The sequence below is a fragment of the Symsagittifera roscoffensis genome, chromosome 10, assembly GCF_963678635.1.
Source record: "Symsagittifera roscoffensis chromosome 10, txSymRosc1.1, whole genome shotgun sequence".
NCBI lineage: Eukaryota > Metazoa > Xenacoelomorpha > Acoela > Convolutidae > Symsagittifera > Symsagittifera roscoffensis.
The window spans coordinates 10,937,756-11,009,844 of record NC_087071.1 but is presented as its reverse complement, the minus strand read 5'-3'; the positions used below and the strand labels follow the sequence as shown (position 1 = coordinate 11,009,844).

The window sequence follows — 72,089 nt, the reverse complement described above, 5'->3', positions numbered from 1 at the left end:
CAGAAATTTGCTTTAAAAATTCATCAATTTTGAGTTATCCTCTTAAACTATATCAAAATCAAAGAAATTGACTATCTACTCAAATATCAGCAATTTCTCATTGATAACGTACGAAAAATTGAAATAACTTGATAAAAAAAATAATGGAAATGCTCTTGTTTCTAATTTTTTTCTTTGTTACTTCGGCATTATATCGGCATTATTTCTTACTTTTACAGCAAACAACTTTTAGTCATTAATTTTTGCAAATGCTTTTGTATATATTTTTTTCATTTGGAAGATCTCAGTCCTTAAAAGGAAAATTTTTGTCTGATTGGATATGACAAGTAGAACAAAAATGAACTTTTTCATGTTTGGAAACGACAATGCGTAAAAAAATCTAATTTGGAACTTTGTTTCCGATTGGACACGACTTTTATATAAGCTTAAATCTGATTGGATGCGACTACAATCAAAATAAGGAAAATCAATTCTGATTGGTTAAACCCACACACTCGAGTTGAAGGCAGCCTTCGCACCTAACGAAAAATCACTTTACTTTCAACTGAAATACCATCAACTACCTTCTCTCTCAGCGCTAAGTATCTTAATTTCAACTTGTCTTCCGTCAACTACCCCTTCTCTTAGCTCTTTCTTGTTTTACTCTTTATCTTTTACTCAATTCATCGCTGAAAATGATATTCTCAGCGCAAAACAGCAACCTCATGTACTCTGTAAATTTTTGCTTGATCTAGTTAAATTCAAGTGCAAGAAACAGTCTCTGGATTTTTCTGGCATGAATGGACATCTTAATCCAATTCTGGCATATGGTGGAAGTGATGCAAAGGGATTTTAACGAACATCATACAACGCAAGTACCCATCACAGAAAACTAAAAAATCATTATAAAACTGGTGACAAATAAAAATGTCTGATGGTTTTTTTTTCGCAGCCTTGCCTCATATTGTCAAACAAATAGGAACACGTTTCCCAATTTGTCGAAAAAAATTGCAACTGTTTTTGCATATTGCCAAACAAGTTGAAACAATTTCAGCACTTTGTCGAAAAAAGTGGAACACTTTTTGCACGTTGTAGGAAAAGATTGAAACAATTTTTACATATTGTCAAAAAAATTGAAACACTTTTCGCATCTTGTCAAAATAAAAAGAAACACTTTTTAAATTAAAAAAAAAAAATCGAAATTTTTTTCGCATTTTAATAAAAAAAGTGAAACACTTTTCGCATCTTGTTAAAAAAACTAAAACTTTTTTCGCCTCTTGTCAAAAAATGTGAAACCCTTTTCGCATCTTGTTAAAAAAAGTGAAACACTTTTCGCCTCTTGTCAAAAAAATTGAAACACTTTTCGCATTGTGGTAAAAAAAGTGAAACACTTTTTGCAAACTGTTCAATAACATTTTTCGCAATTTGTAGAAAACAATCAAAAAACTTTCAGCATCTTGTTAAAAAATCGTTAATTTTTCTTGCAGTGTTAACAATTTGTACTTGCAATTGTTCAAAAATTAATTGACTAGAAACGTACTTTTTGCAAGCCTACGGATCAAAAACAAAAGAAAACCATAGTTTTAACATAAGGAACAGCGGTCCAAGTCAACAAAATAGAAAGTTTTGGAAAAACCGAGAAAACACATCTATTTTACCCAAAAATATCTTAAATGTTTTTGCGCACTTGTGATACACTCAAAACGATTTTCACATTTTGCAAAATTTTTAAAATCTTTTCGTTAAAAATTGAAAACAACTTTTGCATCTTGTACAAATTTAATGATAATTTAGCTTACTTGTGAAGAAAATCATCTCAAATTCTACATCATACAAAAACTTTTGAGAATATTTCTGCAAACGTGCTAAAAACTACATAGATTTTTATGTTAGAAAAATTTTAAGCTGGAATAAAGAAACCAGTTCTTATAAAAACTATTCAAATATCAAAAAAAAATCTTTTGGAAAAGCTGCTCAAGAGTCTGACATGATTCTCGACAGAGCTAAGAAGGTGACTTTTGACTTTTTAGGCAATAAAAAAATTGTTCCGATCGACAAAATGACATCGACAAAAGCTTAGTTTTTAAAGATTTATCAGTGTAAGCTGTTTAGAGCCTATTTGAAGACGATTGATTATTTTATCACAAAGATTACATAATCACTATGCACAGAACCATGACAATCAATAAAGCAATCAATAATCTTGAACAAATTAGATTCATATTTTGAGTTTTGAACTTTTCGAATTCTATTCAGAAACGCTGAACCAAAAGTTTGAGGAATCCAGTTTCTGGTCGGAACATTAATACTGTCTCCTAATTTTTTTCCGAATTAGTCGTTTCTTTGCAATACTAGGCATCTTTTCGGATCCTTTCCATCTTAAGTTATGTTGATTTGCTCGACTAAGCTGATTGAGTTTTTCTCCGCTTGACGTAATAATACTTCAATAGAATCTGTGTTTGAACAAAGTGTAAAGACAGTGAATTTCTTGATTTATTTTAACATATTTATCTAATCTCTGAAAAATTTGGCTAAGAGATGTTCCTATTAAAACCAAATGGAACTTACAATTCTCCAAAGAACATAAGGAGATGTTGGTAGAGACTATGTATTTGCTAAAGACTCATGTGTAGAGACTCATGTAATACTATATACGTTTCGTAAAGATCACTGGAAACGGAATAAATAGCGATTTTTCATTAAAATCTGAATGAAAGCTGGGAAGAGCTTGACACATAGCAGCAGCCATCTGGAACAATGATTTTTGCTCAGAATTGTTTATTTAAGTATTAGAAACAACGCATTCGCGATTTCGATATATACGGAAATGTCATACAAAACATTACATGTTTGGTACTACTTCCATATATGGAAATCATGATGAGTCATACCATTTACTTCCGTTTTCAATTAACCTCAAAATCATTGCTCTCATTTCTCTTCTTCTGATTAGTTAGCTTTTTAAAAATGTACTCAAGAAAAGACACTAGTCCCATCTATATCGAATGTACTCCAGAAAAGACAATAGTCCCATCAATATTAAAAATGTACTCAAGAAAAGACACTAGTCCCACAAGTCCCATCTCTCTAATTTCAGATTCGACTCTTCACTGCAAAAGAAAATAAAGCAATGAAACAAGTTGCGTATGTCAAGTGTACTTTGAATGAATTCAAAAAACTGTCCCATATTTTGGGAGACTTTGTTTTTGTTGACAATTGTCAGCCACAGTAATGCCTAATGCTTTTTGATGTTTGTATGCTTGTCAAATGAGATAATCTTGTCTCAAAAAATTTTTTCTCACTGAAGTGTACAAATAGAGCTATAATATCTGAGGACAAGTCAGACAACACATACAATTTAATCAAAATTGACATACGACAATAAGCAATTATCAGTTAATTTTCCTATATTTCTTTTAAAAAACGACAAAAGCTTAGTTTTTAAAGATTTATCAGTGTAAAATGTTTAGAGCCTATTTGAAGACGATTGATTATTTTATCACAAAGATTACATAATCACTATGCACAGAACCATGACAATCAATAAAGCAATCAATAATCTTGAACAAATTAGATTCATATTTTGAGTTTTGAACTTTTCGAATTCTATTCAGAAACGCTGAACCAAAAGTTTGAGGAATCCAGTTTCTGGTCGGAACATTAATACTGTCTCCTAATTTTTTTCCGAATTAGTCGTTTCTTTGCAATACTAGGCATCTTTTCGGATCCTTTCCATCTTAAGTTATGTTGATTTGCTCGACTAAGCTGATTGAGTTTTTCTCCGCTTGACGTAATAATACTTCAATAGAATCTGTGTTTGAACAAAGTGTAAAGACAGTCAATTTCTTGATTTATTTTAACATATTTATCTAATCTCTGAAAAATTTGGCTAAGAGATGTTCCTATTAAAACCAAATGGAACTTGCAATTCTCCAAAGAACATAAGGAGATGTTGGTAGAGACTATGTATTTGCTAAAGACTCATGTGTAGAGACTCATGTAATACTATATACGTTTCGTAAAGATCACTGGAAACGGAATAAATAGCGATTTTTCATTAAAATCTGAATGAAAGCTGGGAAGAGCTTGACACATAGCAACAGCCATCTGGAACAATGATTTTTGCTCAGAATTGTTTATTTAAGTATTAGAAACAACGCATTCGCGATTTCGATATATACGGAAATGTCATACAAAACATTACATGTTTGGTACTACTTCCATATATGGAAATCATGATGAGTCATACCATTTACTTCCGTTTTCAATTAACCTCAAAATCATTGCTCTCATTTCTCTTCTTCTGATTAGTTAGCTTTTTAAAAATGTACTCAAGAAAAGACACTAGTCCCATCTATATTGAATGTACTCAAGAAAAGACAATAGTCCCATCAATATTAAAAATGTACTCAAGAAAAGACACTAGTCCCACAGGTCCCATCTCTCTAATTTCAGATTCGACTCTTCACTGCAAAAGAAAATAAAGCAATGAAACAAGTTGCGTATGTCAAGTGTACTTTGAATGAATTCAAAAAACTGTCCCATATTTTGGGAGACTTTGTTTTTGTTGACAATTGTCAGCCACAGTAATGCCTAATGCTTTTTGATGTTTGTATGCTTGTCAAATGAGATAATCTTGTCTCAAAAAATTTTTTCTCACTGAAGTGTACAAATAGAGCTATAATATCCGAGGACAAGTCAGACAACACATACAATTTAATCAAAATTGACATACGACAATAAGCAATTATCAGTTAATTTTCCTATATTTCTTTTAAAAAACGACAAAAGCTTAGTTTTTAAAGATTTATCAGTGTAAGCTGTTTAGAGCCTATTTGAAGACGATTGATTATTTTATCACAAAGATTACATAATCACTATGCACAGAACCATGACAATCAATAAAGCAATCAATAATCTTGAACAAATTAGATTCATATTTTGAGTTTTGAACTTTTCGAATTCTATTCAGAAACGCTGAACCAAAAGTTTGAGGAATCCAGTTTCTGGTCGGAACATTAATACTGTCTCCTAATTTTTTTCCGAATTAGTCGTTTCTTTGCAATACTAGGCATCTTTTCGGATCCTTTCCATCTTAAGTTATGTTGATTTGCTCGACTAAGCTGATTGAGTTTTTCTCCGCTTGACGTAATAATACTTCAATAGAATCTGTGTTTGAACAAAGTGTAAAGACAGTCAATTTCTTGATTTATTTTAACATATTTATCTAATCTCTGAAAAATTTGGCTAAGAGATGTTCCTATTAAAACCAAATGGAACTTACAATTCTCCAAAGAACATAAGGAGATGTTGGTAGAGACTATGTATTTGCTAAAGACTCATGTGTAGAGACTCATGTAAAACTATATACGTTTCGTAAAGATCACTGGAAACGGAATAAATAGCGATTTTTCATTAAAATCTGAATGAAAGCTGGGAAGAGCTTGACACATAGCAGCAGCCATCTGGAACAATGATTTTTGCTCAGAATTGTTTATTTAAGTATTAGAAACAACGCATTCGCGATTTCGATATATACGGAAATGTCATACAAAACATTACATGTTTGGTACTACTTCCATATATGGAAATCATGATGAGTCATACCATTTACTTCCGTTTTCAATTAACCTCAAAATCATTGCTCTCATTTCTCTTCTTCTGATTAGTTAGCTTTTTAAAAATGTACTCAAGAAAAGACACTAGTCCCATCTATATTGAATGTACTCAAGAAAAGACAATAGTCCCATCAATATTAAAAATGTACTCAAGAAAAGACACTAGTCCCACAAGTCCCATCTCTCTAATTTCAGATTCGACTCTTCACTGCAAAAGAAAATGAAGCAATGAAACAAGTTGCGTATGTCAAGTGTACTTTGAATGAATTCAAAAAACTGTCCCATATTTTGGGAGACTTTGTTTTTGTTGACAATTGTAAGCCACAGTAATGCCTAATGCTTTTTGATGTTTGTATGCTTGTCAAATGAGATAATCTTGTCTCAAAAAATTTTTTCTCACTGAAGTGTACAAATAGAGCTATAATATCTGAGGACAAGTCAGACAACACATACAATTTAATCAAAATTGACATACAACAATAAGCAATTATCAGTTAATTTTCCTATATTTCTTTTAAAAAAATTACAGAATAACTTATTTAATCACTGTTTTATCTAAATTTAAGTAAATTTTGATTGTTTGAACAAAATTACGAAAAAGATTGTAGTTGAAAACCTTATCATTAATTTTTGAGTTTCAGTATTTCATTGGTTGTTTTTTGGAATAATTTGACGTTTTGATTGACTTCAAGAGTTTCCATAAAATTATACTCTAAATATGGTAAAAAATTTTTATGGTGATTACAAAATAAGTTTAAGGTGAAACAACATTTCGAGTTTTTTTTGTTAATTTCAATAAGAAACATGTTTGTATCAAAAGCATTTTCTTTTTCTGAAATGGACATCCATCAGATTTTAAGATAACTACTACAAATAACTACAAAAGTGGTGGACAGAAGACGTTGATGAAGATTGTATTAGTTTTAACTTGTTTTGAAACCCAGAAAATTCAACAGTTTTGTTAAAATGCTGGAGAGGAGATTTCAGAAAAGAAGAGTACTGCCAAATTTATGAACAATTTTATCAACAATTTTGTTCGATCATGAAAAACAATACAATGGAAGAGCCTATGAAAAAAAAGTTGAAGATAAACACATCATTTTGATTACTGCTTTGAGTTTGATACAAACGCAAAATCTAGATTTGTCAGATTATGTTTTAATCAGTTATCCAATTTTAAAATCTTCCGGTTGTTTATATCACAATATACCAAAAGGAAAACAAAAAAAATGTATATTTTGGTAATATATCTTTTCACTGGTTAGAAATAGAACCAATCAGAAAAATTTTGACAGAAATTTCAAAATTTGAATTGAGTATCAAAAAAATAATATGAACCAGTCAGTAAATCTCATTTATCTGACTTGGGTGTCAAATGCATTTGTTAGATATGTTGGAAAATTTCAATAAAATTGATTAATTGGGACGTCTTGTTCTGAGATATAATTATTTCAAAATCTGTGAATTTTTCATTCTGATTGGTTAATACCACAAACATTACCTGTGAAGGAATACTCGTTTCTGATTGGTTGACATTAAATTTTTGAAAAGTCCATGGTTAGATTGGAGGGTTTTTGTTTCAGCTTGTTTAATTGTTAAAATGGTTAAAAACAATTGGTTAAGAAACTTGCTGTTTTTCTGCGCTTTAATCATTTTTTGAGGGCATTCATTTTTTTATCTAAAAGTTTGGGACATTCTAAATTTCTCATTTATTCTTAAGTTCTTTCTTGAGATGCCATCACTGAATAGAAACGAAGGAGTTGCATGTCTTGAATGTGGCAGAGAATACACTCGGTTACACGCATCAAGACATCGTAAGCGCTGTGGCGTTTTAAAGTGTTCCAATTGTAACTTTTTCACATATAGCGGCGGGAAACTCACTAATCATATCAAGAAGAAACATTCTTCTCGTCAGCATAATGTTAAGTTATGTCCAACAGAGCGTAAAATTATTATTTTTCAATTAAAATATAGGATAAATGACTATGAAAAATATTTTTTACTGAATCTGAAAAGTCTATGCAATAAATTTGAAAAATTTCTGGTAAAAATTTCATATTCATTCTTCCATCTTAATTCAACTTAATTTTTTTCTTTTTATTTCTTGATCTGTCAATTTTTACTCAAAGGTTCTGATTGACAATAAAACCACCAACAAACGTGTTCGAATTGTCGTTTAAATTTCAATGGAAATCAATCCCAAAAATCTTTAATCTACAATAAGAACTCAATTGGTTCAAGCTTGCGGAGATTCGGTAACAATAAACTGTAGTAAAAATGCATAACATATGCTAATAGTTGGACAAAAATTTGTTAAAAAATTGTAAAAAAAACTGGATATTTATAAAGCATCAATTAATTGAAAGGTTTTGCCTAGTTATCATTTTGAAGTTTTCCTTGTTTAGTGCTTGTAAAAGTGTTCATAGGGTAGTGCAGTGTTAATCAGATAATGGGGATTGATTTAGAAACAGTTATTGTTTTCTTCTGGTTCATAAAAAATTGATAACTGACCTCGAAAAGATAAAAAAATGTATGTTTTCGCTAACTTTTGAAAATTTCAAGATAATAATATACATCATTCTCGACCAAAAGCTTACTTCGAAATAGAAATTTAGAGTTGAAACAGCAACATACTATTAGCAGGTTGAGAAAATCTTTTGACGATTTTTAGCAAAGGACTTATGGTTTTAATTTTGTTTCGGATTTTTAAAATTTTGTTGAAATGGTTCATTTTTCCACCTAAAATTCAGTTTTCAAGTAAAGTTTTGCTCAAATTGGATTAAGTTGGAAGATAGTAGATGAAGCAGAAACTGAAAAAGTACTAATTTTAGAAAAAAAAAATTGATTTGATTAATTAGTAGTTTGAGATATGTTTTGTAAAGTTTAGCTTTTAAGTTACATATTGAGAAAAAATCAGAAATAATTAGTCTCAAAGATGTGTAATTTATTGAAAAAGTTGTTATTATTTGATGATATGGGTAAATTTATATGAAATTTCAGATGTTTTGAGGATAATTCGAGTGAAGTAAACTTGACTCCGACTTCTTTTGGAAGATGATACATGAGTCATAAACCAAAAAATTTGCTTTCAAGATTTACATCACAATATTTTACATAAAAAGTCAAAAAAATTGATGTAGAAAGATTTTTAGACAAAATGATATGGGGCTCGATGAAAATTTCTAAACGAACTGATACTTTAGCAGACGCAGATGCTAACTATATGAAGTTTATCATGAAAATTTTCAATTAGACATTCAAAAAAGATTTTGTTCTGCTTAGCTAGAATTTTCTTCAATTTGAAAATTAGGAAGAACTATAGAGTTTTTGCTTATTGGTTCTGAAAAATAAATAATTGTTACAGTTTCTACCTTTATTTCTTGTTTCGAACCAGTTTTTTTGAGACGCGTTCTTCAGAATCTTTAGATAATTTAGAAGTTAGGAATTAGGTTCCTTTGCGTATTTCTATTTCCGAAGCTTTTCAGATTATAACCAATGAGATGCTCTTAGTTTAAAAACTCAACGTAAAAACACACCTTTAAAATCGTAATTTTTACATGTGCTTCTAAACGCTTGAACTAGCATCGATTCTTTCTCACTTGAACGTTCGTGAAAAAACTTTCGCAAAAATTAAGAATAAAAAGCGATTTACTAAATATTTTGCAAGAAAATTCATAATTAATGATCTCAAAAGCTGTATTTTTTCTTAAATAATTTACTGGAATAAATCATGTAAAAGGAATAATCAGACGTTATCAGTTCTACTTTTATCTCTGCCAGCTAATCGTTCGTTAAATTGACACTACTTTCCTCCTTAATTCCCCAGTTCTGACTAAATTTTCTTGCAAAGTGAGTTCAATAGCCAAAACATGTTTTATGCAGAAAATAAGAATTACCCTAAATCATAGATTATTCTATTATTTCTACAGACAAATTCTGAAAATTATGCTGTAAAAGCAACAGAGGGCAATCATCTGTTATGAAGGTTTTGTTGAGATTCATCCAAAATCAAATATACTTTCAAGAAAAATTAGCCCATTTTGAGTCAATTTTAGCATTCGTGTACAAAATTGGGTTAATCATTGAGAAAACTTTTTTAAAGTCTTTCACAGAAAACATCATAACAACTAACTTTTTGATGAAAAACGCGGAGAATGATGATAGAATAGGGATGTGGTAGTCCCCCAATTGAAAGAATTAACGATAGAATAGATAACGTTACGAAAGTTGTAACCAACTTCTATTAAATTGTATAATCTTCTTAATAGTTTGCGCTAAGAAGATCGAAAAAAAATATCATACAAAAATACCACAAAAAGATTATGATAGTATATCTTTCTCAGTGTAAACTTTTACCGGGGCAGAGCAATTGACACATTTGGATGATATATTTTTTAAAAATTTCAGAAACTTTAAAGAAATTTCAAAAGATCAGAGACAAAGCGATAAAAGAGAACTAAAATCAATCGCAGCAAGAAATAAAACATAATAAATAAACATGCTGAGTAAAAATGAGAACTGGATAAAACATCTGATTGGTCGAACCTTAAAAAAATTTACATAGTTTGGTTTAAATTCCAATGAAAAGTTCATGCAGTTTTGATTGGATGCATTTTAATTTTTTATGAAAATTTAAAATTTTAATCTTTCAAGAAAGCAGTTCACGTTTCACTAAATCCATGGGGAAATGATAAAATGCATCTTTCATATGATCGTGGGATACTTATGTGAAAAAGATAATCTGAGGGAATATAAATACGATGAAATAAGTATTTATTTGATTTAAAAAACTATTCTGTGATATATTAGTTTACGAACCCATATTCTAAATCGAAACTTACTTTTTATGAAAATTACCGTGTGAAATTTAGCATCCATTTTTTTCGAATTTTCAAGATAAAAAATTTTTCTCAAGATAAAAAGTAAAACTTTAAAAATTTTCAAATAAATTTCTGAAATTTACCATCTGAAACTTACCATATCGAAGTTTTGTAAGACAAGATAGCCGTTACATGTCACAAATCGTAGAACTTAGCTAAGAAATGCAAGTATCGGCAAATTCGAGCTCCAAAAAATTCGGGCGCCAATTTTGTTTTTCTGAAACTTACCATCTTACTATCTCAAACCTATGGTAAATCCTATAACCTATCTTAATACATAGAAAATCTATTCCCTATCTTAGTACATAGCTTGGAGACCGGATGCTCTATTCCCTATCTTAAAACAAAGGCGTCTCCAGCCCCCCCCCCACCTCTCCTCACTCTTCTACTACTAACATATCTTTATACAACCTTCACGTAATACACCATTAGGATTAACCAATTAGATAATGCCTAATGAATTTTTTCTCAAAATCTGAAAATTTTTGTTTATCTTAATTCCTTTCAATATTTTTTTGATTTTCCACAGACTCTATACTTTTTCATTAGTCTTAGCGAAGTGGATGTTCAAATGCGTTTTTCTCAGTTTGGGTTAAGATTCGACAAAAAATGAACAGGACAAAATTTGCTTAGAATTAAATCGAAATTAGTTTGGTGCAATTTTTTCTCCAAAATTCTCAACCGAAATTTTACCCCAAAAATGGGTCAATTTGGTTTTTTCAATTAATCAAGAATTACGCTGAATTTTGTTAAATGATGAGCAAAATCTATCACAAGAAGCTTCTTACACAGCCCAACAAAGTTCTAGTAAGTTTAAATCTCCAAAAATTGAATAAACAGTTTAAGTTTTATTTTTAAGCAAAGATTTTGGGTTTAATATGATAAAAATCCTGTTTCTTGACTACCAAGCAAAAATATTTTCTCTTATACAGGGTTTTGGAGATTTTACTTTCTGGAATTTGTTGGGCTGTGTAAGAGGCTTCTTGTGATGTATTTTCCTCATCACTTAACAAACTAGTTTCACCGTAATTCTTGATTAATGGAAAAAGCCAAAATGACCCGTTTTTGAGGTAAAATTTTGATTGAGAATTTCGGAGAAAAAATTGCACCATACTAATTCTGATAAAATTCTAAGCAACTTTTTTCCGTTCACTTTTTCTCGAATCTTCGCCCAAATTGAGAAAAACGCGTTTGAAAAATCAAGTTTTCTTCATTTTGTCCGGATAATTTAAATCAGCACTGTACAATATTTATCAAATAGTCTAAAACAAATGAACGAAAAAGTTATGGTATATTTCACCACAAGAGACATGCTTCACGAAATTTTGATAGCCATTTGGGACATGGGACCATTAGAGCAAAAACTTCCAGGAGGAGCTAAATTTGAACTGGGCAGTTGGATAGCCAAAATTGACAAGCAACTGAAAGAGGGTCGAATCACGTTTGAGAGAACCAAACAAAAACAGAAAGAAGACATGAGCAATGAAGACATAATAGAGACGAAAGACAACCCTGCTTTCATTTTTCCGAAACCAGATGATACTGAGTTCAAAATCAACATATTCTATGATATATTGCATTTGGATTACTTGCACGGCGATCAATATGAAGCTTTTCAAGATAATGACAACAACCAGACGTTTTTGCCCTTGAAGGGAGCTGCTGGAACAGGAAAAACGATAGTGCTGTTAGCGAAGTTGTTCAGATTTGTCCTACAAGACAAAAAAAATTTAGCTTTCTATGTCCACAGGACTGAGAAAGGACTGATTTCGTTTGACTACGAGACACCAGTCGAAAGAGCTTTGCTCGAATTTCAAAATTTAACTGGCATTAACGTCTGCATTTCTCTGCACGATTTCAAAACGGGCTCGAAAGCTCGAATAGTTATGATGCTATTTGACCACGAGGCAGAGAAAAAACATACACATCCTAACACAGCGTATTAGATTGATTGCTTAAATAATAGAATTAGGCCCATTTTTTACCTTGAGTATTTTTCTTCAAACAAAGATTGATCGGTCTTGGGTACGCTGGCCTTTGTTGATATGGCCACTCCAACCTCGCAGTGAACATATGAGCGTAAAAACTATTTCTTCAACGGCTAAATTTGTTTCTTTTTTTGGTATATTCTCACTGGAACTGACAATCACTCAAAACTTAGAGAAACCAACTCAAAGCAAGCTTCAATGAGCAGTTATACTTAAGCAAGTCTGATTCAAATTAGCGCGAAAAAAAACGGAAAAACGGTCGAATGGTACCACATATCCTTGTGACTACGTGTTTCAAGGGGTTGGGTACTCGAATCAGGAATCCACTGTAATCCATTCTACAACACTTTTTCTTGCAAGTTGCTTGGAGGCTTTCTGATAGCTTGGGTTTAGAAGAGTCATAGACTGCAATTAATTAAGAAACAGCCGGAGAGAAACCGGTGACCTTCTCTGAACAATACAGCTGATTATGAGGGAAAATAATCTAACATAGTTAATTGAGCCTGAAGGATAGTATGAGCCTGGTCATATTCCCTCTGCAGGGTAGCAATTGCCTTGTTGTTTAATACACTATTCAACTGCATGCGCTGATAGCAGCACTGGCTTTTTCAATTAGGAGCGTCTTGATGTACATTAACTTCTTGTAATCAGTCAGAAAATCGGATTTAATCGTCGATGTAATTTTTTCAAACAATTCGCTCCCATTCAAAAATTTACCATCAAAGTGACTTAGTTTCAATCCTGGTAGACAATTTTTGTTGTTACTTTTCTGTACTCCATCGGAAATATTATACCCTATTTTAAACGACGAACAAACACCGGGGTTAGAAAACTATTGGTTAGCAGCATTTTAAATTTGATGATCTGTTTGGTGAGTTTAACATACGGTACCGACACTGGCTTGCGGCACAATTTCGCTCAAAGTAGGACTAAGAAAGTTGGTAAGAAAAAACATATCTATTGGCGTTCTGATGAGCTGATTGCGAAGTCATATCGAATGATGAATCACTAAAATAAATTCCCATAGGCACAGTCATAGCAGCCAGTAATTAGGACGAATTTGACTCAGCACCCGGTAGTTAGGAAAATACAAAGTTATCAAAAGATAGGCTGCCGGATGACTCCAGAAGACCTGCGCTAAGGATGTGGGACAATTAATGCACGCTTGCGAAACAATGAAGATTGAAAAATCTGGCCCTGGACGTTTGCGTTAACGATATTTGGTGCCAAAGAAACCAGCGCAAAGACCAGTGGATGGTGGTTGATAGCTAGTGCTTGCATGAGAATCTAGACAATATAATACAGAAACATACTTGACAACTGGATTACTCGCAGATTCTCTGAACTGTAACTTAACTCGTGATGCCTTTATGTAGGCTTCTGATAACGTTTATACGCCCCCAATTCTGTATGCCCGGGTTGACCTCCATACACCGAAAATGCTTATCATACAATTCCATACATCAAGTGTGTGGAAAAATGCTTGTCATACAATTTTCATACAATTTCTAAAAATGGTTGAAAACTGGTATAAACTTTTTTCTGTGGCTGTTTGATTCTAATAAAACAGTCTGGTGATAAAAAACTGAGGTTTTCGTTTTTTGAAAAAAATGCTTATCATACAATTCCCATATATGGAAATTGTATGACTGGCATTTTTTTGATGGCGACACAAAAAATTTTTCAAGTAATTTTGCAAATTTGGCTCAAAAAATTTTATGTTTTTTTTCAACCGCAAATCGATTTTCGTACGCAAACAAACATTTTTCGAAAAAAATTTTTTGCATGCAAAATTTAATATTTTGTGTGCATAACGTAGTCCTGGATACGATAAAATTGGCGTTTAATTTCTTTTCACTTAAATTTTTTTTCAAAAACGCTGAAAATTCCTATTTCTTGTGTATGTGGTGTTAATATATGCCTTGATCAATGTCTGATAATTTGAAAATTCACAAATTTGAAATAATCATCATTAAAAAATTTTGCCAAAAAAGAAAAGTTTGTTACTTTTGTTATATTAATTGTGAAAGACAGCCAAATGCAGGTCGTTTTCTACGCATTGTAAATGCAAGACCGTCCAACCTTTGGTGTTATGAGTAACCAAGGACTTTGTCACTTGTGTGCGGTTGCAAACACAACCGAAAATTTTTCAGAAACTAAATTCAGAAAGAAAAAATCAAAATTTTTGGTTTATGGGAAAACACCTACCATACAATTTTCATATATGGAAAAATGCTTATCATAGAGTTTTCATACAATTTTCTGTACGTATGGAATTGTATGAAATTGTATGACAAGAAGTTTCTCATATATGAAATTTGTATGATAAGAAGTTTTGGTCAACCCGAGTGAAGGCCTTCGATTCTATAAATAGACCGTCGATCCGATAACAGTGTAGTTGAAACCTGGAAATTATCACAAAAGTTTCCACTGTTTCGCACTCACTCGCTACCTGCCTGATTAGGCCTCAGTCCGATGGCACTGACTCAAAACCTGATTTAGGCCTAAGACCGATCGTATTGACTCGACATCTGAACAGACCTCAGTCTGTTTGCATCCACTTGAGACCTGATTAGGTCTCAAAATCTCTTATCTGCAAACTGGGATACATTTTTGCACGCTTACAATCCCGTATGTAAGGCTCCAATCTTTTATTAAGTCCTCTGAATTTGTATATAGGCCGCCAATCTAGTCCCTGTGTGATTGAAGATTACTTTTTGTCAGATAAATTCCTACTGAATCGCTCTCACTCGACACTTAAAAACAACTACACCCAATTGTAATAATTCGACACCCGAGTAGGCCTCAATCCGACCGCACTCACTCGATATGATTTTGAGGGTGTCCCAGACTATGAGAAATACTGATTGTTTTCCATTTTTTTTTTCAAAATTTTATAAAGACGATACATTTTTCGGGCATGCTCAATGTATAAGCATAGGTGCTTTATAAGTTCGTTTTGCATCTACCTTCGAGAGCTGAGTATGGGTATAAGATAGCATAGGAATTTTTACTTGTTTGTTTTCGGGTTTAACTACCTTTTTCCTTATATGGTTCATAGGAGTAGTGTTGATTTTGTCACCGATTCTTATATGAATTCAGATTGTCGCTATAGTGACCTTCCTTCAATTCTGTGGTGAAGAGTTCTTTCATCAATTTCAATAATTATTTCGCGAGTGTAGCTATCTTCGTTAATTTGCTGTTTTTGCGGCTTTGAGGGTGTAATAAATTCATAGGTAATCATATCCATATTGTGATCGACGAAGGAATGTTTGCACATTCCGTAGTTGCAACGAATCGGAAATAATTAAGCAATATGTTCACATAGGCTATCACATAGGCTTCTAAAGACTGTTGGAAAACGACTATGGTAGTATCTGATGTGTAAAAGATTTCTGTGCTAATTTTTCAAGATACTATTTGATTGACCGCATGTTTTTTGTTCTTTTGTATTGCCTAACAGTGGTAATGGGTAGGTAAACTTTAGCGAGACTCATACGGAAACACAATAACGTACCGACAAAAACAAATTCTTTCCTGATGTGTCGTTGTGAGTTGCTAAAAATATGCAGGAACAATTTTTCGTTTTGACATATTCCAAAAAACCAATACATTTTCGAAATTAGATGATTTACGAGATTATTTCTAAAATGTCTATCCACAGATTTGTTTGGAAACATTGAATGGTCTTAGAACAATTCAGTTTTAACGGTCAGCTTATATTCGTTTTCCTTGTTTGCATAAGTTTTTCATAGGTTCCTTTTTATTGTTATTGTATAAATATAAGCATTACCTTACTTGATTGTGTTGTCATCAATACGGAATTTTTCGTTTAAGTAGTTTCTGTGGGCTAATTGAACGCTAGTATCGGAACTTTTTTGTCCTTCAAAATTTAGGATATCAAAAAAAAATTAAGGGCCGTGCTGTTGGTTGTTATTGTTTCAAGTTACTGGAAATACTTGTATTTTTAATGTAAAGTTTTTTACACTTTTTTTAAGTAATGTTTATTTTCGTTTGATGATGGATTCATGGGTCCAATATGGTTAATTTGTATTATTGGAATGGGAAAGGTACAAGGTTTGCAGGTTTTTGCCAAGGTGCATCGCTGGGATCTTGACGTTCTTATTGGACTTTTTGACAGTCAAGACATCCTGCTATGAGTAGTGTTTTCCATTTAAATTTTTTGACCAAAAATGGTGACATTGCACGAATATTTTGCTTGCTTTTATTTCCGAGTTTAAAAGCATGTCCTATCACTGCAAAGATTTGAAACTAGCCATAAATAAAGATACGGCTTTGGATTGTCTACGGTGAACTTTTTCTCGTATCTTAATTGTTTTCTTTAGGAATATGTTTTATTCTTGGATAGTATGTTTTAATTTTAAAAAAATTGGTTCAAGTTTTAGTTCCTTCTGGATTACTTCTGAGCTCAGATCTATTGGTTTTGCTTCCGCGTTTAGTTTGTTCAGAATTTGAGAAAATTTATTGTGTCATCTTTAGGTTTGGGTGGCAGGGGCTCAGCAAGTTTTTCTTTTGAAACTTGTTCGTGATTTTGTTTGCATGTTGCTATTTCGTCAGCTAGCGAAAAACTTCAATATCATCTTCGCCTTTTTAGTTACTAAAAGAGACTAGGGTTTGTTTAGTATCTAAAACATAGTGTGATTAGTGGTACTCTTTTATTGGGTTGGGTTGTTGTCTTAGTCAAACGGCAACTTCGAATGAAATTGGTCTGTTTTTTCTCACTGACGCTGGTGGGAGGGGATTTAGTTTATTGATGATCCTTGCAAAAAAACGATCGCATATATCGGTCAGAAAACGATTTATATCTTCTTCATTCCCATTTTACACTTTGGTTGTTTTTCCTTATTTATATAAATTTAGGTTATTCCTGATATAGTTTTTTTGATTATGGAAAATTCAACGCATGATCCTAAATCAGTATCATGTGCACTGAAGTATTTTTCTTCGTTACCACCTCTCACGTAGAAATGATGTTTCGTGATTTCTTAAATATCTTATTTGATGTTTATCATTGTGGTACCGTGTAGTACTGCTGCCACAGTAACCTTGGAGAATAGTGCTATTAATTATTCTGTTATGTATTTTTATTATTATTCACGGCCGTTCATGCAGGCCAAACGCAATAGTCAGTTAGGACATTGCTGTTGAGAGAGAGACATGAAAAGATAGTCATGATCTCAGATCTAAAATAAGACAAGTTAGCAGTCTAAATTAAAACGTTTTACTTATTCTGTTTTATAATACTTGAGTTAAGTCAACAGCTATCACATGGCGCAGCCAGCAGGATTCCTGTCCCAAGACAACAAAACGGACATGGGGATTCCAGTATTTTGGACAACCGCGAACTCTGACCCTCCCTGGAATTTTAGGATATGGCTAGATCAATTTTTCTTGGCAGTGACCGTGAAGGAGAGCGTGGACCCGGAACTTTTGTTACAAGAACCAAAGGAAGTTCTGTTAGAACAGTTACCAAGACCCGAAACTCCAAGGGAACACGAAAATCCACAGGCGATTGCTGATAGAGAAGCCAGAGATCAACTAGCTAGGGATAAAATTAACTTGGAAAATGAAGAAAGAAGAGCTAGAGGTCCAAAGGTTGGTCACAACGTATACTACAACGAGGTACAGAAAAGAGTCGCTTCCAGACTATTCTTGGCGTTGGGTACAGAAGAACCCCCAAGTGGAAGTGTCAAAGTTAAAATTTCGAGAGATGGTGGCATTGGCGAAAGTGTCATTTGATAAGTCACAGAGTGTTACATATGAACGTTACAAACTATTCAATCGATCACAGGAAACTGGGAAAACACTCGAGGCATTTCATGCAGCACTAACTGGCCAAGCAGCAAAAGCTGAGCTAGGAACACTGGAGGATCAATTAGTGCGGGACCTATTCATCTCGAAAATGAAAAATGTGGTATTACAAGACACATTGACATTTGAAAGATTTTCACCAGAAGAAGTACTGAAAAGAGCGTTAAAGTTTGAACAAAGTAAACAGACAACACAGGCGTTTCAGAAAACTAATGCAACAACTGCAAGTACAGTTCAGGTAAATGGGGCGGCGAAGATAAAACAAGAACCCATAATGAGTATCGGTAACAAAAATGCTAGCGGAAGAAGACAAGCAAACAGTGGGTATAGAAAGAAATTTACAGACAGAAAGGAGGGGAGAAGTTATGCAGATTCAAAGACGTGTACCCGATGTGGTCGAATATTCGGAGAAGGACATCTGAAGAAATGCCCGGCCATGGGTAAGACATGTAAGAATTGTTCTAAACCGAACCACTTCGCAAAAATGGTAAATCACAACAAGTGAATGAGATTGCAGAAAAATCATCAAGCTCAGATGAAGAGTGTAATTTGATTCAGTCATTCGAATCGTGTGCGGAGTACAAAATTATGTCTGTCGAATCAGAACTATCTTCGCTGGAAGCAATTGATGAATATATAAAACAGCAATCGAATAAAAACAAAGAAACCGACAAGTACAGAAAGGATGTACAGAAGGTTGACATCAGACGGAAAACTCGATCGAAACAAATGAGATCACTAAAGGCTCTGGTGAGAGTCGACCATCAGATCATAAATATGACTATCGATACGGGTAGTCCAGTATCTTTCTTGAGCTGGGCGACTGCAAAGACGATCCTAGAATCTTCGAAAAAAACCAAGTTCATCCCACGGGAAAATCTCAATCTGACTACAAAATTTGTAGACTATAACAAACAGCCGATTAACATACTGGGTGCAATCACCACGAACATCCGTTCGGCGGGGTGGGAAGTGGTGGGAGCATCGTTCTTAATCACAGAAAGACGCAGACGGTGTTTTTTGGGGCTGGATTTACAGAGCAAAGTGGGAATACACACAACACAGAAGTTGGCACCAAAAGAAAAGACGAGGTTTGATGTCTTACTGTGCGAACAGTCAGAAGGTTGGAAAACAAGTTTTACAGTATATTTAAGAATCTTTTTGATCGTCAAGGGTGTTCAAAAAACCATGTGGTTAGCACAAAGTTCAAATACCCACTCTGCCCTTTACAAGAAAAGAGGAGACGCATTCCGATACACATACAAGAGAAAGTGTACGAGGAAATGAAAAAATTGTTAAAAGAAGGGCATATAGAACGATTAGACAAATGCACTAGTGATTGTTTTATAGCACCTATTGTAATAACAGTGAAAAAAGATGATTCCATAAAGTTGGCGCTAGACGCTAAACCCATCAAAAGACAGTTGTTTAAAAACAAGTATCAAATGCCAAATGTGGACGAATTGATAGACGGTGTGAGCCAAATTGTCACAGCAAACACAAACGGGAAACTGTATTTCTCAGTATTAGATTTGAAGTACGCGTACAGTCAACTAAAGCTGACTGCAGAGACAGCGAAACAATGCAATATCAACATCATAGGTGGGCAATCCACTGGTACGTACAGATTCCTGACAGGATTTCATGGTTTGGCAGAAATGCCAGCAGAGTTCCAAAAAGCTATGGACAGAACATTAAATCATGCGGAAAACACGTTCTGTTTTCTTGATGATATACTCATTGTATCAAAAGGGAGTGAACAAGAACATGAAGAATTGATTATGAATGTCCTAAAAAAGCTAGATAAAGAGAATTTAGCACTAAAACTGTCGAAATGTGAATTTATCAACAGGAGGTGAATTGGTTGGGGCATAAGTTATCGTCGGATGGAATCTCTCCTAAAATCACAAAAACAGAAGCGATACTAAAACTTAGCCCGCCAACATCACTGAAACAACTTAGATCATTTCTGGGTAGTATAAACCATTTGGCCAAGTTCATCCCAAATGCGGCTACGCTAACAGAAAAATTGAGACCACTATTACGCGAAGAAAATGAGAAAAAGAAACTCAAAATACTTCGCTTCCAGGTACCTAAACACACAAGAAAAAAAATATTCCACAAATGAGCTTGAACTGCTTGCAGTCGTATGGTCGGTTGACCAATTTAAACACTATTTATTAGGTAAGGAATTCGTAATCGCTACAGACCACAAAGCGCTGGTCTCTGCTTTGGATGAAAATAAATCAAATAAAACTTACCAATCTAGATTAACTAGATGGGTAGACAGACTATTACCCTACCAATTTAAGGTTGTTCATTTACCAGGAAAAGATATGGGTATAGTAGATTATCTTTCTCAAAATCCAAAGGGGGAGCCTTGGCCGGAGTCAGTATTGGATGAGAAATTCGTAGTTACATCAATCGAAAGTTTCCATAAAGCTCTCGACTGTTTAAACAGTCGATTGAATGATCAGGATAGGCTCGACCGGAACGAAAACGTTCTAGAATATTCTAGATTTGATCAAAATGTGTCGAATAAGAACACGTCATCTACCCATTGCTATAGCAACCAAAACGGTCCAAAACGGACAAAGCACGACCGGAACGAAAGAAATGAAGATTCGCGTTCGTTTCAACGAGAAAAGCGTGAAAATCCAAAAATCAAAATATCTCAAAATCGTCAGCGGATACAGTCGGTTCAGTCATTAGAAAAAACCAGGAACTTTTTAAATCAGAAATCAAGAAAAATGCACTCAGGCGAATTGGAAAAAAGCGGAAAAGAAAAAAAGATGGTCAGGATCCAGGAGATAAATAACAACAATACCTTGAGAGAAGAAGTGACAACAACGTTTCACAGAACTAGGATGATACGACCACACATATCAGAATCAGAGGATTCGGACTTGGAACAAATACCACAGGCGAGGTGGTATTTGCCAAACACACAAAGAGGACAATCAACGTCAACTGCTCAAACAGTCAGCCCAGGAAAAAGAGGACCATCAACTTCAACTGTTTCAACAGCTCAATCAAAATTAGTCTCATTCTGGGAACTGGTTGGCTCAGGAAGGAGTACAGAACCCCCCTTTGCAGCAATGGAGTTAGAGGCTAACTCGGGGATACAAAGCCCGAAACCACCAGGACTATCCACATCCGGAGACGAAGCCGAAGTGGGACAAATCGTCGAAGTCGATTTAACTCTGGATAGTGACGACCGGGATTACAGTTCAGGAACAGAGACTTGTGTAATCACACCACAGAAAACAAGACACAATTCAAGAAAATCCGAGTACAAACGGGGGGAACAATTAATGGAGACAGAAAACCCCCTTTCACTCAATAAATTATTTGACAAAAGTCTACTCGCAGAATTAGTGTCAGAAGATACCTGGATGGACCGGCTAAGAAGAGTAGTGGAACGAAATGACAGACATGGTTTCGAGCTCATGGGGCCCTACACCAATCCTCTGTGGCACCAGATGTCGGTGGTAGACGATTGCCTTCTAGTGGACAATCGTTTGGCCGTGCCCGAAAAGTTGAGACAAGCAGTGCTCCGACGACTTCACCAAGGTCATCCCGGACAGGAAGCAATGTTGGGGGTCTCAATTTACCTGTGGTGGCCGCATATGCATAAAGACATAGTCAATATGGCCGAAGAATGTAGAAGCTGTACTCGCTATGGTAAGAACGCTAAATATTTAATTCCAAATAATTCGGCTAAACCACTCCCACTGTTGTCACAGCCAGGTCAAGAACTACAATTAGATTATGCGGGCCCACTTGAAGATCATAAGGGGAAGAAGATATACTTATTAGTTGCTATTGATAGATACTCAAAATTTCCATCATTCAAAGTAACGAAATCTACAGGGGGAAAATCAACAATAAAATTTCTCCGTACTTACATCGACACCCATGGAATTCCGGAATCAATTAAAAACGGACCAATTTTCTGGGTTCAAAGGGAAAGCTATGAAAAAATTTTGCACCGAAAATAACATCGCACAAAAATTCTGTCCAGTCGGGGATCACCGAGGATGCGGCTTAGTCGAACGAACGATACAAACCATTAAAAGAAGATTGGGGGTAATGCTACTCGACGAGAAAGTACAATCGATTAAATTATGTTTGAGTACAATAATTAGGGACCTAAGATGGAATAAACAGAAATCAATAAAAGTGTCCCCGTTCGAAGCACTCTTTAGCCGATTACCGAAAACGGAATTTAAGATTGTAAGGGACAAATTTTTGATGGATTCTGATCGTTTAGATAAAGAACACTTGGAGAGATCGGCACTAACAGCATCACAGCTGAAAAGGCGAATAGATCAGTCGAGGGAGAATGTTAAAATCATTCGCAAAGGACGAAATAGCAGGGATACAAGCCCTTTGTTTCGACACGACACGGCGATGGCAAAAGATAGGGCCAGAGCTAAAGAACTCAAACAACTTCTAGAGGCAAACGCTAGGTGGAATGCCACCAGACGGGACCTCTCAGACAGTGAATTATGCCGGGTCGTAGATGAAACCAGTACGATAAATCCCGAACTGAGAAAGAACTTCTATACTCATGGGAACGTGGATTCATTGAAGACAAACAAACCACATCAAAGGAGGATTTGTCTGGAAGTTTCCTTCGGAAACACGAACAAAGGAAAAGCGGGAAGGCCCTGACAATACCCTTGAAATCCAAGATAGTATCAGAGACACCATCGACCATCAAAACGGCTGCGGTTGCAGTATATAGAAAGAGCGACATTGCACGATCTAAACTGTCAACACAGCCCAAAGCATATAATTCAGAGAAGAAGAGGAGCCCAACCGGAGAGGAACCGAGAAGTAAACGGCAGAAAACAGGAACACTACCAGAAGAGGAAGACAGCGATTCTGCCGAAGAACACGACGCGAAAGACCGGGGGCTGAGAGACGAAAATCTAGAAGATAGTCAGCTAAAAGAAAAGTTCCAAAACTCACCGAGCGTAGTCACATCAAGAGACACAAGGACCGGCGGAGGCCTTAACTTAGGAGGTAAACGGGGAAAACCGAACAGAGCAGGACCGGTAGTCCAGAACACAAAACCGACAAGGGGCAAAATACAAGAATCAGGAACGACAAAAGCTGCCAAAACAGTTACTAAGAAACGTGATACGAGTAACGAGGCAGTATGTATAGAGTCGTCGGCACCGAAGGAAGCTCCTACTACCAAGAAAATCACACAACAGACAAGTGAAAAAGAAATTCTGGACACATTTCAGAACAATAACATGACATCTCAAGAATGGGAGGAAATAACAAATCAAGTGTTGACCCGAGGAGTCCAAAAAGAAGCAGTAAAAATATTGTCACAACAAATGGACCCGGTAGATTATTCCACTCCAGGATTTGCGGATGAATCCGAAAAAGAGGAAGACACCACGACAGTCAGACGGAGTAATATACAAACAAAAAACCAGGGACCGGAGAGGTATGACAGTCCCGTATCACACTCGATAAAACTGATTGGTTGTGAGGATGATGTCACTGAGTTGAACTTGGCAGCACTTGAGGCCTACAGATTGCGACTAGCGAAGTTGAACATAAACAACAAAGAAACGTCGGAAAACAACACGTTTGACAGGCTAGAGAGACACCTCTTCAAGAGAAAGTTTGGTGCTACATCACTGGACGAGGCGGGATCATGGAACGCCGCAAGAAGCAAAGAAGAAGTATTGAAGAAAATAACAAAAGACTAAAGAAAAAGAGAACAATTTTCTGTAAACTTTGAACAACTCGTATTATTTATAAAATTTTATAAAGTATTATACAAAATTTTGTTGTCGTCAGGGGAATGTGGTACCGTGTAGTACTGCTGCCACAGTAACCTTGGAGAATAGTGCTATTAATTATTCTGATATGTATTGTTATTATTATTCAAGGCCGTTCATGCAGGCCAAACGCAATAGTCAGTTAGGACATTGCTGTTGAGAGAGAGACATGAAAAGACAGTCATGATATCAGATCTAAAATAAGACAAGTTAGCAGTCTGAATTAAAACGTTTTACTTATTCTGTTTTATAATACTTGAGTTAAGCCAACAGCTATCACAATCATGATATGTTATAGTCATGTTTCTGTTTTAGTATATCTGAGAAAGCTGGATTTTTTTTTCATTTTGTCCAAATAAATATCAGGCTTTGTTAGAGAAAAATGCGGATTGAAGATCCGTTGTTTCAAATTTACCTTGACTAAAGCTTCGCCTCTCATAGAACTCACAATAAAATGGGCTGAACAATTGATTCATCAAAGTTTGTAGCTCCCTAAACTTTTTTAAAAATAAAGCTTTGCTTCGTTGAGCAAACCACTCATTCTAAAACCTCGTCGAAAACTTCTAAATACAGCTGCTGATAATGGTCGATAGATTTGCAGCATGTGGAATATTTCAGCTGCTAGTCAGATAGATTTTTGCATTGAAACTGTCTCAGGAAAATTCTATGCGCAACGCTATAATGCTATATCCGAGGTGATCGAGATTTGATACTGCATCAAAGGAAAATTAGATCAACCAGCGTCAACAAATCTGTAATCGAACTGGAATCAATAATACTGATGATCTAGCTACACCATGCTTTCACTTTGAGATATTCTCCAAATTTTTGGTTAATTTATTTCTAACAGTTGATTTTTCTGTTAAAAGCTGATAATTTAACAAGCCGTGCTTATCGATAAAATTTTCTCAATACTTTTTTTTAGTAAAAGAAAGTACCTGCCTTTGTTGGATTCTTCCATTTTTGCGTTTTTAAATTTAATATTTCTCGATTTGCTTTTTTTTCTTGTTTTAAGCCTGCTTTTCTTTGTGCATTGATGTGCAATTTTCTTCAATCGAGGATTAACCTTAAGATTTTTTTGAAGATAAAAAAATGAATAGATTTCAATCAGAATTCAGGAACATTTTTTCTCTGTCTCAATGTAGGCAATCAAAAAGTATCTTGGCGATTCTTCTCATACGGTATTTTGGCGAAGTAATACCGAGTTCTTTTTTGACGATGTACGGGAGATGGGTTATCAAATTATTTTCAAAGAACATCCTTATGCCAAATCGCGCTCGATCAGAAAGCATGCCGCGTTTAATGCCACACAGTCAGATTCTTGTAGTCTTGATTTTGATTACTGGTCTGCTTTTACATTTTTCGACGATGCCAGAGCTTTACGAAGGAATTTTCGCAACACAGCAGATGTCTCGGACACTCTTCAGTCAATTCTTGGTATTTTGAAAGATTCTTCAAAAGTCAAATATGAACCTCAGGAGCGAGGTCATTTCATTCATGGTCCACGTGTAACCATAGATGTTATCACTTTCCACAAAAAGAAAGAGTTTGAACATCAAATTTTGGAGGCAATGGGTAAACCAATAACGTTTTCAACTTGGCTGGAAGATTTAGTAGAGCAAGAAGAAAAAAAAGAACAAAATAAAAGGTATCAGCACGCGTTGGATATTTGCCAATTTGACCAATTTTTTCCCTTTGGATTTGTTGGAGCGTTATAAATTTGTGTCAAGATCTGATATTTCATCAACTGAGTTCTCTTCAGTCGCGATTCTTTTTGGGTTACGACAACCATGGAAACGACAAGAATTCTTGTTTAATGAGATCATGCGTGATTTTTACACGGTTGTGTCCAGAGCTACAGTTTACTGCAGAGTTTTTATTATATACACCATTTTGTTGAATGAACGCGATGATTTAGTTCAATCTGAGCAACCAGATTCGAACTCGACAAGTTTATCATCATCATTATCAAACTCTAACACCAACATTTTGCTAAAATTTTTGCTTGAGTTTGAACGAATTGGGCAAGATAATTTGGAACTGCGAGACAGATTAAGAGGCCCGAGGATTCGTAGACATAAATTTCAAGTTCAGAAGAAAAATCGAAAGGTGCAGGTGCTAACAACACTACCACACCAGCAACTTATAGAGTATACACCAAGTCCTCACCTTGCACAAAAATTTCCCAACGAGCTAACACAGGAGGAATTTGTTAATCTAGAAGAAATTTATCCACACAGAGGTGCTAATATTTTTGATATCAATTTTACTTCACTTTGTGATGACTAATCACTGAAACTTTGAAAACTAAAAGCAATTATTTTCTCCATTCATAAAAGGTGTCTCATTATCACCGCAATTCGATGCCTCTCAAAATGTTTGGTCGTAACTCAAACTGTTTTTAAAGTGTATTTTCCCCATACTTGATGAAAAATTGATACTTTATAAATGATAAAATATGATACTTATTTTTTCAATTCTGTTTTTGCCTCATCTTCTCGGAGTTCGAGGCTTCGGATCTTTTTCCTTCCCCCATCCCCCCCCCCCCCCACCTCCCACGACCATCACTTTTTATGTCGTAACGATTGGTTTTACAAGGTTAAATATGAAGACTAAATGTGTTTGGTACATCCTAATTAGTCCGCATGTCAATTTTCATAATGATCGGACAACGTGAACAGTAACTTTACTTGTAAAACGTTGCAGGTGGGGGAAAAGGAAAAAGAGCCGAGGCTCCAACTCTCAGTAACTCTTTTTACATCTAACGACTAAAGACTTCTATTTAAGGCCAACGTGATATTGCATCGGAGGTTATTATAAATGATTGCATAACTTCTCAAATTGGAGGAGTTGACTATAAAATTGTGATGAAGCATCGAATTTCTCTTAGATTGAGTTTAATTTGATTCCCCTTGAAACTTAACTTAGTGCTAAACCGATCAAATCTTGCTCAAACAGATTACATTTAAATCATTCAATTGATGCTCAAAATAATTAATTAAGTGTTTATTGTCAAAGGTATTCTGTCAAAACACACCTCTAGCTTCTCGTTTCTCACAGCGTGCATTTTTGTTGATAATTCTTTCTATACTCTAACAAAACGCAGCTCAATTTTCGCAGAGCGTGCCATTTCTGCTTTCTTTCGAATGAAAAAATTTATATCTTTCAAATAATGCTTTTATAAAAAGGTGTTTAATCATTGCTTGCTTGCCTTTCAATTGTAAATAATTCTAAAACACTGTGAAAATATTTTAAGAAATAAATTTCAGCAAACACTATTTGAAGCGACTTTTCAGGACGGATCCATAAAACATCCGGAAAAAGCTCCTAGTTATGATTTGTATTAGTAGACCCGTCTTTAAGCACACTCAAAGCAATCAAGGAGTCGAAAAACTAATTTCAAATTTCATTTTCTTGAAGTAAATCAAACAGTAAAATCAACTAAAGGGCAAAATGCGCGCAGCAAAAGAAACTATTCCAAGATTAGAGAACTAAGCCGACAACGGATAAGCAGACAAAAAAATGGCCGACAACTTTATTTGAAAAAGAAAACTTCCCGTTTGGAAAAAAACTGGTTCTGGTCAGAATCGCGCGCGGGACTATTGTAGTTCACAGCATATTCGTTACCTCCATGCTAAATTGGCTGGGAGCGCATAGAAGTTTGAAATCGTTATGAACCAAGATACTAGTGAATTTAGTGGTTCAATCCACCAAGTTTTTAACCCGAAAAATGTCGCAGTAATTAAACGACGCAGTAAGCGGCCACTAAGTCAATTTAAATTAAGCTGAAACCTAATAAGCCATAAAAAGACAAAAAAAAAGAAAAAAAAAGTTTTATGAAATCGTTGGCCGGATATTTTATATGCTAAAAAGATCAAAATTTTTCTGTTGCAACAGGATGGCCAGTATATGAATGAGTCAGGGGATGAGTCATGTGAAGAAAACTAATTATTGGTAAAAGTCTAGTATCGATCACATTTTTTTGTTTAGCGGACAGTTCAATGTGATGTATTCTAACGCTAAGAGAGTGCAATCTTTTTTCAGAAAAAAATGTTCACCTTAACTCGTAAAATTTTAAATTATTTTGCATGGTATAAATTCACCGAGGTATGGATTTTTTTGAAATACTACAAAAACAACTATATTGCATCCTTTAAAATGAACAAACCATTTACAATAAAAGAATTGCTAAATATATTGCAAACCAATTGAGGCCAAAAAAAGTAACCTCTGAAAAATGCAAGCGAACGCAAGACATGGGATAAATTTGGGGAGTTAAATTTACGCCAATAGAGGAAAGTCAATTCGCGTTTAAGTTCAATTGATAAAGCACGAAGCTAAAACGTCACTCTTGACCTTACATTTGACCATTCTGTGAACAGATAGTTCTTCCACATGCGGTGGTGTGCAATTGAAGAGTTCGTATTAGAAGAGTGCTATTTACGTCACTTTCTTCAGATAAGGTGTATATTTATCATTGTGTCCAGAATGATAAATGTACAGAATGCAAAAAGCCGATTTGCGTCAAGGGATTCAGGGATGTCTTTGAGCCTGCGAGTGTGGTCATCAACCAAGAAACCAAAACGATCTCTACCTTTACTGATCAAAATTTTTAGCAGCTTACAGCATAATTTATAACCGGAAAAGCGTTTTGAATCAAATGACAGGCTAAGCAGAAGCACCAAAATCTATAGGCTCAATGTAAAATTTATATTTTTTCTTATAGTCTTTCTTCGAATCACTAATATAAAGCAAAAATGCATGAAACAGTTAACGAAACTCAGAAAGCATGATAAAAAATTTTTACACATACATTATTACATTTTCGACTGTCAAGCTTTAAGTTGCTATGACAACTAACTGTTTTCATGCGATCTTTTCTTGTAAGAGCCCACTGTAATCTTTAACCGTTTAAAACAAAACCAAAACTGTCCCGAAACATTAGACTTTTTCGAAAAAAAACATCTGTTTTAGAGAGTATATCTTTATAAAAACGCAACAGCCAATTCATCATGAGCAGTTGAAAAATTGATCAATTACAATAAGGGTAAAAATTTCAGAGCCGAAAATCCAAATGATCTAAGTACGTGGCTTTATACAAAATCTTTAGACTTGGGCTCAGATATGCATACATCTGTCGGACATTTCAGGCGTAATACATTTAAAACACCAGTCCAATATTTGGCGTTTGGTTTTCAGTAATTAAGCAAGAAGACAATTAACCATCAGTGAGGTAAAACTTGACCATTCTGTAAACGAGTCAGGAGCAGTAAAACAGGGCAGGATGGTCATGCATGGCAGCAGTATCCCGGTTCCCATGAATCCAAAATATAGATTTCATATTTCGATTGTAATTTTCCCCTTAAACTTCACGTTTATTGACCCCCGACCAATTCAGAAAATTATCGCCCCTTCCAAGTTGCCACATTTAGAACTAACTGTCTACATCTATCTAGGCTGGCCAACCCTTACAAAAGTACTAGCGCATGTATCGCAACTACGGTGCTTCAATAAGATTGTTGAACAAAAAAAAAGATTTTACTGAAACATGTACTAAAACAGCGATATTTAAGGCAACCGTGATAATAAACTGGGCTCATCTATCTGGGTATTTTTTTCCATAAAAAACACCATATCTGGAAAACCAAAACAATTTTTTAAAATAAGAGGACCAATTTGCTACTATATATTATTCCTTGACAACATCCCACCATCGGATTAAAAAATCAGTTTGTATTACTTGTTTTTGAATCTAAGATTTTTTGAAACAAGAAAAAATCGAGCAGTAAAAAGGAGAAGCCAGGTTTATAACCTGACAGTACCACCGGTTTGTACCCTGACAGAACCCCACCATTGATGTTGAAAAATTTCAAGGTCGGTTAAATTGTTTTTATTTCAAGTATTTTGAAAAAAGGGAAAAATAGTAAAAATTGCCTTATCTCGCAAACCAAAAGAATCTGATCAGTCATATTTAGAGGGTGGATTTGCAATGCCCAGCTTTAGGACACGCATTAGGGTTTACAATAGCATTTGAAGTTATGTATGTTTATTAGATTCAAAATTTTGGAAAAAAAAGTTAGAAAATTTTAAGAAACGTCTTATCTTGGAAACCAAAAAACTTTGAGCAGTTTAATTGAAGAAAAAAACTGGAACCCACCTTACAGCACATTAACAAAAGCTTGAGATAGTTTTGTTAGCTTTTTAATTTAAGTTTTTTTTTAAAAAAAGAACGAAATCTTAGAAAACACCATTCACGAAAACCAAAAAAATTTGAGCAGTCATAATTGGACAGCAACTTTGCAATCCCTAACTGTTCGCTGGCAGCATTTCAAGTTCGGTAGTTTTTTTTGTCCAAGTGCTTTTTTAAATGAAATTATAAAAACGCCATTCACGAAAATCAAATTGATTTGAACAGCTATGTTTGGACGCCATATTTGCAATTCCTCGGTGCATCTTGACAGCAGCCCACTATACAATTGAGAATTTCAAGTTTGCTTAGTTTTTTTTATATTTGGATTTTAAAAAAAAATAAATTAATTAATCATAAAAAACGCCATTCACAAAAACCAGAAAGATTTGAGCAATCATAATTGGACAGCAGCTTTGCAAACCCTGAATGTACATTGACTTCACGCCACTATGGCGTTGATAATTTCAAGCTCGGAAGCTCGGTTAGATCTTATCTAGGTTTTTCGTAGAAAACAATAAATCAGAAAAAAACGCTATTTTTCAGAGACCAAAATAATTTGAGCAGTTAGATTTCAGATTTCCAACCCCTACGTGTACCCTGAATATACACCACAATAGGGTTGAGACACTCAACTTTGGTTTAGTTTGTTTGTTTTTTGAGAAAAAAAATCAAATCATAAAAAAACGCCTGTTCTCAAAAACCGAAAGGATTTGAGCAGCTTTAATTGGACGCCAGCTGCGCAACCCCTGAGTGTACCCTCAGAGCAGCCCACTATAAGGTTGAGAATTTCAAGTTCGGTTAATTTTTTTACGTCTGAATTTTTCGAATTTTTTTTTAATCTTAAAAAAGGCTATATATCGAAAACCAAAGGATTTGAGCAGCTTTATTTGAACGCCAAGTTTGCAACCACTGAGTGCACCCTGACAGCTGCCCACTATACGTTTGAGAATTTCAAGTTCTCTTGGTTTTTTAATTTTTTAAAAAATACATAACTTAAAAAACGCCAAATCTCGAAAACCAAAAACATTTGAGCAGTCATACTTGTACTCCAAACCTGCAACCCTTGAATGTACCCTGACACCCCCCCCCCCCCCCACTATAAGGTTGAGAATTTTGGTTAGTTTTTTCCGATGTTCGGTTATTTTTTATTATATCTATATTTTTGAAGAAAAAAATGAACAAAAAATGATTAACAACTCCAGGTCTCAAAAACCTAAAAGATTTGAGCATTCATACTTAGACGCCAGTCTTGAACCCTTGAAACTGCCCTGAAAGCACCACAGCATAGGGTTGAGTCGTTAATTTTTAGTTAAATAAATTGCGAAACAAAAATTTCGATAGTTTTTGTTGTGAATATAGAAAAAACGTAGAGTTGAATCATTCGCGCTCCAACAGATTTCACGCTCCAACAGTCGGCTTGTGTAAACAATTCGTCCATTGAAGTTATTTGACATTTTAACATAGCGAACTTTTAAACATGTGCCAAATGAAGTTTCTGAACCATTGATACCCGCATTGATACCATTGATACTATAAGTTGTATACCCTCACAAAATTTGTGCGCTCATTTCACGCTTTTTATTTAGTGTCTGTATGGACTGAAAAATTCAGATAGAAAAGTGTTAACGGCGAAACTTCAATATCGTTTTCGCCGAAATAAAAAAATCTATCAAATAGCATGTTTTTTTTTTGCTGATTGAAAATCGCTATATTAGCAAAGTTGCGAGCAGAATTAGCCATATCTGAATTGATTTCATTTACTAAATTATCACAATTTTCATAGCAGATTCTAAAAAATTCTGCGGTTTTAAACATGAATTCAGGTATACAACAAAAAAATTAGAAATCATAACATCAGAATTACGCTTCAAAGAAACTATCAACCTTACAAAAATCTAGAGACGGTTGCTAGTAGAAATAGGAGCGCCCAGTTTCTACGTCAATTTTGTTACATTTAAGAGAAAGATCTATCAAACAAAAAATCTAAATTATGTCTCACAAAATACTTAAACGCGACCCTCTTAATTATTGCCTGCCAAAAAATTAATTCAAAGAAATTTATAATCAGTGGCAACAGCAAAAAAGTGAAACAGCCATTTAAAATGATAACCTTATTTCAACCCACGAAGAAGTAATGCGGACAAAAAAAGGCCCCGAATACTTCTAAGATTAATAAAAAAAACCCTATCAAAAAATTACAGTCATTTGATTGGATCATGTTAAGCAACCGCCTGAACGACTAAAGACAACAACGTTCATTTATCATGTTTGTTCCTCACGTGAAAAGAGTCCATTCTCTCCTCAATATCTCCTCTACAAATACTGCAATTATACGGATTCTTTCTTCTGCTATTTCTATTGCTCGTGGTCGGTGAGGCAAGTTGGAAATGTTTTTCAGCCTTGCATTCGGAGGCGAACTTTGAGTCGCATTCAATGTGAACTAGACGTTCGCAGGACATACAGTTCGATAGGGTTTCGCCAGGAGACTCTTTGCTCAGATCAAAAACCTAAACAAAAACGCCAATTTTCTTTTTGTTTTTTTTTTAAACCAAAAAAATTACTGAGACAAGACCTGAAAATAGAAATCAGTTAATATACACAGGTTGTCAACGGTATACGAAAAATCCCTGGAACTTATACGGGCCCAGATAAAAAATGATTAAATTGCACTGACATTTTCCGAACAACTTTTTCGACAGAATTTAAAACAGTTAACGTTTCGAAAACTATATTCTCAGAACAATGTTTCAAAAAATAAACTTCTCAGATCAATGTTTTATAAATTATATCATCAAAACTTTGCTTCAACGCTTCAATTTTCAAAACAATTTCACTGTTCTCTGGCAGTTTGGTTTTCGCTTTGTCACGAAATGCATTCAGACCAATGTAAACAGTATGGACTTTCCATAAATCTTCGCTCAACACAAAACTGCAAATCTTCCAATTAAACTCAGTTTAAAGGATGACGATATAATCCTTGTACATTTTTACAGTGATTGAGTTTTCGCTTTTGCTCGAACTTTCATTTGTAACCAACCAGGCCTTAACACAGGATTGAACAAATTTGATTGACAGATTTAATGTCGCCGCTTAGTCTAGTTACGGGGTGCCGGAAATCAAGCCGACGATACTTCAAGCCAAAAACTTTTGTCAGAAAGTCATGAAATATGATTAATTTAGAGACCTTTTTGAAGGCTTTTTCAGTTTCATGAACTTTATCTACCAGTATGGTTTTTTCATACATTTTGAGCCTTTAATTGATGTTAGTAATGCTTAACTTGAACTTTTCTTGAAGTGGTTTCTCATGTCTATAATTCATTTGCATTTCAAAAACCGGCTCATTTAAGTGCCTGATGATATTCCCATGTTGCGCATTGTCATGAATAACGCTTATTATTGACTAAAAATTAATTAAATTTTTGAAAACTAAAAAATGAAAAATAAACGTCCTATCGGCCTGTTGTCCTAAAACCCTAGTTAAAAAATCAAAAGCTCGCTTCTGCGAAAATTTGGGGACTATTTTAATGCCCGAAGGATCGAATGTGCAAAAATTTACTGTTTTCCTAGTGGTATATCAACGACTTGTTTGGCAACATACTTTCAATTGCTAAGGCATTGTCGCTTGGAAAAACTTCTATGTCTTTCACCACTCTGTTTTGCTGCTTACAACTCAATTTTGTTTACATAAGACAAAGGTTTTGTAAGGTGAAGTCGAAGATATTCTTAAATACTGAGGCCTCGGAATTTAGACGAAAAGCAAATTAGACGTGGCCAAAAATTGAATTTAAATGTCGATGCAAAACTACAAATATGGGAAATTAGACGTAGTTGTATTCTTAACGCGTGTGAAATTTTCTTACTAAAATTAACTTTCGCTGGCTAGAATTAACTTTCATTCGAGCTTTCTTAAATGCGAATCAGTTTTTCACATGTCGCAATTGTATATTCTATGCTTTTCAAAAATGTTTTTATAATCTTTGGATTAACGTTATATAAATCAATTATAATAAATATATTGATACGCGAAAAGATTATACACTCTTTGTATTTGTGAAACTTTGTTTCGAGCAATAAGTTTTATTAGCCCTGTGTTTTTCGTCCAAAAAAATCTTCAAATCACCGACAGCTTTTTTATCGAGACAAATGTTTTTTTTTCTTCGACTGACAGTTTGAGGCGACGAATTTTTTTTTCAATTTTCAAGGCCCTCACTTTTCGTTTAACTCGCTCTCCCTCAATCATATCAAGAGCCCTCAAGATTAATAAAAAAACGTACCTTAAGACAAATCGGACAAAACTCTCCCTTGTTGAACCGCCTTGAACATTCGTCACAATGGCGTTGCAGGAATTTAGGCTCCGTTTTATCTCTTGGCCTCGTGAATTCTTGCTTCCATTCACCGCTAAATTCCTTTTCCATTTTTAGACATGAAACACAATCTCCGCAAATTTCACAGACCCATCTACCACTGGGTATTTCAGTCATACCTACACAATACGAATGATACCCGCGATCACAATTGTCACAAAACATCAAATTCTCCTCATCTGTTGCGCTTTTGCAAGTCATACATACTTTACACTCCATACATTGCCAGTTATAAGTCATAATCACGCTAACTATACTATCTGTAAGCTCTAAACATGTAGGATGTCCCGCATTGGTACACTGAGAACAAGATATCAAATTTTCCTGTTGGTTGAACTTGTTTTCTTGGTTATTTTTGAAACAAATGCCGCAAATTGAAGCTATGTTAGTCATGCTGTCAACTGAAATCGACGGTAATTCTTCTTTGAACGCGGTCGAGGATGCGCCACTAGATTTTCGGGATTTCGGACTCGAGCAACTTTTTTCATCGATTCCGTTGTCATTATTTGCTGCTTGTCTTTTCGCTGCCGATCTTCTAGGTTTTGATCCGCTTTTTGAACTTCTACTTGACGAGCTAGGTTTGGAATTGCTGGTTGGATTTGGCGGCACAACCGGATTCATCTCCGGCGCTTCAATGGTTACCTCAGTTTCGGAGTCTGAACTATCTGGAAACACTGGATCCGAGGTATCGCCACGTTCTAGGACTCCCAGTGGTCCACATGATACAGTTTTCAATGGAAGATATTTCAAATGCTCGCTCGTGTATTCTCTGTAGGGTGGTAAGGTAGCCAACCGCGCTTTTTCTTCGCTTATTGATTTACATATCTCAGGATCATACTTGGGCTTGTCGCGGGGGTAGTGAATGTTGAACGTTTGCAGATCGAAATAGGCCGCCCTATAAGAAACCAATCATTCGAAATCTTGACATAAAAACAATTCCCTAGATTCTGAGCTTGTACACAGAGGAAAACAAGTCTGAAAATAGTTCTTAGAAAAAAATGAATATTGAAAATATTTTCGAAGATGTAGCTAGAGCAAATATACCTGGGTACACGCCCGTATTAGTTTTAATAGCCCCCTCCCTCCCTTACTCCGCGCACCCAGATAAAAAATCTATTTTCGCACTTCGAACGACGCAGTTAACGTTAATATTTGCCTTGACTCAAAACCATCTACTGCATATGTTTTTTCTTCGATAGAAACATTGAGTTATAAATTTTCAACGAACGAATCATCAGCCAGAAATCAGTCGATCTCATTTTCAACGCCGTCTTTTAACTTTGAACTAAAAAATTCTCAAAAAAGAGCAGTTTGGATTTGAAACTTATACTTAAATAAATACTTAAAAGCCTTTGATTTACTATTTAAAATAACTAATTACATTTGCCTCACACAACACCAAAGAGAGACAACATCAGCGTAAAGTATTGGCCCAGGTCGACATTATCAGTAAGTTATTTTTAAAAAAAGATGCTTTGGAGAAGCGAATGGCCGAGAGAGATGAACAGATTTTGGGATTAGAGAAATGTGTGCATCAATATAGTTCATTTTTTTTGGATTTGAAGAACCAATGGGGTTCTCTAGAGGGAAGGGTGGTTCAACAGGAACGCTGCACCAGCAAGGAATGCCTGGTATTTCAGAAATTTCCACTCAACCCCAACTCATCCAAATGGGGGGGGAGGGGGGCAGGGAACTTAACGGAAAACTGTTATCATTCATGAGCGTCTAACATCATGGGACAATGATATTCGAAAAAAAGCAGCGAGTTCATCAATACCAGCAGGAACTGTCAAATCAAAGTGTTCACAAAGAATAAGTCGGGTGTGTTCAAATATGTTTAAGGTGAATTCGATTACGGATCTTATTACCATTAAAGATGACGCTGTTAAGTATAAATGAATATCGAAAAACCCGTTCCGAACAGGTTATATCCAATGGTGCAACACCAAAAAGTTATCTTAATCAAAATAATTTTATGGAGAGATGAATAATTAAAACAATTTTCTTGTAACGAAATTTTGATCATGTTTCCGATATTCTTGAGATACGAGAAATTACACTGTATTCGATTTGTATTTTGGACAAATTTTTCGTGATATTTTTTTACAACTTATGGGGAGGAGCCCCAAATAGCACCTTTTATCTGGAATCTTTTGTTACGCAGAGATTATCTAAAAATCCTACCATCGTTACCGTCTCGTACTCTAACTATGCAGCTATCTTGGCGGAATATTTCAGTTAAGTGTTTTGGTTTTCTCAGTTCGAATCAATTTAGTCCAGATAATCAAAAACAATTTTCAGTACCTGAATTAGACCGGTTTTACAATAAATTTTACTGTAATTTGATTAGAGGTAAAAAATTATTCTTGAGCATATTGTTGATTGTACTTTTCGACGATATCTTTTCGCAACTGATGTTAAGGTTTTTCAGGGCACACCTCGACTAGCTAAACAGTTTTTTGTATGTCCCCGTGTTGAAATGTAAATGAAGTTATACATCTTTTTACTCATTTTCATATATCACCTGAATGAAGTCAATTAAATTCCAAAATTTAACAGTGGTAAAGCTGCGCTTTGCAAAAGCTAGCGAGAAAACGACCAAAAAAGCTCTATTAAGTCAAATAAGGCAAACTAGAAATAAGCCTCGAATAAGTAAATTGGTGAAAAATTTTTTACATAACCGATTCGGACCTTAGACCTGGAAATTCAGTCCCACGCACTTCTATTTCGGCCACGGACGCTTAAAGAACGCCAAGCACAAGCCACAAATGAATCAGAAAAGATGCTATGAGCTTTCTAATACTACAGATAGTGATTATAGCAAAAGTGATACCAAATGATCAGCTTAATTTGCGAGTTAGGTTGAAAAAAAAACTAAATCCTAGTTCGCTAGTTAAATAGTACTTGACACCCTCAATCGAATCAAAAACTCTTACCTAATAAAATTTCTACACTGAAAAGCAGCAGTGGACTTAGGACTTTATCGAGAAAGGATTTTCAGAAAACTTTCGAAATTGTCAAACTTTTTTTATGCAGACGAATTTGAATTACTGAGTATTATTAATAACTTAATTTTGACTAAAAGTTCTGTGCCGTATGCAAATTTCTGAAAAACCAGACCAAAAGCCGGAAAAACCAGATTGTCGTAAGGTAATCCGTATACATAGGGAGTATCAATCAGATCAGACACACAGAACTGATATTAACATTTTGCTGTCACTGCAAATGGAAAATGTCAAGTAACAAAGTAAATCGTACACAGAGGCAAACCACCTGATCTTCGAATCACTTGCGGTATACAATAAGCTCCAAAAATCAAAAGATAATGCCTTGAACTTGAAAATAATGAATGAATTTTGTTGAAGAAATTTTAGGCCAAAAATTCAAGAAAAATTTTATTGCATATGTAATAGATACCAATTACTTTCAAAATAAAAGAAGGATTTGGACTGAACTCTATCCATTTCTTTCTGATGACCAATAGAAAAGACATTTCGATCAAAACATTGAGACACAAAAAAATCCCAAATGTACTAGAAAACTTAATTAAACCTTGCAATCAAACAATCTGCTATACAAAGAGAACAATCGAGTGTCAAAGGCCCTATCCGCTCACTGCTTTAGTAAAAAATTTTAAAACATGAACGCAAAAATTAAAAACAACTGTCTGAAACAACTCTGAAAACTTATGAAAATAACCCAAGTACTTCAATCATTATCAATTATGAAATGTATTCGCAATGGTGAGAGCTAGATCATAACAAAAAATAACAGTAGAAAACGCCAACAAAGAAAATAAAAAACGCAAAAACATAGCCAAAAAGAACCACACTCCTGAATCTTGTGCAAAACTTGCCGCCATATTCCTTTGTAGACAAATCAGTCGAGTCAATCTTGTAAAAAATCTGGAAATTTATCTTTTTTTGACAAATTGAAACAGAACGTTAAGCATTCAACTTCAATCGATTTCAAATAAAATTGCTCAAACCTAAATTAACACTTATCTAATTAACACTTTAGCTAGTTTCGCGCACTTTTTGAATTAAAAAAAAAAACAGAAACCAAGCATCCCGGCTTACCCGGCAAGCCAACAAAAGATTACCCGGCAAGCCAACAAAAATTGGGTCGAAATCAAAAAAGCCTACAAAAAATTAACTTATATCTAAAAAAATATCATCTGTAAGACAATTCTCAAATCAGTCGTTGAAGCCAGCTGTTAGACGTGCAAGTTGGGTAGAAAAAGAGATGCATTTGGAGATGACCAAATTTCAGTCATCCTGTGGACAAATTTCCTTACGGAAAAAAGTATAGTAACCGATTGAACCCTTGCTTATCGCAAGGGTAGAAACAATTCCGTAAATCCAATTTTTCGAACAAGCGAAGCATCAAAACAGCATTTATTCAGCAATTAAACGAGTTGAACTTCAGTTTAAAAAATGTAGCCAATTTTGTTCTAACTTTAAGGACTCCGTTACGGAAATGACCTTCATGGTTTTTTACAGGAGTCCGTTGAAAAGTATCTCGACAATTTACTCGATTCTTGATTTTGACGAATACAGTTTTCGCGAATACATCTAACTATTAAAGAATGTTACCTGATTAAGGATTGGCTGGGAAAACAATTAAAAGGAACAAAAACAAATTGGAGAACAATTTATTGGTCACTAAATGCTTTTTAACAACTTTATTTTTATCGGAATCTTCATTGATAAAAATAAGATCTGATGTTCCGCCTTTTATATGTACTAGAACTAAAAAAACGGAGTTGAGCCGAGATCGAAAAAAACAAGGCGTGCATGATCAGCTGAGAAAGATGACGAAAACAAATTCTAATTAATTTGTTGATGAAAGTCATCCAGTCCGAAAATTCAGTCGTCAGAAAAACTATGCTCAAGTAGAAAGCTTCAAAATCTTGCTGATACAATTGCATTTTTGGAGGTATCAATATCATATTCAGAGCTAGCTGTAAAGCTGAAATACGAATTTGAAATAATTTCAAGAACAAAATTCAAAACACAGGCAGCGGAAGCAAATAAGCATCATTCACCTGATCATGAGTAAAACTAAACTCGATAACTTTTAGGGCGTTGCAATAATAACGCCACTATGTTCTCCAATTTCAACATCTTCCAGATACCATCTCCATGTCAAAACTTTGGAGCAAACAAAAAAAATGGATTAGTTACCAAAAAAAAAATAAAAACAAAAAAAATATATTTAGAATAAAATGGAATGAATGGCTAGTTTTTGGGAATACTCAAAGAAACTATTTTGGATCCGAAAACCAAATGCAAATATTCCAATTTAATTGAGCGCTGGATTCCAAATTTAGTTTAAAGAGTTCACACAGGCATATTAATTCAAAAGTCGTCATGCGCAGTAATTACTTGAGATAAAGTAGACCTCAAAAATTCATCATAATCATGAGCTCATAACTTTTTTCTTAAGCGAAATGGGCATAGCCAATTATAAACGTAGACTGTCATTAACCTGTTGTTTTGATTAAAACCATGAAATCGATTTGACAGGATAGTTAGCGAGAAATAACTTTCAAAAACTTGTCAAAAACACATTTCCGAGGTCCAAAACTTTTGCTGTCAGAAAAATTTGGACGCAGTTGCATAAAAAATGAGTTTCAAACAACCCTTTAATTGAATTGAACCCAAAATTTCAGATATAGCAGGGAATTTTTCGAGAACATTCAAAAAATTTAAAATTTTAAATTTTTCGAGAACATTCAAAAAATTTAGAACATTCAGATTTGAGAGGTTAGTTTTTGAGCCAAAATCAAGAGGATTCACAAAACGGTGGAAAAAATATACTTTTCCGAGGGTCAAAACTTTATGTGAGAAAAATGGGTGTAGCCGCATATGCAGGGAACTTTTCAAAACAATTCTGTTCATTGACACCATAAAACTCAAATTTGAGAGAAGTGGTTACCGAGAAAAAAAATTAAAAATGTGTGTCAAATATTTCCTCATAAAAATATGGGTCAAATATTCTCTCATAGACTTTTTCAAAGGCTGTAGACGGAGGTCTTTCAATTTATTATTTTTTTAAATTTTCCAATAGCCAAAAAGAAATTTTGTCAAACCGATTGGTAAACAAGCAACCAACTTGAAAAGAGCGGAAGAGAGTATTAAAAATGCGTTTCCCTTGATACGACCTAAAATTAGGTAAAAAAAACAATAAAAAATAGGCAGAGGAATTTTTTAGCAAAACAAAAAACAAGGAAGGAACTACGAAGTCAAAGTAAGTAAAATTGAATGAGAATGTCAAACACTAAAAGAAACTTTAAAAAGAAATGCGCTCAGCAAGAAAAACGATTCCAAGATCTGACAACTAAGTCGACAACAGATAAGCAGACAAATAACAGGCCGACAATTTTATTTCAAACAGAGTATTTCCCGTTAAAAAAGAACTTCGCCGTCCAAGGCATATTAGTTACCTCAAGTCTACGTTGGCTGGGAATACATGAAAGTTTGAATTCATTATGAACCAAGATACAAAGGATTCAAGTCAATCCGTAAAACAAGTTGTTAATCCGAAAAAAAGGTCTAAATTCAAGTTTGATAACGCTCGCTAATCGCAAGCCTAATAAACAGTTATTCGAAATAATATTTCGAAAGAAGTAATTATATGCTAAGCCTTGATTCATTTGCTTCAAATAAAGGTCGATTTGATTTATAAAAAACCAAAAAAAAAATGTAAAGGAAGTAATTGTTTTCCAAAAAAATGACCTTTTGCCAAACAAGCTCAACAAGTGACAAGATTTTGATATGCAAATAATTGTGCCAGTCGGTCATATTTAGAAGTTTGACCTTGAGAGAAGCAAAAAGCGCTTAATTTTGGAGTGAAATTTAATTTTTCAAAATTTCGAATGGAGCCTGTCATGCACGATTTTCTCGCGATAACTGAAAATCAAAAAAAAAGAAGTCAGAACAATTGAGTAACAATCGCGGGAAAGTTGCTAGAAAAATCGGTGGGAAATTGCTATTCGCAATTTCAGTAGCAATAATAACCCAGAGTAGAGCTGTCCCATCTAAAACAGAGACGAGCGCTTTCCCACGAACTGGATTGTTGCGATTGGAATACTATTATTAACTGGACCAGAGTGAACCTTCGGTGGAAAGGTGGACAGCTGGAGTGTCCCAATGGTTCACGAGAACTTGCAGTCTAGAGTAAAAACTTGTTCTTGTTGTTAAAACTGACTAACATTAAACTCATTTTAGTTACTTTATTGATTCTTGAGTTGTTTACCGACTTACTTACTTCCTGGTTCTTGAGCGTGCTACTATGTGAGTACAAATTTAAATTCTAGAGTGTGTTTTATGATTGTTATGTTGAGGTAAGGCGAGTTTTAGGTTGATCCATCTGAAATGGATCAAAGTTCCACTGTCTAATAAAAAAGTAACTTAACGGATTGTTCCGACCCGGTTTTTAACGGCGTTCATGTATTTTGGGTATTTTGAGACCTAAGTATGGGAACGTTCTTAATTCTAGAGTGGGGGGATATTTTGGTAGTAGCCTTAAGCAGTAGCGGGTCGTAGTCTCATGTCACAAGCGAACCGAATTGGCTCCGACTGATTTGAGGTGGAAAAACACAAGAGATAGTGTCCCTGACTCTTGAGCCAATAGTTATAGGGCCTATTTTTCTTAAGACTCATGTGTGACTGCAGCAGACGAATGTTACATAGTGTTTTTATGGCGCTCCTGGGTGTTTACGACATCAAGACTACGGAGTCAAACCCACTTGAGACAGCTTCGGGCTGAATGCCCATTCTAGAGTACCGGCGGTACGGTTCGACAGGAACGTGCAAACCTTCCGGTTGTACCGTGATAGTTTTTTAAGAAAACTCGAGAAAATTTCCTGGTACGCTCTCCGAACGAGGCTTAGCTAACCGAGTAAAGGGGGGCAACTAGGGGGACAAAAACACGAGCAAAAAGACAAAAAGCAAAACAAAAAACCAAAAAAGAATAGAAAAAGGAACAAAAAGCATATAACGAAAAAAGACAGTGACTTTGACACCAGATCAGTTGGATCAAACCTTTATATTAATTAAATAGTATACCCATACTGTTTTACAAGTTCGATCGTTTCGATCAACCTAGCAATTTAACCCAGTAACCTTAATAAAGCGCCCGAGTGTGGGGCGTTGTCAAGGGTTTTCAGACAGCTTGAAACTTAGCTGGACAACAAGGAGACTTGACTGGAAGAGGTAACCAGCCGAGTGGGAAGGTTGTTCAGGAGCACTTGAGCTGAACCAATAGGAGACTCGACTGGAAGAGGTGACCGGCCGAGTGGGAAACTGGTTCAGGAACACTTGAGCTGAACCAATAGGAGACTGGACTGGAACAGGTGATCAGTCGAGTGGGAATGCAGCCAAGAAGGATTTGACAGTTCTCGAGTTCTCAAGTTGGGCAGAACGGGTATCCTTAAAATCCACATTACATTATAGGAGATAAGTGTAAAATTGGATAAGCGAAATCCCCCGGTTTTGAGGAACGTTTTTACTTAAGCAGGCCTGGAAACAGGTCTACGGTTTTCTCTTGAGAGGTTTAGCACCCGGCGCTTAAGGTAATTTTTAGGCTTAAGAAGGGGGGCTAGAAAGGGGGGAGGTTAGCAGGGGGGCTGGTTAGGTTAGAGGTGAGCGGTTGCAAATTGTAAAAAGGGGGGAAACTAGAGTAACTAATTAATCGACATCGTTGATTTAGTTACATTAGCCATAACACGCGTTGGTAATAATAGGTGGATATCCAAAATTTAACTCGAGTTAAGACTGGTACGCTGGTTGGTTTGGTAGGGGGGACCGAATAAAGATAGCTTTTGTGATACCCCATAAGATCACTAGTGGGGGGAGGAAAACGCGTGGCAATTAGGTACCAGACATTTTTTTTGACGAAAGGTAGACATTGGTCACCTTTGAATTTCAGGTGGGCTCATTTTTCTGTTTTAATATTTTTCTTAGTTAGATTTTTGTTGCATTTTGGTGAGGATTTGTGTTTGGTTTTATACGAACAGGTGATCACAAGATACCTGCGCACAGGTTTTGGTCTCAAGTTGCTTGGAACATTGAAATAGAAAGAACCAAAAGAAGAGGGGGGTCAGCATTTGGCTTTTAAGAGAGGGTTTTTGGGGAAATTTTACTAGAGCTTGAGTGGTGGTACAAGGTACGGTGAATCAAGAAGACCCTACAACGAAGAAGAAACAGATCCGATATACAGACACTCCGTGACGACTCTTGGGACAGTACCGAAGAAGTCTTGGGACAGGACAGTCTCGAGGACAGTTGTCTTGGGACAAGGGTCTTGGGACAGTGGTCTTGGGACAAGGTCTTGGGACAGGGTCTTGGGACAGTGGTCTTGGGACAGGGGTCTTGGGACAAGGGTCTTGGGACAGTGGTCTTGGGACAAGGGTCTTGGGACAGGGTCTTGGGACAAGGGTCTTGGGACAGTAGTCTTGGGACAGGGGTCTTGGGACACTAGTCTTGGGACACTAGTCTTGGGACACTGGTCTTGGGACACTAGTCTTGGGACAGTAGTCTTGGGACACCAGCCTTGGGACACTAGTCTTGGGACGGTAGTCTTGGGACACTAGCCTTGGGACACTAGTCTTGGGACAGTAGTCTTGGGACACTAGCCTTGGGACACTAGTCTTGGGACAGTAGTCTTGGGACACTAGTCTTGGGACAGTAGTCTTGGGACACTAGTCTTGGGACAGTAGTCTTGGGACACTAGTCTTGGGACAGTAGTCTTGGGACAAGGGTCTTGGGACACTGCCGGAAAGTACTGTGATAGTACCGAACAGTCTTGGGGCGGTAGAACGAAGCCTGGGACGGTACAAAGAAGAGTAGAGACGGTAATTGGAAATCTTGGGACGGTATAAAAATTGAAGTAAAATTACAACAAGTGTGTGTTTTAAGACAGAACAAGACTAATCGAAACAGGTACGGTTGGGACCACATTAAAGGAAATTTTTCGGAGGTTTTAGAAAAAGAATTGGAACAAGGTTTTTAACACGTTGTACAGAATTTGTTACCACAAAAATTTTTTATTCTTAAATAGAATTGTGTATATAATAAAATTGTAAATAAAAGCAATTGTAAATAGAAATAATGAGACGGAGTAGGGTACCGGTGCTCGAAAAAAGGTCAAGTGGATCAAACACGAAATATAATTCATCGCTGCGCGGAACAACATCAATGGGCCCAAAGATAACAAAGAAGAACTTTTCAGTTAACATGGTCAGCACAAGGAGTACAGCGGAGAACAGGGCAAAAGAGGGCACGGAAGGGGAGCGAGTAGAACCCACCATCGAGATTGATCTAGAGACACCCGATCAAAGTGTGGATGAAACAGGGAAAATGGCGACGGAGTCAACTCCAATGCCCAATGCAGAAGAACCAAACCCGAAACCCATAGAGTTCTCACCAACAGACGACGCGGAAGATGCAATAGGCAACACCGAAGAAACGGTGAAAGAAGACTCTCAAGTAAAAAGGACATCTTTTACGGAGAAGTTGGCAATAATGGTCGGAATCAAAACGAAAGAAAACGTAACTGAAGAACCAAAAGCTGAAAGAGCACGGACATTTGGGACAGTGAGCACGAAGACGACAGAAGCCAACCTAAGAGAGGGACACGCTAAAGCAGAGGCTACGGCCAAAGAAAGACCAACAGCTGACCATGAAGAGACTACCATTGAGCTGGGTGACTTGTTAGCGAAACTAAATCAGATTGACAAAAGACTGAAGCACAGTGAAGAAGATAGAGAGGTGATAAAAAAAGAATTAAGATACAACAAGCACGAGTATCTAGACAGTTATTTTAACCTAGCTAAGGCAACAGATGAGAGACTCAAGGAAATGTCAGATAAGGTAGAAGCCACCAATGAAGAACGAGAAAAGAACATCAAAACAGACATGCAACAGTTGAAGAACCGATATGATGATGTCAACAGCCAATTAGGAAGCCTGGAAAGGAGAATGGACACAATGAGCAAGAGTCAGGCCAAGAGTTCGTGTGCAATACAGGCGAAATTGGATGCAATCTTGAGAAGTTCTACTCCACAAGAAAGACCGGCAGCGGATCGTACGCAAGGCACCAGAGTTGACTTTGTAGAACCACAAAGGAACAAACGGCAATCGACACCGTTGCCCATAACCAGGGATGCGATGAGCATAGCACCAACAGCTGCGAAAACAATAATGAAGAATGGAACGTCGAATACAACGACTGGTCCGGGAGATTCGACAGCTAACAGCAACACAGGACCGGATGCTATGACATGGGCCAGCACTTGGGAGATGATGAACAGGACTCTAGAGGCCTTCGCCACGAGGAACACTGACTCGAGCGACAGGAGAGAGGGAAAATCAAGAAAGACATTCAAGAAGCCAAAAGAATTCAAAGATGACTCCGATGGATGCATTGACACTTGGGTGGAAGTGATGAGATTACATCTAGAGCAAGATAACTTGAATGACGAGAGACAAGCATGTACAGCCATACCGAGCAACTTGAAGGAACGGCATTAAAATGCGTGGTCGCAAAGAAGGAAGAAGAACGCGACACCGCGGACAAGATCTTCGAGATATTGCTGAATCGATTCGGGTCAGGCATGAAGGGTCACCAAGCGATGATGCGATTTGAAAAGAGAAGGCAGAGGGACGACGAGTCAATAGATCGGTTCCTAGATGACCTCGAGAGCTTGAGAAGGAGGAGTGACCCAGAGGAGTCGACAAACAGAAGGAACTTTAGCATTGCCTCGAAGTTCATTGATGGGGTAAAAAGTGATGACTTAAGGACAATGTTAGCAACTTACTACACATTGTCGAAGGACAGCGCACCCACCCCAGAAGAAATGAGACAAAAATCAAGAGAATATATGCTGATAAAACCTAAGAAATACTCATATTCAGAAAACAGGAACACGCAAGGGGGAAGCCAACCCCAGAGGTCATCATGGTACAAACCTAGAGATGATATGGACAAGCGCAGATCATGCGCGAACTGCGGGTCAGCGGATCATCACGTGGCTGACTGCACAACGTACAAACAAGGCATGAAGAGCCTAGGGTATGCACCGGATGAGGAGGATATGAGCCAGATGGAGGAACACGAGTACTATAATGGTTTAATCATCAAGATAGGCGCCAGATGCTTCTTCTGTAACCAGGAGGGGCACTTCAGAATGGATTGTCCCTTGTTCTGGGAAGCGGTCAAGGACCAGAATCACCCCAAACATAAGTTGGCATTAGCGGCGGTGCAGAATCAACGGAACAGGCAAAACGAGTTTGAATCTAGGAACTTAGGAGCACCAAACACCGAATTGCCGACAAAGACAGTGAAAGCTGTAACACATGTTAACGGTGCGATAGAATCCACGGCCGGGAACTCTCTAGAGATAAATTATGAGAAAGCGGCGACGGAAGCAATTGCCAAAGTGAAACAGGATCTGGCTGCGAAAGAAATAGAGCAACGACTGAAGTTGGAGATCGAAAGACAGAATTTTAACGAAGCATTAACCGGATCGAACTCAATACCAGAGGCTAGAACGGGCTCAACAAAGACTGGGAATTGTAACACCGTGAAAATGGTGACAGGTAAACCTTTTGGAATATCGAAAATCGGAGCAAGAATAAGGTCGATAATCACAGTGGGCGGCCACGAGGTAACCAGAAACTTGAGCGAGCCGAGCGACCAGACGATAATGCACATTGACGTGTATGCAGACTACTTGAGTGGAATAAGTCCACAAACGACTTCTAGAGCGCTCAAAGCAGTACTCACGAGAGGGGGCAGCAAGTCGGTACGTGTTGATAATAGGTACACTGAAGCTTATGGTCCACACGAGGTGATGCTAAATATAGATGGAATCAACATCTATACCAAGACGATGATAACATGTGACGAAGACCTAATTGGACAAATCTACGTGGGGAAAGAAGAGTTGAAAGTGAGATCGATTGGACACTGCGCCATGCTTGAAGAAGATGCAATGCACATTGGGACGGAGGCAGATGTGACAGGGCACGTGCTAGACATAAATGGCAAAAAGACTCAGTTGCGTGGATTACTTGACACGGGAGCAGTCTTGAGCGTCATACCAATCGAAACATGGGAAAAGATGGGCTTTGACAAAGGTGACTTGATAGACTCGAGAATACGGCTGTCAGCTGCAAACAAAGGGTCCCTTCGGGTGCTGGGCAGGACGCCGATAATAGCCCTCAATTTGGGGGAACGTAACCTGTGGATGAGCTTTATCGTGGTAGAAAACCTAGATGAATCTGACCAATTCATTTTGGGTAGAGACTTCATCAGGAATTTCGACGTAACGATTGATCTAAATAATGCAATGTTCAGGATACGGAACCCGGATAGGAGGTACGCAATCAAACCGGTAAATTTAATAATGGCAAATGAAAACAAAGCACCGGTATTCTTGAGTACGAGAGTGAGGCTAAAAGCTAATGAAGCGGCAATCGTAAGCTTGAGGATGAAAAATTATAATGAACTAAGTGATAACAAGCAAGTGTGTATAGTTCCAAATCCTAATAGTCAAAGCGCTGCTGTTTTAGGAAGATCATTTTCGATAACGAAGAGTGGCCTCTGCGTCAGTGTCTTGTTGAATACCCTTGATATACCGATCACGATACAGAGAGGGAGGAAGCTGGGATATGCTTTACCGGTTAAAACTCGATACGAAACGATTGAAAACTCAAAACAAAATGAAGTTGTTAATTGTCCCAACCACAGGGACAAAATTTGTATCTTGAGACGATTGCAGAGAATAAAAGATTCTTCAGGTCTTATCAAATCACTTAAGTCAGAAACGGACGATGGGCTTTCGAGCTGTTCGAACTTTCCAGAGCGACCCACACTAGATGAAATGCAAACTGATAAACCGGTTCTGCCGGAGATTGAACATTTGAGGGGCAAACTGAAAGATGAACAGCTCGAAGCCATCAAGGACGTACTAGAGCGGAACGAGGAGGTTTTTTCAAGGCATAAGGCGGATATCGGGTGTTGTAATTTTGTTGAGCATGAAATAGAACTTGAGGAAAACGCGGTACCACACAGGGAGGGGGCGAGGCGCATGACCCCACACAAATCGGACGCGTGTAGAAAAGAAATCGAAACGTTACTAGAGTATGACATGATAGAACCATCCAAGTCACCGTGGGCGTGTGGAGTAGTGATGGCCAAAAAGAAAGGCGACCAGTTGAGGTTTTGTTGTGACTTTCGATACCTGAACTCCGTCACGGTGAAGGATGCCTATCCCATACCTAGAATTGATGAGAGCCTCTCGAAGTTAGGTGATGCGAAATTTTTTACGACTCTTGATTTAGGCTCGGCCTTTTGGCAGGTACCATTAAGGAAGCAAGACAGGGATAAGACAGGGTTCGCCTGCGAGTTGGGTCTGTTTCAATGGAAACGGATGCCGTTTGGACTCTGCAATGCAACAGCCACGTTTCAGCGGCTGATGGCACACGCGTTGATAGGCGTGACGAAGAAGTATGGCAACCTGGTAATGTGCTACGTGGACGACGTGGTAATAGCAACGCCAACACTAGAAGACCACATTGAGAGGCTTGACGAGGTGTTCGCGTGCATGAAAAGATCGGGGCTGAAGTGTAAACCATCAAAGTGCGAGATACTCAAGGACTCAATTAAATACTTGGGAAGGATGGTAGACAAGCACGGTATCAGACCTGATCCAGACGCCGTGGAGGCAGTCCTAACCTGGAAGTCACCAAAGACGGAACACCAGCTGATGAGCTTCCTGGGCTTCGCTAACTACTACAGAGAATTCATCAAAGGATATGCGGACAAGGTATACCCGATGCAACAGTTAATGAGACACAAGGGCAAGAAGTTCACGTGGAACAACGCGGCAGAAGAGTCATTCCAGAGAATAAAGAAAGAGCTATGTGAGGCACCGGTACTGGGTATGCCGACTGAGAAGGGGATGTACGTGCTGGACACGGATGCGTCGGTAGTCGCGATTTCTGGGATTCTCCATCAAGAACAAGAATGGAATGGGAAGACAGTCTTGAGACCAATAGCATACGGGAGCAAAGTCCTAAGTGACACAGAAATGAAGTACGGAGCACCGAAAGCGGAGATGTTCGCAGTGGTCACCTTTGTCGAAAAATACAGAGCATACCTAGGCAGTGAGCCCTTCAAGCTGCGAGTCGACAACCGAGCACTAAGCTGGCTGAAAACGTACTCAATGGACCAGAGCTATATTGGGAGGTGGATAGTTCGCTTGGACGGATACAATATGATAATTGAGCACAGAACACGGGATAAACATCGAAATGCCGACAGCTTGAGCAAGAAGACGGAGTTCTACGAGAGACAAGAACAAAGAGAGGCGGACAGACCTGAGATCAAAGATGGCTTCTCCTTCATGGACAAGGAAACGTACGACAGTCTTCCACTCACGAGATGGCTGGACAAATCAGGCAAACCGATTGAAGATCATCCCGAATTGCCGAAAGAGCCTCCTGAAAAAACCATCTTGAAGAAAAGCAGAGGGATTCCGATAGGAATAATGCTCAAGTCCAAGATCGTGAGGGAAACGCTCAAGGCAAAAGGTTATGATCTCATCCAGGTAGAGGAGGGAACGGTCCGAATAGATGAAGACTTAATGAGGTTGCTTGAGAAACTATCAGATGATAAGCCCGTGATCCGAGGGAAAGGTCAGGAGGCACCGGAACTAACCATACTTCGGAGAGAAGAAACAGTGAACAATACTGACTTCTCAAAAGGAAGCGTCACTGATAGCAAGGATGTTGTGCGATCACTAGTTGAAAAAATCCCCGAAAATATTCTGGAGCAGACAAAAGTCAGGGATAAGAAAGTGACATTCCGAGAAGAGGTTGAACACCTGGGACTAGATCAAGAGTCCGGGGAGTGGTCCAGATTCATGGAAAAAGAAGAAACCGGAGAAGGGAAATTGTCCGGGGAGCGTGAAGAATGGGATGAAGACTCGGATGAGAGCAGCGAAGACCAGGACAGTCTATGCATGATACTGGCGGAAGAGAAGATAAGACAACACGACAGGGAATTACAGACGGATCCATCTTCAGGAACGTACAATCTGGAAATACAAGAGGTGCGAGGTGGTGAAGAGCTCGAAAAATAGCGGTTTCAAGAAAGCCATTTAGGGAACTATCGTGCAACTCAAACGTCAGAACGAATCTGGTACCAGAAGACATGAAAATCGTGAAAAGGATGATATGCGTGAAACTGAGCGATGACATCCACAACCCTGGTGAGATGAATGGACAGATCATGGCGCTAAAGGAGCACGTTAAGGCGAGATATAGGCTGTCTGACCTAATAAGGGCCCAGAAGAATGACAAAATGACAAGTAACCTCTCCAAATGGATCCATTCGGGAGTCAAGGAGAAGGGGGAACTTGAGGAAGACAGCTACAAGATCTTGAGCCAGTTCTACAAAGAAAAGAGAGACTTACTTTATCACACAGCTGAATGGGTGGTAGCGTGCAAGAGAAGAGATGAGGAAAAGATATTACACAAACACAACCTCATCATACTACCACAATTGTACCAAACGGAGGTGCTTTTCAGATCACACGACCAGATGGGCCACCAGGGGATAGATAAAGTACAACAAAGGATACTTCATAGGTTTGACTGGCCGGGAATGAGAAAAGCTTGCGAGAGATGGGTGAATGCCTGCCTAGCATGCCTTCAAGTAAAAGACCCAAGGAAGATGAAGTTTCCCCTCAAGTCTGTCGAGAGTTCGGAATTCAATGAAGTGGTGCAGATAGACCATCAGAAAATCTGCATGACGGAATCGGGTTATAACCAAATACTAGTTATAATAGATCACTTCACCAAGTTGGCGGAAGCGGTTCCGTGCCAGACAGCCTCAGCAGAGGAGACATGTGATCACCTGATAACGCATTGGATATCGCGGTATGGTTGTCCAATGACTTTCCAGTCGGACCACGGCAAGGCTTTTGTGGGGGACTTGACAAAAGAATTGATGAAGAGATCACACATTGCTCAAGCACACTCGACGACCTATCATCCACAGACCAATGGGTTGGTAGAGAGACAGAACAGGACACTGGTCAACATGCTAAGGGTGTACTGCTCAAGATACATGACGGACTGGGACAAATACCTGCCACAGGTAGTAGGAGCCTATAACAGTACTCAGCACTCAACGACAGGCATCAGTCCTTTCATGATGTTGACGGCCAGGGAAAGGGCAATGCCTCTAACATTCTTCTACCCGGAGTACGAGGGGAAGAGGACGTCGCCTCAAGCATACGTGAAGGAAGCGATTAAAAGACAACAAGAGCTAAACGAGCTATGCCGGAGAAACACGGCGCAAGCGCAAATGAGGCAACGCAAGAAATATGACGAAAAGATATTACGAGCAAAGCCATACGAAGTGGGCCAATACGTGTGGGTCTTCCAAAATGTCATACCGCCCAAGGGAACAAAGAAACTACTCAAGAAGTGGAGAGGACCGTTCATGATAACGGAAGTACATCAACAAGGACGGTTCTATCGCTTGAGTACTGGGCGAGCAGCACATTACGAAAATCTGAAGCCTCACGTCCCGTCCCCGGAGGACTGGTGCCTACCAAAAGACATGGAAGGTCTTGAGTACCTGGTGGTGGAACCAGCGTGTGAAGTGAATGAGAAAGGCACTAGAGAGAAAAATGATGGTAATGAGAACTTGAGTTTGGACGACAACGAAAAGATAGAAGTGGAGTCGGATGCAGGTTCATTTGTAGAAGAAGACTGGAACGACCCAGAGCAAAACGAGGTACCGAAGTGGATGGAGCCGGATCGACCAACACCACCGGAAACCAGGACTGGCAATCGTAAACGCACAGGCATGAGGTACAATAGGTACGGGGATGACTTCTTGATCGATAAGATACAGCCAGACAAATTGGGCGAGGAACTACTAAGTGCAGGCGAACTGGAAGCCGGAGAGGAATGGCAGGTCATTGACGATGGTGGACATTATCCGCAGGATGATTACTCGACGCCAGAATTGGAGACGGATCTCGAACAGAGTGAGATAGAAAGGAGGGAGAACACGAACTTGAGGATTCTAGAGTGGATGCGTGATGTCAAAAACGAGAGCAGCGAAGGACAAAGCATTCAGCAAGTCGATGTATCAGCAGCAAATTACATAAAGACAGAGGACCTTCTTTTCGGATGGACAGCAACAGACAGGCCACTGGACATTCCTAAGGACAATTCAGACCCGACAACATCGACGGGGACGTCGATAAATATTTTTGTCCGGGGAGTGGGGGTAGGACTTACCCACACCGAAAATTTGATGATAAAGAAGCTCAAGGAAGTGAGGGAAACAAGCGGATTGGAACTGGAGGAAGAAGAACCAGAGCCTACCATAGGTCGGAATTTCAAAACGAAATTCGAAATACCCAATGAATACTCAGAGAACATCATGATAACGGATAGCGACTTCATCCTGTCAAACAGGACCAGCGCGATCTGCATCACGGCGGACATGAGTTTCAAATCAAGATTGGAAGCTGACTTCAAAAGAGAGTACCAGAATGTAGAGTTTCTGTTCAGACAGAGGCCAGGACTGGGAGGCATGGCAGCGCTTCCACCGTCAGTGGCACAAGTCCCGGGCAAATATCTGTGCTTCCTAGTAACGAGGGTCAATCACAGGAACACAATTGATCCCGAACACGTGATATTGGCACTGACAAGATTACGAGACTTCATGATTGAAAGAGGGATAGCAGAGGTCTCGATGCCGGTGTACGACCCAAACAGGGGCAAACTGAGCTCGAGGGAATTGTACGCTATCCTACACGTAGTCTTTGCAGAAACTGAGATAATGGTATATCTTCACAAGAAGTACTACTTGAGCATCGCTTGAGTCGGGTACATGGAGGTATCGAATCGGGTGTGGGAGAGAAGTCTTGAGTTAGGTACTGGGGTGCGGCGCAGGTAAAGGGATCTTAAGATGTGATTGGCATGACAATTGAATTTTAAAAGGAAGAATTAACGGTGCTAAAACATAAAATGAATCTGCATGTTTTTAAGGGAAATCCAATCGAATTGTTTTAAGTGATATGAGAATGATAAGATTTTAACCATATGGGTAGAAGGGGGGTCTCTAGGGTAGGAACGTGACATGCTAAGTTTTAATGTGCTTTCTGTTTTCAAATCAAGTTTGAAAAACAAAGTTGAAAATCCAACTATACTCAAGCGAGAAACAGAAAGAGAAATCTTGATTGAACACGCGATAATCCGCACCTACAGCAAGTATTTGCAAGAGAACATTTCTAGAGAATTCTTGAGTTGGGTAATACTTGAGTCGGTTAGGTAATTCTTGAGCTGGTCAATGCATACGTTGGGAAGGTAATTCTTGAGCTGGTTAACGCATACTCACATACATTCCGAAGTCACAAAGAATGGCAGACCGATTCTGGAAATCCATGCCCGCGGCCCTGAAGAAGCCCACTCTTGATGAGCTGTACAGACGCCTGAGGGACCTGGACTACACCCAGATAGATGAGAGAATGGCGGTGATGCTGAATGCAATCCTCCAGTTGGAGGACCAGGGTGAGTGCAGGGAGTCTGCGACGGAGGCTGTCTTGATGGTCGGCTACACCACCGAGGGTATATCAAACCAAGAACAGACCAGATGGTTGTCTTGGAATGTGGATGGAGGAGTAAGGGGCTTTGACTTGGCAAGAAATCCTGCCCTGAGTAACAACACCGAACACGGCGCAGGAGAATTCCCACTGCCGACGAGGCCAACAGCAAGATCCACAGGCCAGAGCTCGAGTAAGGTGCCATCGATGTCGCGAGCGCAACAGACGACCGAGGCATATCCGGATTTGGGTGTTCTAAAGAAAGAGCTCGAGAAGGCGCAGAAGGAAAGGAACAAGGCGAACCTCGATCGGGATCAGGCAAAGCTGGATCGGGAGAAGATTCAGCTGGAGAGAGACCAGGCAGTCAACGAGCGAGATCAGACTCTGAAGTTACTTGAGATGCTAAGAGCTGAACATCAGCAGGAACTAAGGGTGCGGGAGAACGTCGCGAATCGTGATCAACTGAAGTCGGAGTTGGAAAAAATAGAACAGCGACAACGCGAGCTTGACGCACAGAAGGGAGCCAGGCCAAACGAACGAGTGGTGACCAGCTCGAGGCCAGAGTCGCGCATGGAGGTGGATGAAGCTCCCAGGGCTAGAGGACGGTTCAACCTTGACCGCGAGGCCAGAGAACACACGAGTGAAGGGTTGGAAGTCTGGATACCGAATGACGTGACGCCTTCCTTGCGCAGCCTAGAGACACATCCTGTACGCCCACTGATGGATGTGGTGCTACCGGGATATACCCCAACCTCGACCTCGAGTGGCAGTCAGGTGAGTGGCGCCTCATCGCGCCTGAAGGAGCTAGGCGAGAAATTGCAGCAGAAGAGTCGTGAAAGATCGACAAGGCCAGAGCTTCCCCCAACTTGGAGGGAACAGCCGGTCAGGAGCGTCGTGATCGCAAGCTATAAGAAAAACACAGAGGGGAGCTACCACAGGCATAATCGGCTGGACTGGAGTGCGGAACAGGGAGCCAGGAGGGACTGCTTCCATGACGCAGCCTGGGTGGAGTATCTGGCGCCACCTCGTGTGCCAGAGGGTGCAGTTCACCTAATTATAGGGGACAGCCAGGTGCGGGTGCTGACCCAGATCCAGTCACATTGGCAGACAGGAGTCTTGAGTTTCGCTGGAGCTGCTACGCCACAGATGTTGGCAACCCTGGACATGCTAGGGATGACCAAAGTTTACACGGTGACCCTGATGATTGGGACCAACGACGTGTCAAGGGGAGAAGCGAGGAAAATAATGAGGCTGTACGACAAGATGAGCTGCCTTCTTGAGGAACTGAGGATCCAGATGGACCCCATCCTGCTGACGGTATGCACGGTCCCCTACAACATGATGTTTGATCAGCACGCCTTAGAGATGAACGAGAAGGTGCTGAGCCTGAACAAGGTGATCCGAGAGAAACACCGAAAGAGTGTGCTTCCTGTCAGACTGTTGGACGTAGCGGAACGTATGGAGAAAAAGGGATTCCCTGAAGACACCTCCAAAGATGGAATCCATTTCGATAGGCCAAGGGGAGCGGAGTGGCTGAACGATGTCTTCCAGGAACACATAAACACGCTAGAGGCGGATCTGCTGGAAACAGCCCAATTCACTTTAGGACCACCTCCGAACCCACCATTCCTTGCCTCGAGAGCCTTGGCTGGTCGCTTGGGAACGAGAGTTGATGCTAGAGACAGTTCAAGGAGCAATCAGACCCGATTGCAGAGTGCCACGCCAATGGAGTCTGAGGAGGTAGCGTCATCAACACCTCCAGGCTCGGCGATATCCTCTGTGGTAGTGGCAGAGGGCAGGAGGGAAAAGAAGTCTATGGAGACCGCTCGCTTGAGATATCCTGAGAAGGTGAAGGAACTGGATCTAGAGTTTGGAATGCAGGCGAGAATTGGCGGAAACCCTGGGGATCGAACGAGTGTCGCACGAGGATTTGAATAGACATCATTGCGTGGACTGGTTGAAAGCTCATGAGGCGCACTTCTCGAGAGCGAAGTTGATGGAGACCACAGACCTGACTGGAATTCCCACAAAAGCGATCATGGGACCCATTAACTACAGACCTCTCAAGCTGTTGGGGAGTCCTGGACTTATAGCAGAACCTCCCAAGCACCGAACTAGCATCGCCAGGATCAGGTTGGCAACCCCGGCACAGTTAAAGGTGGTAGACAAGCTACTCAATCCGGGGGGAATGGAATTGCCTGATGCCGCTTACGAAGGCTCGAAATTGGCGGAAGATCCCAGGTACGGGAAGCCCTGTGGCAGCACCCAACTGGCCAAGACCTTGGCAGTTTATGATAGAGCAGATCCAGCTGCTGCGAGAGTAGTCATTGTGGCGGGATCGGACTTCGAAGGAACGCCTCCCAAGTTGTTCTGGCCGGAGACTCTGATATACTCTTTGCCAGGAGCCGAATTGAAGCAGATGTCGACTCTGGTGGTGGCAATAAAGTCGGAAATGCCCTGTGAACCTGAGCTGCTATTGTTTGCAGGAATGAATGATCACCTGCACGCGATGGGACTTCTTGAGCAACTGAAGGGCAATGAGATTCCGACATCGAGGAAGATATGGGAGGCCATTCAGGCGTTGTTTGCGGCGATGAATGAAGTACAAGAGAATGTAGCCTCGAGGTTTGGGTCTAAGACGAAGGTGGTGTTCACCACATCCCCTGGATACGCGAATATGCCACCCGCCCTACAATTCGTGTACGCGGTCTTGATCCTAAAAGCAGAAGGGAGTGAATGGCGGATTCTGATGGCAGCCCCCAATCGAGAGTTGGAGCCATCGAACCTGAGGCTTTACAAATCAGAATTGGCGGCGGCATGGGCTGACATATCTCATGCACTGAGGGGCTTTTACGGACTAGCCGATGTCCTGATCGTATTGGATGAGGTACTCTTGCGAGATATCGAACTTTGCTAGACAGCTTAAGTTCAGCACAGTCATCGGGGACCATCACCCGGCGATAAGCCAGTTGACGGCCAGCTTGTGGTTTCGGAGTATGGATGTGAAAATCACAAATTCCACCAGCAGGTCTAGAGGTCCCAGCAACGAGAGAAGAAATGTGGTCGAGACGGAAAAACAGTTAGAATCGATGAAATATCGCTTGACTCAAGAGAATGGCTGGTGGCCATTCCTGACACCAAGGCTGGAGAACGTCACGAACAAGACGAGGGAGGAAGCACCACCCCTCGTGAAACAAGTCTGGAGTTTTCTAGAGAAGCAACTGGAGCTAGCTGAAGTAAGAGACATGACGGTGGCTAGATTTGTCTCGGCCGCCAATGAAGTGACGATTGGAGGGTTCTGGAGAGAGCACGCCAAAGGCGAACTGAAGACTAGGAGAGATTACGAGATTCTCAAGTTCTTGAGTCCTTGCTGGGAGAAGGAATTCTTGGCAGGAATATTCGGTACCACGGCGACTATCTTTGGAGCCTTCGTACAGGAGATACTGGGCATGCCCATCAGCCTGCTCTTGGCCCTGTATTTGGTCTACCCCAGATACTTGTTCAACATGGGCCCAGCATACATGTTTAGTCGAGGAGTGGAGACACTTCGAGTTGATGGGTACCTGGCACTAGTACTCTTGACCCATGGGGAATTGGTGTCGTTTCATCGATTAATGGAATATGGAGAGCCTCTGTCTATGGGGAGAGTCCACACGAGCATTGAAACCAGCTCCTACAAGTGTGCCGCAGGGTTGAAGACGTTGCTAGTACAATACCTCATGATGCAAAATCGGTACATGACGGGTGAAGATGAGAATCCAACCTCGAGAGAAGAATGGAAGAAGGCGAACAGAGGGATGCCTCTGTTGACGGACCTATGCCTGGCAATGAGGTCGGACCCAATGGGGATAATCCGGGGTCTAGAGGAGGTGGTGACCTGCACTTATGGTCCAGCAGTGACGTACGCGTTTCCAGATCCCCTGGTGACAACGTATCGTCACTCGGTGACGCACTTGAGTCTCATCAGTGTACTGGATGGTACAGCACTGAATTGGTGTCAACAAGAGGTGCTCAGAGCGCGTATGAGCAACACGGTACTCTTTGGAAAAGTGAAAGATGCCGAGCTGATAGTGTGCAACTTCAGGGGACAAATGCAATGTAGAATGGGAGGCAAGCGAGAGGGTCCCATTGAAATGTATCCCAAATTCTGGAACTTAAACCCATTGACGGCCGACGGACGAGAAGTCTTGAGAATCCCCGCCTGGAAGGAGTGCTTTGCACTAGTTAAGAGGGAGCTGGAGGCCATAATGGAGAAAGAAATCCTCCCAGCCACCATGCCTGAGTTCCCGACAGTCAGGAGGATGACCTTGGGAATGAACAGTCCCTTGGTAGTTCCCTCCATAATGGCGAGGATGACGACGGAGGAAATGCAGAGGCATTTCACGGATGGCTGGGATCCCCTGTTCATCGGCTACACGGCGGCGGTCTACTTCCATACCAGCGAGATGAAGGTAAATTCGTGGACGACGCAAGCGAAAAAGAGTAGAGGTTCGCAGCCCCCCGGATATGAGGTGCGGAAAGTCTTGAGAACTCTTGAGAAGGAGGGACTTGAGAACATGCTACCCATATGGGAAGATGGCAGGATGATTGTGATGGAGGGGCACGTCGCATTGGTGGACGACATGAAATTTGGCACGAGGAAATACAAGGCACCCTATGGCTTGGAACAGGTAGAAATGATACAGGAGGGAACAGAACTAGATGCAGCAGGTCAACTGCATGTAGCCCTGACGGAATACAAAAAGCTGGATCCTACGACACCATCACCACTGTCAGTGGACACGCCTGGAGACAAGAGGAGTGGACCCGTTGAGGACCGATTCAAAAGAATTCTCGAGAGAAGAAGAAATGAATCAGAGGAAGAGAGTATGGATGAAACCCTCAGTGAAGCTGGAGAAGACATGGAGATAGGGAATACGCCTGAACCAGGGCCATCAGGGGAGGAGCTCACCACTCAAGAGCTGTTGAAAGACTTGAGCGAAGAGAATTGGGCAGACACTGCCACCCCACCTCTGAACCCGTCCCCCCGGAAGAACCTGGAGTTGCCATTGGCAGGTGAGACCTTCAATATGGGGATGTTACTCTTGAGCTCGGAGGAAAGGGAGAAGAACACGTTCGAAGGGAACAGGGACATGTTCCTGGGATCTCTTAAGGATGACGCTTGGCAGGAGTTCTTAGAAGAATTCAATCAAGAAGTGGGCAGCGAGACGACGCTGGACAAGTTCAAGAAGGAACTGTGGGACACAGTAGTGAGGTTTGGGGAACCGCTCCTGATAGGAACGGGCCTGGACGAGAAAGCAACAAAAGAGCTGCTGAACAAGCTAGTGGAGCTGAGGAACTCACGATCGAAGGCTAGAGAAGAAAAATGTGAGGACAGCTCTACTCTGAAACAAAAAACTGTAGATAAAATAGTTGATGATATAAAAAGGGATAAGGTTGGGACTAGTAATATGATTAAAAGTACTAATATCCTTAAGGCTCGAGCAGGGGGGAGGCAAGAGTTGGAAGGAGTAGATGGAGAGGTCGAATCAGTGATGATAGCCACAACACCCTCAAGCAGAGATGTGAAGACTCGCAAGAGGAAGAGAGAAGTGGAAGGATTGGGTAGTCCTTCAGTGGATGCTGTTTCGGAAGGAAACTTGAGAGAGACGGCGCCCATCGTTTTGGCTCGATGCAAGACGGCGGCATACAAGAACAGCTCGGAGCTCAGGAGACCACTTGAAATAGAAAAGGATATAGAGGTTTCCGCCAGTTCGACGTCGGAAGAAGACTTCAAGCCTCAGAAGATAAACGTGAAGAGAGGTTCAACGAACGGACAGGTAGGGGAAGTGGATGTCGGCAAAGAATGGATCTCGAAGGCACATCAGGACATGGGCAAACAGGTGACGAGTGATCCATTGGAGAGGAACAAGACGAGGAACACTTCCCGGACGTGGTGGGTGGCCCTCGAAACATTGAAGGAAATGGAGGACTGCTTGAAGAAGTTGGACAGTGGAGTAGCTCGCAAGCGACGCAATTGGGCCACCCAGCAAAAAGCCGAGGTTAATAAGATAGAAATGGCAAATCATCTGAAGAGGTCCTGGCAGAGTTTGTTGAAGGATCATTTTGAAGAGGCAATGAGGACACCCTCATCAGCACCGCCATTAATGGCGAATCCCTTCGTTAGAACTGCGGGACAATTAATGTTCACCTGGAGTCTGGTGGGAATAGAGTTGGAGACATTGACCTCGTATGACAGGCTGAAGTTGGGAAGCAAGAAGCTAGAGGTGTATCAGGCACTGATGCAACACGTAGCCAGGGACAATTCAGGCTTGAGCCTGGCTAGAAGAAAAGATGCCACATGTTTCTTGAGATGGATAATGTCAATGATGTCTGATAGCACCATCCTGGCATGCCACCAGAGAGCAAGCGGAAGTAAAACCATGGAAAAAAGAGTCTCAACGATCATCTTGAACGTATATCAGAGTACAGGAATAGAGAAGGAAGATGGTTCCAGACTATCCTTAGAGAACCATAGAAAGCTAGACGAGGTACGGAGGTTCTCTAATAAGAAGTTCGAGGAAGAACATGATGTTCACCGTAACCTGGCCTCGTCAGAGCAGTACTCGAGGCTCAGCGAGAAGGGGGAATACCAATATGTGTCTGGAGTGATGGGAATAGCCTACAATCCCTTCTTAGACTCGGAAGCTGGAGGAGCCCACAGAAACCATGAGGTAGCGGAGCTACTGAAGATTTGGACAGAAAGAATAATGGAAATAGACGCGGTGGAAAAAGAGGGGCCGAGCCTGGGCCTGATTCTTGAGAAAACACCAGAGGTGGTAAGCATACCGCGCTCAAACAAGAGAGTTGAAGTGAACATGGGCGGTGGAAATGGCTTGTTAACCACGAACTTGGGAGTGGTATGGAAGCTATTAAGACCCTCCTGGTGTCCACATCCCCACGCGAGTCTAATCGAGGAAACCACCGAGCGAGTGAGGTTAGCACCAACGGAAGATGAAGATCTGGCAAAGTTGAGTGTGCTGCATAAGCTAATCACGCCTCAGATGCAAGAGCCAAGCGAAAAGACGAGCAATCCCGGGTCAGCAAAGAAATTGGAGCCGGGTAGCTGTCTGGATTCGACGTGTGGGAACGGAGAGCACACCTGCGATGGACGGTCATGCGTCAGAATACTGTCATTTCAAAAAGAAGACCTGGTCACTTGGTTCGAAGACATCACAGAAAGGGAGAAAAGTGAAGTGCAAATAGTAGCGGAATGTTACGCGAGAACCACGGTGAATATAGCGACAGCTCTCGGATTCTTCTCGAGAATGTGTGGTCTGCAGGCACTGGAGAGACTAGAATCTGAACATCATTTAGTGACGGCGTTGAGCGTAGAATCATGGCCCGGGGTGTTGCAGGTGACTCAAAAACACATCCGGAGCTGGAAGGTTGGTCTTGAGGCGGAAATGGGATTTCCCATGAGCGAAGCTTAGGGCTTGCCATTGAACGCAAAATCTCTGATAGGGTCAATGATGGCCAACTTGTGCGGAAGTCACTACCCACTGCACATGGCGATGGTGTAAGCATCCAGCCAGAGAGTGCTGGTGGACAAGGCCTTCTCAGTGCCCAAGTGCGTGAGGTTGGCTCGGATATCGCATCACTCGCACAAGTTGTTGAGAAAAATCAGAGGGACAGTGCCAAAAGAATTGAGAGATGACTTGAGTGAAATCTGGGGAGAAGAACTTTTGAAGTTGGAGAGAGAGAACACAAGCGATCACGAGAGACAAAACGTGATCGGAAAACCTGTGGCAAGTGCTCCAAACCTGGAAGATAACGACACGATGCATGAGAAAATGATGGAGCTTGAGCCTCTCTTGGAAGCCTCAGGGGAGCGTAACCTCAGGAGCATTGAGATCACCCATGGAGAATGCCCATGCCACTGTTTGGCACAAACGGTGTGGTATCCAGATCACAAGAACCTTTGCCTGGTGTGGGATATGGAAGAAATTCGGTCGATCGGACTACCGGATCACCGACAGAAGGTGACGCTCTTAGTAGTGAGTACAATGTTGGCTCTGAGATGGATAGAAGAGAACATAACGCAGTATCGGGAGGCGACGACGCCAACGGCTGAGTCAATATACGCGATAGACTACAGCAGGAGACTCGAGTTGTTTGAGACTGCGTGCAAAGTATTCGACATACCAATGGAAGTCGGACATGTATGGAGCCGCTTGAGGTACTTTCCATGGTTTCGGGCGACACTGACGTCTTGGTTGTACATGACAACGAAAGATCACATGAGAAAACATCAAAAGGAGTATCGACAGTTCCAGGCCGAGATTGGGCCGGAAGCTTTCAAGAGACCCCTGCTAACCCATCGTAATGCGATCACGACAGGATGGAAAAGAGTGGGTAAGATGTCTAGAGACAATACCAAAGCGAGGGAATCGATACTAGAGGAGGACCTGGCGAAGAACGTGAGCTTGAGCCTGCACAACTCCTTTTGCTTGAACCGAGAAGCTAGGGTGAAGGCACTACCCAACCAGGCAAAGAGGTTGCAAGAGCAAAGAGAATGGATGCGATCCTATGAACAGCTGAAGGCTTGGGAGGAGATTGTGATTAGCTCCGATGAAGAGGAACTGTTGAGACAGTTTGCCGTATCTAGTACTTCAGGGTGCAGTACCTCCAAGGCGAAGAGTACGAGATGAATGGGCAAATCGGATGGATCTTGAGTCTTGAGAGGGAAGGGGGGCTTGAGCGTGGATCCGAGTGAAACTTGGATTCACGAAAAAGAAATTTTAACAAAGGAAGTATTGTTACTAATATACTATATTTATTATATAAATCGAAATGCTGCATGACAATTTCCTGATTGAATAGGACAAAAGAAATTTTAAATGATTGGCTTGAAAAGCGAGAATTCAAGGGTGCAGGTGTGTGCAGATTTTGATTGCTGTTTAGCAATAGTGTGAAAATTTTACATGGCTGTGAATTTTGGGGTGTAGATAAGCTTAAGTCTGCTGCAAACTTCTGTAAATGACCACTGGCACTGTATCTTGAGCAACACTCGGTTTTCTGGGACTCACTGGCAGAAGACAGCACGCGATGAGGACATCGATCTCGAGTCCGGGGAGTATGTGCCAGTCGGTCATATTTGGAAGTTTGACCTTGAGAGAAGCAAAAAGCGCTTAATTTTGGAGTGAAATTTAATTTTTCAAAATTTCGAATGGAGCCTGTCATGCACGATTTTCTCGCGATAACTGAAAATCAAAAAAAAAAGTCAGAACAATTGAGTAAAAATCGCGGGAAAGTTGCTAGAAAAATCGGTGGGAAATTGCTATTCGCAATTTCAGTAGCAATAATAACCCAGAGTAGAGCTGTCCCATCTAAAACAGAGACGAGCGCGTTCCCACGAACTGGATTGTTGCGATTGGAATACTATTATTAACTGGACCAGAGTGAACCTTCGGTGGAAAGGTGGACAGCTGGAGTGTCCCAATGGTTCACGAGAACTTGCAGTCTAGAGTAAAAACTTGTTCTTGTTGTTAAAACTGACTAACATTAAACTCATTTTAGTTACTTTATTGATTCTTGAGTTGTTTACCGACTTATTTACTTCCTGGTTCTTGAGCGTGCTACTATGTGAGTACAAATTTAAATTATAGAGTGTGTTTTATGATTGTTATGTTGAGGTAAGGCGAGTTTTAGGTTGATCCATCTGAAATGGATCAAAGTTCCACTGTCTAATAAAAAAGTAACTTAACGGATTGTTCCGGCCCGGTTTTTAACGGCGTTCATGTATTTTGGGTATTTTGAGACCTAAGTATGGGAACGTTCTTAATTCTAGAGTGGGGGGATTTTTTGGTAGTAGCCTTAAGCAGTAGCGGGTCGTAGTCTCATGTCACAAGCGAACCGAATTGGCTCCGACTGATTTGAGGTGGAAAAACACAAGAGATAGTGTCCCTGACTCTTGAGCCAATAGTTATCGGGCCTATTTTTCTTAAGCCTCATGTGTGACTGCAGCAGACGAATGTTACAAATGTAATACAGAAGTGTGATCCAATGGACAAGGTTTTTTACGGGAAAGAAGGTGATTTTACCTGCTAGTTCGACGCTCTTTGTTAAGTTGTGCACTCCATCTAGCTGTATCCAAGATAGCCTCCCGCATCAATTTGTTCATTTTTTCTCGGTCACTTTTAATTGCCACCATATCTGTTTTCGCTAACAGGGCCGCCTTCTCTTTCTCTTCTGCTCTTTTTTGTTTCCAATACGCAACATACTTTGCGTGTAACTCTGGGAAATGACATTGCATCAGTTGATGAGCATCGTCTGCTTTCAAAGCCGTGACGCCAAATATTTCCTCATTTGAATTTATGATTTTCATGTGCAACAGGTATCGCCTCTCTTCGATTTCGCAGTTTCGTCTAACAACATCTGGAAACTTTCGACGAAAACTGGTGATACCCAAATATTGGGCCAATGTTTCCTGCAGAATGTAATCTTCGCCATCACCTAAAGGCCATCTGTATTCGATGACAGTTTCAGGACCCGGCAAACCGCTAATGTTATTGCTAAAACTGTGAGAGGGGGAGGAAGACACAACAGGGACCGACTTTACTGGCGACGAAGGAAGGGACGAGTCACTTGTAATCGATGAAGGCAAAGCCGAATCAACTGATTCTGTAAATAATTCTTTTTCGTCGCCTATGCAACTCATTTTCGTTGTCTATAAAAGCATCAGATACGAAGATAGTCTCTGAAATTTTTCACAAAGATCAAATTTTGGTGAATTTTTATGAGTCCCAATATTCATAGATCCCAAAATAAAAAATATGTCGCATAAGTCCCCAAAATTTATCTTCTTGAATTCTGATTGGTTGAAATTTGAGCGAACGAATTTACGGATTGATTGTTTAATGTTCGACCATCATAAACTCAAGCTGCAGAACAGTGACTGCGGCAGCCGCGCCAACGTGTTGAGAGCTTGCCACCAAAGGGTAGGACTCTATACAAATTTAGAGGCGGTTATCGCGGCGAAGCTGTGACGCGCGCGTAGCGCGCCCACCGGCGACCTTAAACCAAGACTCGGCTAATTTAGTCTTTTGAGCAATTTAAAAGATTTGGCAATTATGCAACTGGTTTTTTATTTTGGGACCTATGGGATTGATTTTTCATTTTGGGAACTACGAATACGCACCCACATTTTAGTGGGAGAAATTCACACCAACACACAAATGAACTAGGATAGTTTGTTCCTGTGCAAGTTGCAGCGAAGTTCCGATCACAGTTTAGAAATACAAATTTGTTTGCTCAACATTGTGCTCAATTTTTGTTCAGCACTGCACTTGTCTGCTTGTAGGAGTGCAAAAACTTGAGAAATGAAATGACTTCAGCAAACTACTATTATAGCTTTTAACAACATTTATGATTCATTACAGCCATTTTCGGCCAAACGTCTAGACATTGTTCATTGAAGTTTCGCAAAAAAACTTTGGTCGGTTTTTTTTAAAACCCTGCTGCGAGCAAAAATGCGTGGCAAACCTGTCTGCTGATTTGGCCAAAGTTAATTACAAAATGAGGGACAAATTTTTATCGGAAAACAGATAAACTGAACGCGAAAAGTTGCCGAAAAACTAGTCTTATCCCATTCGGTCGCAGATGTTTTGAAAAGGCGCATCGTACGAAGTTCTTGTCAAAATTTGCTGAAAAAAGGGTCCTTAGCTCAAAACGTCAGACGATTAACTGAAAAAAATCTCTATAAAATGAAGTTTTATCTCCCCTAAAAAAAATAGTTCCAAAATATTTTATTTTTGATTTATTATTCAAAAACATACACGTCTAAATCAAAATTATGACTCAGAAACTTCCAGATAAACTAATTTAAAATCTTTTAATTAATTTTAGAGGTTAAAAGTACTTTAATCTAAATAATAATTTTAGAGGTCAACGGTGATTGGCTAATTTTTTAAACATAAATTTTGAGAACCAAAATTTCACCGCACCTAATCCATTACAATGCATGGCAACCTACTCAGTGGAAAATGAGCGGGAAGGCTCAAAGTAACACAGAGGCGAAGCATAGTTTCGCACAATTTTCGATACCACAAAAAAATTTTGAATGCTGAATAAAACTTTGTGTGCCTCGATAAAAAAAACAATTAGAGGCCAGTTAAGGCTGGAGGGAGGTACGTGCTTGATAATGAATGAATTTGCTATTCCGATGCGGCACAAAAAATGCGATCTCAGCCATCACACTTTGCCCAAAACGTTAGTTGTTTCTCAACTAAAATAAAGAGTATAAAGTTTTGAGATGATCAACTTTCCCAAGGAGATTGCGTGTCTCTTGCAAAAATTTAAGGAGACTCAACTTCTACAGGAAAAATTATCGCATTTTTTAATTTGATTTTTTTCATCACAGGTTTGTTTATGCATTGCAAGAAATTTCTATAAATTTCTTTAAAAAAAAAACGTCAATATTTCTAAAAAACGGTTATTAATTTTCCACTTTCGTTTTTTCTGTGGGAAATCTCACTGTGATCAACACTACGAGTAAAAGTATTTGGGATGCTCGATTGTCAGCGACAAATTCAAAGCACGATGTCTTCTGAAAAAGTTAGATAGATTGATAGATAGATAGATAAGTGAACTTGAAAGTTTCTCTCACATCGCTGAGACGCAGCAACAGTGCTTTTGAAATTTTTCCATAAAGAGACGCTCATCAGAATTTCAAAACCCTGTAACATTCGTCTACTGCAGTCACACATGAGGCTTAAGAAAAATAGGCCCTATAACTATTGGCTCAAGAGTCAGGGACACTATCTCTTGTGTTTTTCCACCTCAAATCAGTCGGAGCCAATTCGGTTCGCTTGTGACATGAGACTACGACCCGCTACTGCTTAAGGCTACTACCAAAATATCCCCCCACTCTAGAATTAAGAACGTTCCCATACTTAGGTCTCAAAATACCAAAATACATGAACGCCGTTAAAAACCGGGTCGGAACAATCCGTTAACTTACTTTTTTATTAGACAGTGGAACTTTGATCCATTTCAGATGGATCAACCTAAAACTCGCCTTACCTCAACATAACAATCATAAAACACACTCTAGAATTTAAATTTGTACTCACATAGTAGCACGCTCAAGAATTAAATAACGTAACTAAATGAGTCTAATGTTTTATAGTTTTAACAATGAGAACGAGTTTATACTCTAGACAATAGTTTTCTTGTGAACCATTAGGACACTCAAGCTGTCCACCTTTCCACCGAAGGTTCACTCTAGTCCAGTTCCGAATAACACTCCAGTCGCTGTAATCCAATTCGAGGGAATGCTCTCGTCTCTGTCACAGATGGGACAGCTCTACTCTCGATTGTTATAGTGATGGAAATTGCGAATAGCAATTTCCTACTGCTTTTTCTTACAACTTTCCCGCGTGTGTGTGTCAATTGTTCTGAAATTGTTCTGACTTCTTTTTTTTCTGATTTTCAGTTATCGCGAGAAAATCGTGCATGACAGGTTCCATTCAAAATTTTGAAAAATTAAATTTCACTCCAAAATCAAGTGTTTTTTGCTCCTCTCAAGGTCAAACTTCCAAATATGACCGACTGGCACATACTCCCCGGACTCGAGATCGATGTCCTCATCGCGCGCTGTCTTCTGCCAGTGAGTCCAAGAAATACCGAGTGTTGCTCAAGATACAGTGCCAGTGGTCATTTACAGAAGTTTGCAGCAGATTTAAGCTTATCTACACCCCAAAATTCACAGCCATTTAAAATTTTCACACTATTGCTAAACAGCAACCAAAATCTGCATACACCTGTACCCTTGAATTTTCGCTTTTCAAGCAAATTATTTTAAAATCTCCTTTGTCCTATTCAATCAGGAAATTGTCATGCAGCATTTCGATTTATATAATAAATATAGTATATTAGTAACAATATTTGCTTTGTTAAAATTTCTTTTTCGTGAATCCAAGTTTCACTCGGATCCACGCTCAAGCCCCCCTACCCTCTCAAGACTCAAGATCCATCCGATTTGCCCATTCATCTCGTACTCTTCGCCTTGGAGGTACTGCACCCTCAAGTGCTAGATACGGCAAACTGTCTCAACAGTTCCTCTTCATCGTCGGAGCTAATCACAATCTCCTCCCAAGCCTTCAGCTGTTCATAGGATCGCATCCATTCTCTCTGCTCCTGCAACCTCTTTGCTTGGTTGGGTAGTGCCTTCACCCTAGCTTCTCGGTTCAAGCAAAAGGAGTTGTGCAGGCTCAAGCTCACGTTCTTCGCCAGATCCTCCTCTAGTATCGACTCCCTTGCTTTGGTATTGTCTCTAGACATCTTACCCACTCTTTTCCATCCTGTCGTGATCGCGTTACGATGGGTTAGCAGGGGTCTCTTGAAAGCTTCCGGCCCAATCTCAGCCTGGAACTGTCGATACTCTTTTTGATGTTTTCTCATGTGATTTTTCGTTGTCATGTACAACCAAGACGTCAGTGTCGCCCGAAACCACGGAAAGTACCTCATGCGACTCCATACGTGCCTGACTTCCGTCGGTATGGCGAACACTTTGCACGCAGTCTCAAACAACTCGAGTCTCCTGCTGTAGTCTATCGCGTATATTGACTCAGCCGTTGGCGTCGTCGCCTCCCGATACTTCGTTATATTCTCTTCTATCCATCTCAGAGCTAACATCGTACTCACTACTAAGAGCGTCACCTTCTGCCGGTGATCCGGTAGTCCGATCGACCGAATCTCTTCCACATCCCACACCAGGCAAAGGTTCTTGTGATCTGGATACCACACCGTTTGTGCCAAACAGTGGCATGGGCATTCCCCATGAGAGATCTCAATGCTCCTGAGATTACGCTCCCCTGAGGCTTCCAAGAGAGGCTCAAGCTCCATCATTTTCTCGTGCATCGTGTCGTTATCTTCCAGGTTCGGAGTACTTCCCACAGGTTTTCCGATCACGTTTTGTCTCTCGTGATCGCTTGTGTTTTCTCTTTCCAACTTCAGAAGATCTTCTCCCCAGATTTCACTCAAGTCATCTCTCAATTCTTTTGGTACTGTCCCTTTGATTTTTCTCAACAACTTGTGCGAGTGATGCGATATCCGAGCCAACCTCACGCACTTGGGCACTGAGAAGGCCTTGTCCACCAGTTTTCTCTGGCTGGACACTTCCACCATCGCCATGTGTAGCGGGTAGTGGCTTCCGCACAAGTTGGCCATCATTGACCCTATCAGCGATTTCGCGTTCAATGGCAAGCCATAAGCTTCGCTCATGGGAAACCCCATTTCCGCCTCAAGACCAACCTTCCAGCTCCGGATGTGTTTTTGAGTCACCTGCAACACCCCGGGCCATGATTCTACGCTCAACGCCGTCACTAAATGATGTTCAGATTCCAGTCTCTCCAGTGCCTGCAGACCACACATTCTCGAGAAGAATCCGAGAGCTGTCGCTATATTCACCGTGGTTCTCGCGTAACATTCCGCTACTATCTGCACTTCACTTTTCTCCCTTTCTGTGATGTCTTCGAACCAAGTGACCAGGTCTTCTTTTTGAAATGACAGTATTCTGACGCATGACCGTCCATCGCAGATGTGCTCTCCGTTCCCACACGTCGAATCCAGACAGCTACCCGGCTCCAATTTCTTTGCTGACCCGGGATTGCTCGTCCTTTCGCTTGGCTCTTGCATCTGGGGCGTGATTAGCTTATGCAGCACACTCAAATTCGCCAGATCTTCATCTTCCGTTGGTGCTAACCTCACTCGCTCGGTGGTTTCCTCGATTAGACTCGCATGGGGATGTGGACACCAGGAGGGTCTTAGTAGCTTCCATATCACTCCCAAGTTCGTGATTAACAAGCCATTTCCACCGCCCATGTTCACTTCAACTCTCTTGTTTGAGCGCGGTATGCTTACCACCTCTGGTGTTTTCTCAAGAATCAGGCCCAGGCTCGGCCCCTCTCTTTCCACCGCGTCTATTTCCATTATTCTTTCTGTCCAAAACTTCAGTAGCTCCGCTACCTCATGGTTTCTGTGGGCTCCTCCAGCTTCCGAGTCTAAGAAGGTATTGTAGGCTATTCCCATCACTCCAGACACATATTGGTATTCCCCCTTCTCACTGAGTCTCGAGTACTGTTCTGACGAGGCCAGGTTACGGTGAACATCATGTTCTTCCTCGAACTTCTTATTAGAGAACCTCCGTACCTCGTCCAGCTTTCGATGGTTCTCTAAGGATAGTCTGGAACCATCTTCCTTCTCTATTCCTGTACTCTGATATACGTAAAAGATGATCGTTGAGACTCTTTTTTCCATGGTTTTACTTCCGCTTGCTCTCTGGTGGCATGCCAGGATGGTGCTATCAGACATCATTGACATTATCCATCTCAAGAAACATGTGGCATCTTTTCTTCTAGCCAGGATCAAGCCTGAATTGTCCCTGGCCACGTGTTGCATCAGTGCCTGATACACCTCTAGCTTCTTGCTTCCCAACTTCAGCCTGTCATACGAGGTCAATGTCTCCAACTCTGTTCCCACCAGACTCCAGGTGAACATTAATTGTCCCGCAGTTCTAAAGAAGGGATTCGCCATTAATGGCGGTGCTGATGAGGGTGTCCTCATCGCCTCTTCAAAATGATCCTTCAACAAACTCTGCCAGGACCTCTTCAGGTGATTTGCCATTTCTATCTTATTAACCTCGGCTTTTTGCTGGGTGGCCCAATTGCGTCGCTTGCGAGCTACTCCACTGTCCAACTTCTTCAAGCAGTCCTCCATTTCCTTCAATGTTTCGAGGGCCACCCACCACGTCCGGGAAGTGTTCCTCGTCTTGTTCCTCTCCAACGGATCACTCGTCACCTGTTTGCCCATGTCCTGATGTGCCATCGAGGTCCATTCTTTGCCGACATCCACTTCCCCTACCTGTCCGTTCGTTGAACCTCTCTTCACGTTTATCTTCTGAGGCTTGAAGTCTTCTTCCGACGTCGAACTGGCGGAAACCTCTATTTCATTTTCTATTTCAAGTGGTCTCCTGAGCTCCGAGCTGTTCTTGTATGCCGCCGTCTTGCATCGAGCCAAAACGATGGGCGCCGTCTCTCTCAAGTTTCCTTCCGAAACAGCATCCACTGAAGGACTACCCAATCCTTCCACCTCTCTCTTCCTCTTGCGAGTCTTCACATCTCTGCTTGAGGGTGTTGTGGCTATCATCACTGATTCGACCTCTCCATCCACTCCTTCCAACTCTTGCCTCCCCCTTGCTCGAGCCTTAAGGATATTAGTACTTTTAATCATATTACTAGTCCCAACCTTATCCCTTTTTATATCATCAACCATTTTATCTACAGTTTTTTGTTTCAGAGTAGAGCTGTCCTCACATTTTTCTTCTCTAGCCTTCGATCGTGCGTTCCTCAGCTCCACTAGCTTGTTCAGCAGCTCTTTTCTTGCTTTCTCATCCAGGCCCGTTCCTATCAGGAGCGGTTCCCCAAATCTCATTACTGCGTCCCACAGTTCCTTCTTGAACTTGTCCAGCGTCGTCTCGCTGCCCACTTCTTGATTGAATTCCTCCAAGAATTCCTGCCAAGCGTCATCCTTGAGAGATCCCAAGAATATGTCCCTGTTCCCTTCGAACGTGTTCTTCTCCCTTTCCTCCGAGCTCAAGAGTAACATCCCCATATTGAAGGTCTCACCTGCCAATGGCAACTCCAGGTTCTTCCGAGGGGACGGGTTCAGAGGTGGGGTAGCAGTGTCTGCCCAATTCTCTTCGCTCAAGTCTTTCAACAGCTCTTGAGTGGTGAGTTCCTCCCCTGATGGCC

The 72,089-nt window shown here is 39.6% G+C and overlaps 1 protein-coding gene across 1 annotated transcript; it reads right to left on the bottom strand.

Annotated features, from left to right (window-relative positions):
* Window positions 1-32,482: 32,482 nt before the first annotated feature.
* On the bottom strand, window positions 32,483-65,029 carry LOC134855219 (PHD finger protein 10-like). Its single transcript, XM_063871677.1, has 3 exons — window positions 64,380-65,029; window positions 34,569-35,553; window positions 32,483-32,801 (listed from the first exon to the last, which is right to left on the bottom strand). Exons 1-3 carry the CDS (start codon window positions 64,994-64,996, stop codon window positions 32,550-32,552), a joined length of 1,854 nt encoding a protein of 617 aa, XP_063727747.1. The 5' UTR covers window positions 64,997-65,029; the 3' UTR covers window positions 32,483-32,549.
* Window positions 65,030-72,089: the final 7,060 nt, after the last annotated feature.

What these genes read in the sequence shown, in the direction of transcription:
- LOC134855219 (XM_063871677.1), bottom strand. Translation starts at nt 64,996, where the DNA reads ATGAGTTGCATAGGCGACGAAAAAGAATTATTTACAGAATCAGTTGAT. An exon ending in AAAGAGCGTCGAACTAGCAG is followed by an intron (nt 35,554 to 64,379) that starts GTAAAATCACCT and finishes GGTTTCTTATAG; the next exon opens with GGCGGCCTATTTCGATCTGC. An exon ending in TTTGTCCGATTTGTCTTAAG is followed by an intron (nt 32,802 to 34,568) that starts GTACGTTTTTTT and finishes GTTTTTGTTTAG; the next exon opens with GTTTTTGATCTGAGCAAAGA.